This window comes from Pyrgilauda ruficollis, unplaced genomic scaffold (assembly GCF_017590135.1).
Source record: "Pyrgilauda ruficollis isolate IOZ18807 unplaced genomic scaffold, ASM1759013v1 scaffold3, whole genome shotgun sequence".
NCBI lineage: Eukaryota > Metazoa > Chordata > Aves > Passeriformes > Passeridae > Pyrgilauda > Pyrgilauda ruficollis.
The window spans coordinates 23,739,033-23,809,488 of record NW_024524377.1 but is presented as its reverse complement, the minus strand read 5'-3'; the positions used below and the strand labels follow the sequence as shown (position 1 = coordinate 23,809,488).

Genomic DNA, 70,456 nt, shown 5'->3' with positions numbered 1-70,456 from the left:
CCCATACGCCATTTGTCATCAGCCCTGAATGACTACAGGGTTGTTTATATTAAATACTGCTAAATTAAATTAGCTACTGGTTACCTGAAAAAGTCAGTTACAAAAGGGAACAGGACCATGTGAAGAATAGCTCTTATTTAATCCCATTTTCCTTTATAAACACTGTTTGTATCTGTATTAGATCTTCTGGTTGTAAGTAATGGAAGACGTGGCTACATAGGTGTGATAAAACATTGTGGGATATTTGCAGGTTATGGCTCCCAGTTGTGTGCATAGTGCCCAGCTGCCACTGGGATCTTTGTCCTAAGTTGGGATGTCTCTCTTTGGCTGGATGGTGCCAGGAAATTCTCACCAGCCTCATGAAGGGGATAGAGGTAGAAAAATGCAGCTTTTGAAGAAAGAGGCTGAATATTCATTTTGGAAGATCTCTTCTCCAAATCAGAGGAGTAACAAGAGACAGGAAAGGGAAAAGGAGAGCTAGAGACTGTTTCCCTGCAGTGACATCAATTAAACTTTTGGGCTCTCCAGAAGTGAAGTACCCTCCATTCAGATATCCATGCTTTCCAAGAGCAAAGCATGCTCTTATAAGCAGTGGTTACACCAAGTTCGGCCTTTTGAGTTCAGACTAAAAAATTGAGTCATATATCCAAGTGCCATCCTCTCAGTGACTGCTGAGAAGGCCACAGCAGGAAACAAGACAGATTGGGCTGTCTCAGGTTCCAGCTCCAGATTTACAGTCCAGGTTAGGTGGAAGATAAATACATAGGGCAGGGGAGAATGGGCTTTTAAAGGTTCATACAGCATCCCTGTGTTTGGCTGGTCAAGGTAACTTGGAGGCATTTGGAACAAAGGTTGGGTCCTATTGCCAGTACTAGTTGAGTTTATCAGATAGGGCTTGGTCCTGTTCTGATAGCAAGGAAGATTATTAGAGCCAGCCTTCCCCACCGAGGTATTAGAGATTGTACCTGTAAGAGATCATATGCTGAGCTAAGCTCTTTTTCACCTCCTGCACCACAGGGGCTGGGACTCTTATGTGCAGGTCTTCCCCAGCCCTGATGTCTTCAGGCAGCAGGGGTTTCCACAAGTCCAGCTGTGCAGAGAAGAAAGAAATGCACAAATGAAGCTCTGTTTTCAGAATGAGAACTATATTAAAGATAGAGTAGTTGCATATCAACATATGAAAGATTTCCTTCAAAGTGTCCTGGAAACTCCCCAGTCATCTTTTCATAGAGCACACAGCACAGGCTTAATGCTTTTATTGACTCAGACACCACTGATAAGGAGCAGCACTTTCACACAGCCATGCTAAGAAACTAATATTTTCATATAAATTACTTCAGGTAGTAGAAGGGCAATTCCACACTACAATAAGACAAAAAAAAAAAAAGTTAAATAAAGCTTTTTCTAGTTTACTTTAACATTTATGACTATCATAAGCTACATGCATATCTGTTTTACAACCCAAGACTCCACTCTGCTTGTTGGGCACATGTGGTTATTTTTAAGTAAAGTAAAAATAACTTACCATGAAAGTACTGCAAAGAAGTTGAAGATTCTGGGCTTGCTGAAATGTTTCTGGTACAATATGCAGAACCTGATCCCTGGAAATTCAGTAGAAAAACAAGATCAGTTTTAAGGTCTGTTAAAGTATCCATGATTTTAGAAGTCAAAAGGACATATTTTGTTATGTAGAAGGAAGACAGAGCATGTAACAGTGCTGTTCCAACAAAAACACCTCTGAATTATGAATTTGTGGAATGTTTTGGCTGCAAACAGAAGTGATCTGACTTTTCTGTTGCTAGAGCATTAACAACTCTGCTTCCTCGCCAGTGGCAGTGCTTTATTCACCATACCTGCTTTGCAGAAGCCAGCTGCTTGCATGAGCCCTGATGTGTGTTTCTGCCTGTGCAGGACCAGGGCCAGAATGAGGGCATAGTTAATACATGATAAACTGTTTATTTGGTAAGATGTCACTTTCTTCCCCTCACACTTGGGATTTATTCAATTATTACAGATTAACTTTGTGCTTGGCTGGTCTATTTCAGCATGCAGAAACTTTTGATAGTCATGACAAAAGAACATTGCCTAGAACTTGAGATGTCCACAAACTGCTTTTCATGAGAATAGCTAATTTATTCCAAAATACCGAATATTGTGGTCTCCAGAATTGCATATTCTTACTAAATTCACAAGAAATAAATATTTCTAGTGCAGAATCTATAATTTTATATTTCTAGAAAAGACTCACAGAATCCAGTGTCTTAGTACATGTTTTCATGAGACCACATGAAAATTTCATCTACTACATGCTTAATCTGATGAAAATAATTGAAGTTTACAAAGAACAAATGAAAATGGATGGAAATGCAGAAAAAGCAAATCAGTATGTTCTGTTAAAAATGCCCTTGGAAGTTTTTTTGTATTTTTTTTCAGTGTTCATTCAGATCAGCTTTCCAGGATTGACAGTGAGTGTGATGTTTCTGGTGAAAGAGTTTCAGAGTGAGAAGTGGATGTTGATGACTACATTGCATTACTCAAAGATGGGAGACCAATTATCCACTACTGATGAGAACAGAACAGAATGGGGAATACTAGAAACTTTCCTACTTGCCAGCAATGAAAAACTGCTTCACAGCCTCTTTTAGTGACTTCAATGGAGTCTTTACCAGACAAGTATAAAAAATGAACATTTTACATTTTAAAGTTTTTTGTAGCAGAAATTCTTGTTGCAAAAGCAAGCCATGGTCTTTATAGTCATCAACATAATGCGCTCTCATCATCTGAACTGCAACTGCCATCTTTTGTTCTTCCATGCAGGAATGTACAATTATCAGCTTAATATACATGCAAATAGAATTCACTATTCATTCACTTTATCCCCAGAGAAATAGAGGGATTTGTGGTTTTTTTCATCTCTCTTGCGTATATCACCTTTTCTGATTGAGAACTTGATAGTTAAAACAGGCAGTTTACTACTGCTTTATGAGATGCCAATGGCCCCATATCTATGGGGGGAAATGATTACACTTGTATTGCTCACAGGAATGGTACAACAGTCATGTTGTACAGATTGGTACAACAGTCATAATGTCTTTAATAAACCTTGTAGATGCAGGATAAACATCTTTGCTAGCAGAATAAACATCTCAGCTGCAGTTCAGAGTTTATTCTCTCTAAACGTCTAGGCTTGCTATGTTCTTTGTCTATCAGGAAGGGAAACAATATCCTGTAATATCTTTCTATCCTCATTGACATTATGTCTTAATTACACCAAATCAGAGAAATTCCAGACAGTCAGATTGCTGCCAGATGGCCAGCTCTTATTTACTGATAAACCTTTCACAATAGCCAGTGTGGAGACAAACCATTTTTAATAGTAAATTAAGATTAGAAAGCATACATTTGTTTATGATTATGAACTAAGTTTCTCAGTGGAGAACTGCAAAGTCAGCCCATGTGACCCCATGAGAACTACAATTTTTAAAATTCTACAGTTAAGCTTGCTTAACAAATGAAAGGACTGTTCTCAGCACAGGCTCTCTGTCCTTGGATGCTTATAGATTGGATATTTCATTTCATTGTTAAACAGAGCAGAGGACAATGAAAATGGGCTTTACTAATATTTTGGTCTTTGTGCAGGTGCTGCCCACCCAAAGTCACACTTACCATTTTACCTGTTTTTAAATTCCATGCAAGTACTAGACAGGTTCAGTTCTGGACAATAATTAGAAACAAAAATGAAAAATACATTACCAGGGATCTACTGAATTCTATTCACTGAAATCAGGCTCTAACTGCATCTCTGATACAAATCTAAAGACTAAATATTATCCAAGGAAATAATACATTTGAAGTAGTGACTCTGTATGCTCTGCTAGGAGATTTTCCAGGAGAGCTGCTGAATGGGTGCACTATGAGGGAACTTACTTGCTATAGGTATTGCTTGATTTTCTGTCCTTTTCATGACTATATTCTAGGAATATAATTCATTTAGAGGCATTCAGCACCAGACTACTTTCTCTGTTTGCTTTAGAAAATTCCATGTATAAACTTATATGTGACTAGGTGGCATCCACACTATGCTCATGCCCACCTGCAAATCCCAGCTGCCACAATGGCAGCTACCTGGCTTCTTGAAAGTTGAGGGTGAATGAAACAAAAACAGTTTAGATAGACAAACAGAATAATTTTACATCACTCATTTTCTGAAGTGCAACTGAGAATGGAAAATAAAGCATAATTAGAGATTTCATACATTTCAAAACATTAATCAGTAATTTTAAAAAAAGGTGATAATCTCATTCTCTGAACATCTCCCTTAGCTTCTTTTTTTTTTTTTTTTTAATTGTTACAGATTTCCAACAGGTCTTCAATATCTTCTTCATATAACGTAATCTGTCTTTTATTAATAGATATAATTTTGCTCAGTCATACCCCTTGCTTTATAGTCAGAAAAGGCATTTTACTCCTGCAGCATCTGGTTTCAAAATTCATTATGAAAGAGGCTAAGCCAAATGCATTTCAATGGAAACAGGGCATCCTGAGATGCATTTGAGAGCCATTCTGTGGCTCCTACAGCTGTGACTATGTCTTTTTTGGCTTGGGTTAGATTCACTCATTCTTCATTTCCCATCTTCATATTTTCTTTCTCAATCTTACAAAGTTTACAGCTTAGTAACCCTGTGTCCAGTTTTCCAGCTCATAATTATTATTTTTCATACACAGTTTCTGGGACTTTCACTGCATGCACAATTCTTCATGAAACCTGTTCATACTCACCTGTCATATTGCAATTTCAAGCTGAATTTTCCAGGAATTAGTATCCCCAGAGAAAAGATGATCCCAAGAGAAAGCCACATCTTTGTGCAAAGATCCCAGCACTGACAGTGCAGCACTAAAAAGGAGGAAGATAGATCTGGACTGAACACATGATTTATACAGTTATAATATACAACTAGACTTATCCTGGAAGGTAACCTGCCCTTTATGAATCATTAGCTTCACTTGTAAAAAGTTCTAGATGGATCATTAACTTCATTTATAAATAGTTATACTTTTTCTTAATTCTTAAAAGTCTCTTCCACACCCCAAAACACAAACACAATTAGCAACTTTTTTCTTAGTTCACTTTTTCTAAGAACTAAGAACATTTTTCCTCATGTCACCTTTTTATCTTTGAAAGTGTTTTGTGACAGAATTGGTAGAATTTAGAGAAAGTGTTACCTGCAAGATCTACAGCAAATCATGATGGTTAGCTCATAACAATCATAGAGCTAGGGAAGGACAGGTAGTAAAACAAGCTCTATCCTTACTCTCTTTCTTTTTGTGTTTGTGCCTTTATGGAACACTTCTGTGACCTCTTAAGTGCAGTTATACACTTACCTAACTTAAAAGAGGACATGAAAGAGCAACCAATGCTTCATAAAAGGAAATATTGGGACATCAGAGCCTCATCTAAACCACTCTAAGTTGGCCCAGATCAGTCTCTAGCCACAGACGTACAACCCTACACTGTCATAAAAGGTGTTTTTGTTATATATTTTTTAAAAGTGGGCTGGTTACTATCTGAAATATTTAATTTCTTTTTTAGTTCACATGGCAAGTGTTAACATTTGTAGACTGTAGTTAGACATATAGCACAGTTCTTCAGAAAGAAATTGTTTCCCTCATCCTGTCTCTTGGATTAAAACTATCTTGGGGTGATTTGATGAAGAAAACTGCATGGATTTGGGACGCAGAGACTCCAGTTTGTGTTCATATATAATGGACATGATACTATGCTGTAACTATGGGTATTTATAGATTCTTCTCATCAAAGTACAGAGTCCTCTTACATTTTTATGAAGGCTGTTATCAAGGAAACAAGCAGCAGAACTGTCCCAGTATAAAAGAGGAACAGCATAGCTCAAAAGCGTTTTTTCACAAAACCAGGCTGCAGGCAAGAGAAGAATATGCTGTTCTTCATAAATCACACCAGACCCTTTCTGTTTTATTGCAACCTTCTCAACAGCCTGGGCCTGAAAATGCTGAGTATTCTCTCCATGTAGATATCCAGCCCACAATGACTTCCAGAAGAGCTGAAAGAAGTCAAGTTTACAGGATTAGATACAGCTTCATTTGTGAGGAGTCAGCAAAACAAATTCATGTTGGAAGTTCATATTAATACTCAGGACATCTGCTCAGATAACCTTTGCTTTTGTTTCCTTTGTCTCCACCACTGCTATGAGGCAGACTCATGATTTTAAGACTTCTGCAGTGTTGTCTGTGCCCTTTTAACAGACTTGGCTTTGAACTAGGGTTCAGTCCCTTGACAGGGACTCAGAATCTAGGAAAAATATATATAAATGGAGGCATAAAGAGAAATGGAGCAAATTATGATAAGTGCTAAAATTCAACTCCAGCCCAAAGTTTCCACCTTCATGTTGAAAGCAGAAGCTATTTATTCTGTGGTGAAAAGATCACCCCTATGATGCCAAATAGTAATGAAGATAGACAGACAGAGATAGATAGATAGATAGATAGAGTCATTTTGCTTAATTAATATAGAATTCAGAAGAAATGACAGTTGCTTGCTAGGTCTTTGATTCGAATTCTTTTGAAGTCTATTTGATTTTAATGGGCTTTAGATGAAAGTCCTGTACAAATAATTATGGGCATTTCTCTGATTTAAGAAATTGACTTATTTTGGGGATTTAAACAGAAGATTTGTTTGTAAAAGACAATACTTCATTTTCTACTTGTGTTCAGCTGGCAAGCAGCACTTCTGAATTCAGAATAAAAGCCATTAGAGACATTATTCTGCCACCAATGCAAAAAAATATCTTGGGATGAGCAGTAAACTTCAACAAGCCTATTGCCCTCTTGGGTATGAATAATGTGTCTCTCAGTAATAAAGTCTGTTCTTTGGTCAGGTTCTTACTGGCAGCTTCTTATCTTTCTAGCAAATGTGGGAGGCAGCTTAATCCATTTATTCCCTCCTTGAAAATAGTGGGCAAAAAGGCATGGGACTTTCTGGGGAGAGGAAGGGTCATAAATATGTGGCACAAACATGCCACATGAAACCATGTGGTGTCCTTTTTTCCAAACACGTTTAGTTTGCACATCTTCCATACATTCTTCTCAGAGCTTCAGAGCATTTTTTCAGCATCAGTTTAACCTCTCAACTGCCCTGTTAGGCAAGCAAATATTATTTCCACTACTTAAAAGATTAAGAAAAAAGGGGGAAAAAGTGACTCCCCAAGGTGACATAGGAACATTGCTGCAGAGCCAGGAATAGAATTCAGATCTCCTGACTCCCTGTCTGGTGCTTCCTTAAAAATATATGACCATCTGCTCTACTGCTGGAAGTATAGATACTATATGCTGACTCCAACAAGCTGGCTGCTAAGCCTGTTAGTTTATCCTCTTTTTATCCCATACTGATATCATCTCCAGCTAAGCTTTTGGCCTGGAGTCAAAGTGATTTCCAGTGTTTGAATGATTCGACCTGCATGTTATTGTTTTAACCTTGCACCACACATATGCTCAGCTATTTGTGACTTATCTGCATACAGTCTGTGTAGCAACAGCCACAAGCTAGAACTGTTTTGTTTAAAGATTGCATACTGAAGCACACCACATGTTTTAAGCAACTATCATATAGCAGGGAGTTTGATCCTGGTAGCTTCCTGCACCCAAATTTCCTACTGAGCTGCATGTTACTTTCAAGGACAAAGAGCTTGTTAAAAAGACAACAAAATGTACATACATGTATCTCTGCAAATGTCAGTTCATCATGTTAAGCTTTCCCACTTCACAGCTAAATCCCACACCAAAACCAAAAACCTAACTAAAGGAGATGGAATTCAACATGATCAACATTTTTTAAAATCATCATTGGGATTCAGAGAAAATAATGCTCCATTAAATTTTCTTCTGTCTCTCATTGCTGCAGAAAACTCACTGTATGTGTCCAAAACAGAATCATCACTCAGTGGGGTCAAAACAGTAGCAGACTAGTGTGCCTTAAATCCTAGGCTTGTGCTCCACTGAAGAGGGGAGTAGATAATTCAGGTGTTTTACTGAAATATCCTCTGGTTATCACTGTAATTTTACTTAGGGGAAGAACACAATGAGTTGACAGTTCTGTTTCCCATTGTGTTGTCAGAGGACATAGGATGTTCTATAGATATTGTCTTTTTCTGTAGCATTTATATATCCAGCAGTATGTTGTGTGGTCTGCAATGTGAATCACTGTTCCCCTCCGTATTCCAAGCCTTCAGCTTCCACAGCTCTGTTATAGAAAGGTTTTACTGAAAGTCTCTGGACTCCATTGTGATTTGACAATGCTAAGTGCTCTCAAACCTCATTCGTTCCAGCAATAATTTTAGGATAAATGGGAATATACTGGAAACTACGCTGAGTCACTACAATTTTGTTCTAGTCATCTTGCTGATAATTCCTTGTTTTCTCTCTGTCTCTGCTATTACAGTGAAAACACCCCATTAACCTTACATTTGGGACTTTAAAATAATCACATACCAGGAAGAATTCCAGCCAATATACACTAGATTAGAATGACATTACTAGTAAACCTTAAAATTAGTTCCATTAAGCCAACCTTAAATGTCCTGCAGCTCATCGAGCGACACAGGATGCATAAGCTTTATCTTAGTGGAACTAATTTGACTATTGGCACATGATCTAGCAATTTGAAGAAATACACATTTACAGACACTTTCAAGGATGTCTCAAGAGATTGTACAACATTTGTGTACATGCATACTCACGTATTTGAGCACGACCATAAAAACCAGTGTGTTGTGTCAGTGTGGGACATTACACCCGCCTTTTCTCCACAAGTCCTGTGATGCAGGTTTTAGACAGCTCTCCTATCAGAGAGGAGCTTCAAGTACCCATTCAGCAAGCAGCTCCTTATGGAAATGGATGACACCAAGCTGACAAAACTCGTATGGTCTAATTAGCCAGGCAGACCAGCTTCCTCAGACGCCATTTTCTTTAATCAGGAAAGAAGAATGTTAGTACTGAATTGTCTTTCATTAACAACAGGTGGTCTGAATGGTTATTTTTACTTCATTGTTTAGACAGCAAAATATCACTGCTTGAGGATCTTGAGCTGTAACATACAGTCTGAATTCAAGATGATCTTTACCATGTGTTATTCAAAGGTAAAAAACTCTTTTGCTTCTGATCTAGGGGTTAAGGGTGATCATATTTGCAAGGAGTTGTGCACAAAACCCTATAATTCTTATGTAAAGATAATTCCTATGGGAAATTATTCTGCATAAGGACCATACAATTAAATTTTAGCAGTGTTTTTCAGGTGCAATGGTAAATTGCTAAACCCCAAGTCCACACATACAAGGCTGGTTGCAGAATATTGTTCTTGCAGTTTGATCAAAGATTCAATTTGCTCAAAGATTTTAATGTACTTGGATCAACTGTCAGGAAAAGAAGTTTCGTTTTTGTTTAAACTCACCTTCTCCAGTCCTAAAAACTTTGCTTTATAAGAATACCTTTGCTTTATAAGAATACCTTCTGATGACATGATTAGAACTCTTGATTTCAAAGGTATTGCTCTAGGGGGAAAGAATTTGCCGAAGCATTTGATCCTGTGTTGTTGTTCTGAGTGGGCAAAAATTAGGCAAAAATCTTCTATTTTGTGAAGAAACAAAACTTCTTGTAAAGCTTTAGCTGTCAAAGTTTGCACTGTTTGTTTTAGTTAGGCCTTTTTACAGAAGATGTCATGTAACATTAAAAACCTGACTTGTATTTTTAAATAAGACAGTTCTCTTTGTAGGTAAATAAATTAGTATTATATTATTCGTACTAGCAGAACTGTAAAGGACAGCACATAAGTCTCCATTATTGCTTAATGGTTAAACAACAAGCTTACTGCACTGTATCCTAGAATAGCCAGGATTATTTTTAATTAGTTCTGTTACAAGCGCTAAAATACTTCATGATTAGATGTGAATATGCTTGCATATGATTTCTTAAACACAAACAATACACACTGTATAGTAAGTAATTAGCTTTTGCAGCTATAAAACATGTTCATATTAGCCTTTGTCCTTCATTCTACCAACAATGACAGACACATTGAGCTTTCTGTGCAATGCCAACACCACTGAGTGTAAATTATGTTTTGCGTGCATATAGTTATGTATGTGTGGCCATGCAAGGGGAGTAATGCTCCAGACCCTTCAACCACTGTGAGAAACTGTTAAAATGCTTATGATATCCTTGAAGAATCTCAGAGCTCACTAATGAGGTCAATAGTACGTGACAGAAGACCTCAAAGTGGATCTTGCCTGAGTGAAACAGGTCCATTCTGCATAACTTACAGTCACTAGAATTTCCAGCGTAGTTTTGCAAATGAGCCTAAAGAATTTGTAAACCATGCTTGAGCAGTGTAGGTATGGGTGTGACATGTAGTAGAAACAGCTTGTATTTTGGTGAGTAATATTGTTAAGAATAGTTGCGGTTAATAGCACCTGAGTAAGGGACTGGGTAGTGTAGCTTTAAAGTGCTTGTGTGACATGACCGGGTAGGTTTGCAGTAAGGCTGTTGACATGGCTTGCATTGGTCACAAGCTTTGGGGTTCTTCAGCAAAGGCAGCCAAGACTTTCTTCACTCTCATGTCTGGACTGTTCCTACTCTTTGTACGAGGAGTGGATCTGAAACATCAGCTAACTGTGCCTGGGAGAGCTTATAAATCCAAGCAACTCAACATGGGGGCATCCCCATTATACAGACATGGAGCACAGACACCTGATTGTGCTGGAACTGTGCCTCTGCTGCCAAACAAGGCATTCCTTGGAGTCATGCACCAACAAGATGGGTGCAGAACAGCAGGAATCTGGGTGTGCCCCAAGGACCTTCTCAGTGCCTTTCCTATGAGAATACAGATAAGCAGTGGCAAGCAGGGAACTGAAGTCAGATTCCTTAGGTCTCTGACTACTACCTTAGTATCAGATAATTTTATCTCTGTTCAGAGAGTGATTTTGATACTTTCATTTTTCTCTTTTCCCCCCTTCAAATACTGAGTTATTAGGTTCAGCAAATTAATATCAAACCTACAGAATAAATTTTGGAATGTTCATTCTTTATTCTGCATCAGCAGAAACTGAACCCACCTTCATCCTCCTCAGTTCTACCTTTTGGGGGGATTACTGCCTTCTGAGAAGAAAGTCTTCTTGCTGACATCAGGGAGGCATTCACCATTTTGTACTGCTCCTTCAGCACAGAATGATACAGAGCAAACCTCCAAACACACACATTTTTTTTGTCTGCTTTACTTTTTATGTCTCCATCATGTTCCTTACATTTATACAGAAGTGACCCAGACTGAAGATTTGTTTAGAAGTCGGCATGTCCCTGGGACAAATCATTCATTGGCAAAACGAAGCATATTCTAAAGCAAGAAGTACAAATGCATCATCTTTGCCCTCTTTCTGCCCCATACAATGCAGGGTGTAAGGGGTGGAGGTTTCTTTTGTATTTTAGTTCTGTGTGTTGAGGAACTGCTGTTCTGATAAAGCTGATATCTAACTGCTGAGCAATCACAAAGGGACCATACAATATTGGTTTTCAATATATGTATTTTTAAAGATTAAATAGTCTTTTATTATGTGAATGACATTTCAAATGTGGGTTCCTCCACAACAGGCCATTGTATATTTCCTGAATCATATCTCATCTGTGTCAACACAAATCAAGACTTTAGTGACAATTGTTGCTATTTACACCAGCGTCTGTGCAGTCAGAGGCCAATTCACCAGCTGCTCCCTACTGCAGAATGAGAAAACTGTGCTCGCTTAACACTTAAAGTTTTTTGCTTTGAAGTTGTAGAGCCACTCCCTCAGCTGGTGTATAATTGCTGTAGTGCCCTGACTTTAATCAAACCAGCTGAGGAGCCACTCCCCCTTTCCCCACAGTCCCCACATACTTTCCCATCTTTCTAAACTGTGAGTACAGGTGACATCTTACGTGCAGCAGAATCTGTACCATGAAAATCAAACAGAGAAATACAGAAGATTTCAGGAGTGCCCTTTGTGGATTGAACTGATAAGAATAAACTAAGGCGCCCACTCAAGAATCAGGAATGTTCAGTAAAAAATGCCCCTGTGTGTAACCATGGATAGAGTCCCTTACCTGTAGCAGTAAAAAGTGAAAATAAATTCTCCTGTTTATAAAAAAAAATTTCATCTTGCTTCATAAAGCAAGCGTTTATCTAGGTTTTAATAGGTGCCATGGCAACAATGTTACCGAGTACTCATAGGAGCATTTTTTGAGAGAGGAAACAGGATGAAACAAAAACCTCACTGGTTATCTGTGGACACAAGGACCTGCTGCAGACAAATACAAATTCTCCCTCTCTGGCTATTTAAAATTGCCACCACACTGATATATTATCACTTTATACCGTTGTTGCCCAGAAATACCGAAAAAAGGGGGAAACCTGCAACTAGAAGGACAGATTTTAAACATAGTTCAGAATTCCATTGTATTTGCATCAGTTAAAAGAGATGAAGAACTACTAAAGCTGCTGTAGTTACTATAGCAAAAAACCCAATACCACAAGATTTACATGTTCAGTAAAGCCTACACTTAAGTACCATAGTCCCTTTAAAATTATGCATGTCACAACCATCAGATAACTATGGCTCTGGTTTTGTTCTGAAATAACTCATTTCAGCACATTTCACCTAGGAGTGAATGTTCCACCTTTTTTGAGCTCTGTAAAACACCTGCAGTTCTATGTTAATTCCAATATTTGTGTCAGCAAAGGGATATTGAAACTGGAACCTCATTCATGCAAGCTTACATGCGCTGATATTTGTGTGCAAAGGGAATAGCTCAATATTAACAAATAGCAACATACAATAATACTTACTGCAATGACCAGAAAGGGGGGAGGGGGGGAGGAACCAATTAGAGGGAAGTCTTAGTACTTTCTTCACTTTTCCAATTAACCAGAGCCACACCATTAGCTCTTTGCCTACAAAGCATTACTCAACCTCTTGTCCATGCAGAAACTGTTGCAATACCTGAGAAACAGTCTCTAAATTAAGATCCAGTTTATTTAGATTCTGATTTCTTAACAAAAATCACGCTCTTGCAATGAATTTTTAGTTCCTCTTTCCCAGTCACTTATGAATATCTTTATCATTTTGAGACCAAGGTGGAAATTTTAAAGAGAGTTCCTGTATGTTTCTTGTGAAATACATAGCCAGAATATTTAATACCCTGAGAAGGCTGGAGTTAGGGTTCAAAAGTAGTTTTAGACATGAAGAAATCCAAACTGGAGGGAATTACAGATCATCATGGTCTGCAACTCCAGCTGTTTATGGAGGAAATTTGTTTTTCCAAATACTCACTGTTCTCATTTTGCATTACTTGATAAAATTTGTTTCATTTTTGCTCAGATCATACCAGTTTATTTTTTGTTAATGCAAGAACCTTCCTGACCTTTGCAGCCCACATCTTCTGCTTGTTTCTTGCTTTCATTTTAGATCTGTTCACACATCCTGCAATGCTTAACATGGATCCTTGGGCCTATGAAATTTGCTATATAACTTACATTTGTAAATCTTTCTCTCAATGTTTTCTTTTTGATTGTGTGATATATGACAATGATCTAACCTTATCACCCTTTTGCATGTATAGCCTTATGATGATGTGGAAATTTCACAGGATGAACAGTACATGCATTATTCTCAAGGAAAAAAAAAAATACCAGATAATCCAGCTTTATCATGGCATTTTACTGTTTTGTAATATGACAAGATTTATGAATGAAATAATGTCTAACAGCAAGCAGCATGTAAAAACCAGGAATCATAAAAATGCAGTGTCTGTTTCTTTGAGATTGGCAGGAGCAATACTGAAGTCCAATATTTCATAGCTCAGAATGAAGGAAAGACATGCTTCTACTTTTCTGACTTTTTTTGTGGCTCAGGAATAAAATATAGTGCCTTCCTATGAGAGTCTGGTTAAATAGATGGTTGCTTAGTGCAGCTGAGTCCCCTGTCTTTATGGCATAGATATATAATTACTCTAAGCCTTATACTTTCTTTAACAAGCCTTCAATTCATTAAAAATCCTCCCCTGCTTCAGCAATTTAGTTTACTTAATGAATTACTTATTTTCATTTCACATGGATTTGAGAATCTTGGCTTGCTACAGATTCTTGAAATACTTTTAGTCAGTCAAACATCACAGCAAATGTCTGGGTTCCATCCATTCATAAGATACACTCATGGGCTGTATGAAATAAAGCCATATACAGCTTCCTTGTCCCTCACTCCTCACTGAGAAACAATTTCCAGCCACTGCACTTACAAAGTGTTCCAAGTGTGAATAAAGGTTAGAAACATGTTCCTGAATCTTCAGGCAGACTGTAAAAATGGTAGGAAAAGGTACAGCTTACATCTCCAGTTAGCCTCACTGGCAGGTCAGCTAAAATCATCCATTTTGTACCTGTTTGGCTAAAAAAGGGGATTTTGCACCATTCACACCAAGCACTCCATGCAGTGACAAACCCCATAATTACAGACGCAAAATAATTACTGTTGATCTTCATTGGGAGTCTCCCACTAATTTTAATACTGATTCAGGAGAGGAGAATGGTATTCTAAATATAGATTGTAATGAACAGAACAGGGGATTAGATCTTCCTTACTACATGAATTGGACACCTGAAAAGCCTGGATTTATTTTCAGCAGACTAGCTTTTCAACATATATAAAGATCCAAGAAATCCACATCTCTGAATTCTCTGGCAGCAGCTACATACTGCTTGGAACTCTGAATCAGTGTAGATGACATAAATTATTGAGAGAATACAGAGCAAGAAACTTCAGTACACAAGGTGATCCATATGGAAGACTACTACACTTCTACACTGCTTGTATAAGTTTCTGCTTACTCACAGGGTGTTTAAGAAAGAATATATAGTGATTAGCAAATTTAATAACATGCTGTGCCATTTTGTGCCCACTGGTGGTTAGTTCTGTCCAGGCTGCCGGCACCCCTGCCTTTGTTCTGTCCCTGAATTTACACACTTCTGACTGAGGACCTGACTGAAAAGCTCAGAGCAGCTGGAGGAAGCAGCTCCCCAACCCACCCAAGAGCCATGGCTGACACCACAGCATTGCTTTGCAGGTTTCCAGCTTGAACAGCACCGAGTACCATCTCAAACACAGCTCTGTGCGCTACCTGGCCCTCCAGCACGGAATATTTCAGGCATCCTTCAGTGCAGGCTGGGACCATGAATCCAGATCAGAACAACAGAATGGCACTGACCAGCCTGCTTCACAGACAGTGCTTCTTTAAAGCAGAAAATCCAAAAAGGGAGCACAACAAACTTCTCATTCAGTCAAGCAAATGACCTCTGTGCTGGCTGTTAAGTTTTACAATTGCCTCAAATCTGTTTTTCTGCATGTGCTGCATTTCAGCGACTGAAATGCTGAACAGCTCTCTGCTTTTTATGCCAGAGAGAGGTGACCATGTTGCTTTGGTTACACTGCTTCCTTCATAAATATGCACTATATTCTACCTACATGTTCCACAAAAAGTTGGGCAGTGAAGTTTTCTAAGCATATTGTTTCTTTCCACATTATCTCATTACTGTAATAGCTTTTTAATATAATCACTGTAGTACCCTTAACCATGTGTCCATGCTACTTGAGAAAGACAAAGAACACAGTGCTTGTAGCTTAGCAAGTGAAGCAAGGGCACCACGGTTAGGTAGCACACAGTCACTGTAGCAAGTATTGCTGTTTCCCTGCTTCCCTTCATGCCCATGGGCTGTGTGCTACAGCAAAATAGTGAATGAAGATCTGATTACAGGGCAGAAACAAGCAAGCTGTTAGCAACTTGAGCAACTCCAGCAGAACAAAATGTGTTTTATCAGGTACATGTTATCAAGAACAGAAAAGATGTATCAGTTCTACCTGCTCCTTCCTATCAAAGGTCAAAAGCAGCTTTGTAGTTCTGGAACTGCCAACATCATCAATTGCACCAATACATAACAGGTCTGTGGAGATGCATCGAAAGGTGTAATGAAGAAATCTGAGATTGCAACACCTCTATGAGTAGTTGTGGAGCTACTTATATCAGAAACAAAGAGAAGGAGTCAGCTTATAAAGATACAGCAGATCTATGTTCTTGCAGTGAGAAGCATCAAAATCTACTACAGCAGTCGTGAAGCAAAGGGTTCCAAAGAAAAAGCACACAGCAAACAGGACCATTACTGCCTGAATGTTCTGAAAACTGAGATTGATATTTTCAGAAAGTTTCCACATGACTGGATCTTTTACTATAGCACCTAGGCTTAGTTATTTACTGATTTACCATATATAGTTCTGCATAAAGAACTACATAGTTGAGAGGAAATCCTCCTAGTACCTAGTTGTAGGCCAGGTTGCAACAGCACTTGAAACAAGTTACATCTTTTCCCAGGCCCAGCTCTAGAGAAGAGAGAAATTGAACTAGGGGCATGCAGGAGGGGAAGCAAAGTACAGATCAATCTAAGACACTGTAACAGCACTGTAACAGATGCCAGGGTGCTTTCTGGATCAATTATTTCCCTTCCATTAAAGAAAATCAGCTCCCACCCTCACAAAAGAGAGCCCCTATTATCAGCAGGCAGTGTTCATTTCACAAACATTTCTTATTCAGTAACATGGTGGAGCAGGTAGTTGTATACAAAATTATTTATCTCTTCTGTTAAAATCCTTACAGAAATTACACAAGAAAAAGAGAAATCAGGAGACACAAAACTATTAGTTTATTTTAATTATTATCCTGCACAGTTGCTTCAGGAAAAGAGAAAGCATCTTCTGAATAAATTTTTCTTTTCAAAAACTCAACTGCATCTTCATTTTTCATTTCCTGAAACTTCTTGTTCTGGATCTGTAAGAAAGTAAAAGGACAGGGTACATTATTTCTATTGTCCAAATTACCCTGTCCTGCAAACCAAGCGCTCAGCAGTGAGAAGGCTGCAGGAAATTGTTGTAGTCTGAAAACAAGTTCACTTGAATCATATTGTCTATAAAAATCAGGGAAATAAGCCAAAGACACATAGGTGGCTCAGGTTCAAACTAATAATTTACTGATAATGGTAAGTAGTAGCTTGTCATTTAGAGTTCCTCTCTCTATTCTCCCTAGTGACAGCACCACTACCCTCTAACTAGAAATTATACACAATTACCACTCTGGAGAAAGCCCACCATTCCTGGGGAGCCTTCATGCTTTGTAGAACAAGGCCTGATCTACCAAACATACTCATCACTGTGCTGCTAACAGAAACAGAGACAGTAGCAGGGCTCTTCTCACCAGAATCACATGATAGCCCAGTTTAGTTAGATGCCGCTTCTTCATTGCCAGCTTCCCCTGGGGGTGTGTTGTGCCCAGACAGAAAGCAGACACAGGAGCAAACAGAAAAGCCAACCTGCAACCAAGCAAAGTAGGGAAGACTTCACTGTACAAATGCAAAATAATAATTTATAAGACAATGATTCAATGATGTCTGTTAGCACTGCAGAATATACATGTGTCATTCTGGTAGGCAAAAGTATTAGGACTGCACAAACTTCATAATCCTCTTCTTTCTTCAGGTTTAAGTAATTTAGACTCTTTTCTTCCATGAGCTTCATACAAGCACCAGCATCTACCCAAATACCTACAGCAGAATTAGGTACTTAGATCTCCACTTCTCCCACAATGAGAAGAAAATACATCATTCAACATTCTCTATTAATTTGACAGGTTCTGCATTTACTTTGATCCTTTGCTAATGATATTCATAATCAGTTACTTCCTGCCATAATAATCTATTTGGAAGGGTGAGGAAAGCTGAATGCCTTGGAACACTGAGTTTCTGTTACACAATTCATTAGCTCTCCTTTTATCAAAAAGCAAACTGTACAAAATACATTGCTGTGCAGTGATCCAGCACACAAATGTTAAGCATTACCCAATTCTGCTTAAGCATTACTTAAATGATATATGTCCTGCTTCAGTTACTGAGAGGTCAGTCTTCTACACAAGATTAAATTAATCACCTAAAATGTGGATATCATGATCCTTTTTATTCAAATTATATTTCAGTAGCTGAATTAACCGACATAACGTATCACTGAGATGCAAATTTTTGAGACTTGAGAGAATAACTGAATGTTTAATTGGACAAATACTTTTAAAAAACCTGCTACCTTCATTCCTTACAAGAGTATCAGATCACTGTGATGTTTCTTGCCTCTTTCTCTGAAATGTTAAGTGCTAGGCTCTGTTAGAAGAAGGTATCGAGCTGGATGAATTGTTGCTCTGCACTGGTATGGCAACTTTTGGATATTCCAGTGAGCACAAATAACAACTGAGTCACCTACTTTGCTTCTGCAAATCAGTGAACCAAAGAAGTAACTGGATAGGATATATGCAAATAAAACTAGCATGCTAGAAAAAGTATGCAGTAAAAAAACTACCTGTGAACACGTGAGTCAGGATGATCATCTGTTGCGGCTATGGGGAGCACCTTCTTTCTGTCTGAATCCATTCTGATTTCAAAATCTGAAAACAAAACAACAAAACATTTAACTCTGCAAGAGGTTAAAATTAATGTTGTCATTTGAACACATTAATTATTCAAATTGTTCTCAAATGAACAGCTCATTTGAAAAAGTTAATAGACACCATCACTGGTCTGTTTCTAATTGCTGTTCTCTAATAATTGAATTATTACTGATAGCTTTCCCTCCCTGCAATGAATATAAAGCTATAGCTTATCCATCTCAAGAAAAAATAAATTTGTTTCTGGAAACTGCAGATTTAAGCTTACGGAGTGAAATCATCATTTAAAGAAACTACTCTTGATCGCAGTCTGTCATGCCTACTCAGATTTTCCCACAATCCAATTCCTCATTAGAAATATTTAGGAATACAATTATTACTAGTACAGAAAAACTGGTAAGCTGGGTGGCTGGCAAAAAAAAAAAAAAAAAAAGGCAATATCAAGGCATAAAAGAAAGCAAAAGAAGCCATATCCCATTTCATAAAAATAGAGCTTAAATCTTAGCCAGAACTCCAGAGAAGAAACAAGAGAACAAAAGAGAAGAGGAAAAAAGGCAGCTGATGTTTGGCTGTTTCTAACATGACTTGGTACTAACATGCCAATTCTGTCAAAGCTGGCCACATCGGATTTATGTACAATTAATATATGCTTGCTGATGCCTGAAAAAAAGTTCAAAGCAGCTTTGAAAACAAGAGAAATCATAAAAGTTTTAGTAAATTGACTTAAAAACTTTAATAGAAGCATCATTAAAAGTAGATTCACCAATGACATAATTTGTTACATTACTGTATCTTCAAAGTGTTAAACTTTTAATCACTTGCACCCTATTCAAATTTATTTCCATCTTATCATTTATCGTCTTATAAATCCACATTAACAATAATATGACAGTAATATCACTTCATACCAATATGGTATCTGTATGGCAGCCGAACATTTTGCCGAAACATGTTCTCATCTCCCAGAAGTTCTATCAGTGCCTCCTGAGCCTTTCTGAGATTAAGAGATACTAATGAGGACAAATTCTCAGTCAGCACAAAGGCAGGCTTTGTGAAAGAAGGGCTGTCAAGTTCCATACACGTTTTCACACAGCGAAGCATCACTGTGTTTTGTTCCTTAAGATCATCTGAAAAAGGATACAAAAAATATTACATGCAATATATTATCCCACAGAATTTTTCATTTCATTATCATTTATAGTCTGTTCTATCATAGCAAAATCCACTTGACTACTCTACTAGCTGTACAAAATTGTAATATGGAAACTAAATTCTTCTACAAACCATTCCAAGGACCTCATTGTAACTCAGGACATTCCAAATCCCACTTTTACTCCTGACTCCAGGTAATAAAATTAGTTTGCCATGGTTAAGACTGCCTATGTTTAAGTGCACACCTACTGTTAACCTGTTGCCACCATGGGGCCCAAGACAATAAGCCTGATTCCCGAGTATAGACCCAGATCACCATCGCTACATTAGCTTTGTCTTGGGGACTTCAAATTTAATATTAATCATGCTTGTGTTCTTTAATTTCTAATCTGCTAACACAATTACAACAAATTACATACACAGGCAGACAGACATCCTGTTTAAAAGAAGAACATGTCGAAGTGAGGTCTGACCTGGCAGTATAAGTTCATCCTTGCTGTCCTTTTGCAGCAGCTCATCAAGTGCACGATGGGGAAGATATCCTAAGATGCCAAGTGAATACACTGCCTTCAGCAGCTCTCTGTTGGAAATCTGAGGCAGGCAGTTATTCAAGCAGCTATGAAGAGTCTCAAAAAACCTTTTCCAAAAGGAGAAGAAAAGTATCTAAGCACACAATAAGGCTACATGAAGTACAAATTTCTAACAAAAATATAACTTAGAAATCTTTATTATCTTGTATAATTGTATTTTGTGTTATCTAACATTAGTGTTTGATTCTTACTTTGAGAATACAGCTACTTATCAACAGATTTAGTAGCCTGGTCAGTCTGGAGCCTGTTTAGTCTTTCAGTTAGAGAAAAAAAAATAATATTTAAAAAAAATATTAAAAGACACAGCAATTTACCTTACAGAGGAATGAAACAGGATTATGAGCTCTTTCACAAATAAAATTAAACACTAGTTGCCATACATTACTCTGTAATGACTATGTAACATATTATCAGGGACTTTAAATGAAAACCTACAGATGCTTTTGGACTCTGGGAACATGGTTGAGTCGTGAATACACTTGAAGAACGATCAAAAGGTTTTTCAAGTTAAGGAAATCAGGGTCTTCTGTCACCTTCTCAGCAAAAATATCCAGCAATTCAGTAGGCTGAAAGCCAAGTGTCTCACAGGCAGAGAGAAAAAGGATAATCTAAAAGAAAAGATAGTTTTATAAGTCAAAAAAAACCAATGAAGTTGATCCTACCTGTTGATTTCATAGAAGACATTTTTAATGAAAGCAAATTTTTCAAAACTTTTATTTATCAATAAATAGAATAGCATTTAAAAAATGTAACAGCTTCATCAAACTGATATTCATAAACATTTGTTCTCCAAAGATCAAGCACAAACATGAAGGTAAGATGGAAGCATCAAATACTCTATTAGTGCCACTATAAATTATTTGGTCTCAAACAATTTACCTGTCTTTTGTCCCAAAGGTAGGCAGTAGAATTAACATAGTCTGCTAATGCTGAAAACAGTTTCACATTACGGTACTGGAGAGTGTGACAAGCTTCCAGAATGAGAATTAACTGCCGAAATGGAACATCATGGACATTTTCTGTAACAGAAGATCAAAGAAGGACAAATGATAAAAAGCAACAGGAGCTGTGGGTTGGAGACATTGAGACATTGTAGGAACAGGTTGGTTAAGTGATGGGGGAGGGGAAAAATATGATAAGAAACTGTGGAAGACTGTGACTAGCTGGGCAAAGCTCAACTGAGCTAAAATGCATTAAGATACCGAGAGACAGAAGAAACCAAACTGAACCAGAATCAAGCTACAATACATTAATCAGCAAAAGGGGACAAATTAACAAAATAAGTAAGAAGATTGTGTTCCCAGGATGTCTTCTGTTCCGGGATTTTTGATTTTCAGCATGCACCAAAAAAATGCTGAAGAAAGTCACTGCTCCCTCTGTGTATGCCACCTGGCCTGTGTGCTGAGTGTGGTGAAAGTCCTATGGCAGAAGGCAGGATGTGCAATTAAACATTGTGTCCTAACATATATGAAAGACCAGGGCAAATAAAGACTGTACAACCAGCCTCAACGCTTCTGGATCATTTCTATTAAGAATGCTATTTTGCTACCTTCATGCTTTTTGAGACAAATTCTTATGTATTTTAAGCATGAATCAACACATACTGACCACATATACTTAAGCAATGTATTGGCAAGGTATAGAGAGAGGTGAAAGCATTACCTTTCATTTAATATTTTAATGGGCTACAGCATGAGGTTATTAAGCAGTACTCAATAATTAAATCCAGTAATCAAGCAAACACCATTTTCCCTTTAGTTTACCATCTAATCACACTAAGTCACCAATCCATCCTGTAACCTGCCAATTTCCAATTCAGATTTGTTATAAAATTTTATTTGAAATCCCTTTTCCTTGCTAAAATTAAATTCTTTTTCTTAAATCCTGTGTACAGAAAAATTTAAAGAAAAATATGTAATTCAGATAAATGTTAAGAAGAGCAGAGATGACAAGAGCTATTTGCTTTTATTATTGATCAGTAATTTTCTGTCCTGCTGCTTGTCAAATGGCTCCACATAACTATAATATCCTGTAAAACAAAGATGTTTCCTGAGTTTTAAAGGAAATCAGAAAAGGGAGATGAGACAATAATTAGGAAGAATTTGGTATAAGGAAGGGAAATTTAATTAACATATTTTTTTCTTACCCTGGATCTTTTTACTGCAGGGATTCAGGATTGGAAGGGAACAATAATTCATTGCAGCAAGAGTCAAAAACATACGCAGCGCAGTCAGAAAAGTCAAACCATCTATTTCTCTCACAACTGCCATCTAAAGTGAACCAGAGTTTATTAAATCCTTCATTCTTCAGGTATATTATCTTTCTTTCTGGTGAAGACATTATCACCACAACTTTCCCAAAGTCCTTATTTCAGATTTATATGAAAGAAAAAGAAGCAAAAAACCAGTAAAAGCTTATAATAACTACTGTCAATTTCTTAATACACAATTATAGCAGGTCAAGTGCTCTAGAAATGTGTCATTACACAAGTTTCCAGGAATTTGCATTTATATGGTTATTTTAAAAGAAAAAAGCCTCAGTAAAGGTCATTTCCAATATGGTGAATACACATCTTCTTAAGAAAGAAGCAGAAATAAAACAGATACAATTAACTTAAAAGTTCATAGTAGTCCAATTATGGTTTTGCATGTGCATGAAAACTGTAAGCCTCCAAAGTGATTCAACAGTGTGTGAGTGGCCTGTATTTTATACAAACACCCAGCTATGAATGTGGACTGAGGCAGAGTCAGCTCTGATGCCAGAAAGGAAATTTCGTTTATCAAAGCCATCATTACCTTGATATAAATCACAGTAAAAATGAAACTACAAATTATATTGAATGTTAAAATACAATATTTTTACTGTACACATATCAGAGGTTAAATACAAAATGCATCTGTAAGAAATTCCCCTGTAAAAAAATAGCACCCTTAGGGCTCAGAAAATTAAGTGCTCCCTTTAGTTAACAAGTGCAAATACTATTTTCCTCTCAGTTTTATGGTGTTTCATGAATGCTATTAAAACCTCTGATGTCAGAGTCCTACAGTCCTACCAGGGGACAAAACCCAGTACACCCTGCCATAAAACCTGCAGCCTGCTCCCAGCCATTGTATTTCCCAGGGAGCCTATCACATACACAGAAAAGCAAGACCATGAGCTTGGGGAGCTCTGCCATCTCACTCCCACCAGTCCTCCTGCCTGCTACAGTTACTGGTCACAGCCCCATCACAGACCAGTTTTCTGTCACCTCATGGTCAGCCACAGGCTGGGCAAGGGAACAAGGGAACAGCCTATAAGCACTTCTATGAAACACCATGTGGCCAACCCAAAGAGGTGAGGGCATTGCTGTTTTACAGCCTCAATTTGTTTTGTTACCAGCCTCCAAATATAAGTTCTTCCTGCAGATATAGCTGGACTCTGTTGCATACAGCAAATACAGTTACCTTTCTATTACATTTTCTCTTTCAGTGTCTGCAAAGAACCATACACAATTTATAAACAAAGCAAGAGCACAGGCTTTGTGGGAGTAAAAATGAGCCTCCAACTAACTTTACCTCTAATTTCTTTTTCAGAAAAACTGGAGCATCTTTTCCCAGGCATTTCATCAGGTTTTGCAGAATAAAGATGTCTCTGATACTTGAAATGCGCTGCTCCACTAGTAACCTGATGGAGAAACACACACAAGAGCTCTCCTCATTTCAGCAGAAACAGGTAAGTACCCCCATTCTTCTTCACTGATGTAGCCCCCAAGTGAAAGCTGTAATTCCTTGCTCCTCTCCCATCTTCCTTTTTTTGAAATGCTGACATAAGTCTACATGACATAGCTGCAGCACAGATATTTTACACATGGAAACAATTATAAATGCCTTCTTAGTGTTAATCCTGATAGATGAATTGTTGTTGCTGATACATTTAACAGCAGGGCACCTGACCAGCCTGCACAAGTGACAATGCAAATATGAGTGCTGTTAAGCCTCAAGCAATTAACATCCTTCTGCAGAAAAAGAAAATTGCATATTTTTATCTTTAAATCATTGATGTGCAGGCAAGTTCTGAAACAGACAGGAAACTGGATGTCAGGAATGGAAACAGACAACAACTGGATGCAAGTGAGGAATAAAACCAAAGAGTGCTGTGGGCTGAACAGGAGATAACAGGGAGATCGTCCGCACAACATGAAGGTGCACTCCTAGCACCTCCTCTTCTGGCTCAGTTGCTGGCATTGTAATTGTTAGGTCTGAACCACCCTTAAATATATCTGCACAGGTAAACATACCTACAAAAATATTAAGTGTCACTTTTTAAGGCAGTCCACGGTCTGAAACTCATCCCTGCAAATGGGCCAGAGCTCCAGACATCAGGACAGAAAAGTGCTGATGGGACTCCTGCTTTCCACCAACTTTTAAGAGCTGTGTACCTGCCCTTCCAGGAGAACCTGTTTTTTGGGTATCACATCAACTTTCTCAAAGCAGAACGTGATACAGGGTCAAAAGTACTAACCCATGGCAAGTTTTGTGACAGCCTCAGTAAAATCAGTCTCATCAGAGTGAGCAGACTGGTTACACACATAAATTGCACGGGCCCAGAAAAAAAGCCAAAGAAGTAATTCTGATAATTCACTACACAGAGGGCTTGCTGGACACAACTAGTCTTCTTCTGAATTTTCACTCACTGAAACTGCAAGAAAATATTCCCAGGCTGTTAAACAATGCTTTTCATCATGAAAAATCAGACAGGTCCCTAAGATAGTCTCATTACCTCCTGTCTGTATACAGATGAAAAAGGGATAGATATGTGAAGGGACTTGATCAACATCACAAAAAAAAACTACACTGGAGCAGCTGCAGTCAGAACACAATCCCCTGCAGACTAGTCTAGTACCCTTTACCACTGGAAGGCCTCCTCCTTGAAACTGTAAAGCCAAAATTCGCTGTCTAACACAGCTCTTTTCTCATGTGATCATTTAAATCCTAAAACCACAGAATGTATTTCATGTGCAGACATACCCTTGATGATTTCTAACAGACAAGAATTTAAACAACATTTAAATATCAAGGACACGTGAAAGATATTTTTCTCACTGTAATCCAGCTTGAAGAGCGCTCACATTCTTGTCTTTATCCATCCCTGCTAAAGTAGTTGCCAAAACTGAGATACATCGGTTATCAAGTTGATTGAGCTTCTCCTGTTAAAAGTTTTGACAATGTCAGATTACTTCAAATCAGTAAAAGTTTCAGAAAAGAAAAACTGACCACTTTTAATCTGTAACTGCCGTTTTCTTTTTCCCCCTGAAAAGTCAATTTACAAGCTTTATTTCTGCAGAACCCACAAGGTCTCACATCAGTCAAACTTAGTTGACTTGGAAGAGGTAATGATTTTTGAGATTTCTCCTCTCTTTTAAATCTGAAATCAGGCAGTGGTTTCAAAAGTTAAGGAAATTAGAAGAACACACAAATGAATTATAGGAACTGTTTCCATGGAACATCAGACTAAACCAAGGATGCAATCCAACTCTCTCTGATGCTGCACAGCTTCCCAGAATTACCCAGTGGTCATTCAGCCCAAATTTAGGAGAAGGATTTTCACTTACTTGGCACACTCTGAGCAAGGTCTGGACCAGGAGCGTGTTCTGCGGCACGCCGAGGCTCACCAGGGCGTGCAGGCTGAACACCAGGTCCCCGCGCGTCATCCTGCGCGCCTCGCGCAGCAGCTGCTGGCACAGCTTCACGAAAGCCGGGTGCTCAAAGATCAGCTGCTTCTCGTAGCGCTGCTGCTCCTCCGACAGCCTCTTGAAGAGCCTCCAGGCCGTGGTCAAGCAGTTTGTGTAGTGCTTAATGGAAACAGCCGCCTCCGCAGCCAGGTCCAGCGCATCGCAAGGACAGGAGCATTTCCCGAGGCTGCTGAAGAACGGGTCGCTGTGATCCACCACGTGCTTCGCTTTGGAGCTCCCAGAATCATCCAACTTTTCAACTTCCAAGGAGCTCTGGGAAGCCTTCTCACTCACCAAAGCCTCTGCACCTGTGCTATAAACATCTGTCTTTTGAGATGCAAATCGAAGAGACGATCCATGCAAAGAAGGCAAAATATTTAAAAGTAATTTCCTGAAGTTCACATTTCCTAAGGGATCCCTGTATCTGCCAATCCATGAAACGTGTTTTCTTGTTATGGCTGAAGATTTGGGAGCAAGCACAGAACTGTACCTATGCACACATCTGACAGTATTTAACAAATAACTTATTTTATTATTCATTTCTGCTAACGCCTCATGAATAGATTTGAAACGTCAATTCAAAGTAAGGGATCCGATGACATTCTACCAGTGGAAACAGTTCTGGAGAAACTGCCAAGATCGCTCATCTGTAAAAACAATTGAAAATTATGGATTAGTCACCAGACTTTCAATTCCCCCAGATACAACTGCCAAATCTGCACACTTTTACAGGAAGGGAGAAGATCTGGTAAAAGATTCCCGGAAAATGGTTGGCAGAGAGGCTTTTATTTGGTCTCCTACATTTCAGGCAAACATCTCAGCACAAGGACAGCCCTTGCTTCCTCCTTGCTGCTCTGCCGGGAAGCAGAGTCTTTTCCTAAGGGACGTTTCCCCAGGCACACGCGTCTCCCGACAGGACTCTGGAGGGTCCCTTCAGCAGCGGGTAACGGGATCCTACCCGCCAGCCTGTCCCAGCCTGCCTGCCATCCCACGGGATAGCCGCCCTCCCGGCACACCCGCGGGCGCTCGCTCTCCCGGTGCCGGGGAGAAGCCGCTGGGCTTCGGGATCACTTCCCGCTGGCCCTGGGAGCTCTGCCCAGCAGGGCGGGACAGTACACGGGGACAGAGATCTTTCGGCGGCTCCGCAGGGCTCGGAGCACGCGGGAGGAACGGCAGGGATGGCGCCGGCCGGGCCGGGCCGGGCCGGGCCGGGGCTCCCGCGGCCGCTGTTACGTCGCACGCGCCCCGCCGTGACACCGGGCCCGGCGCGCCGCGACCTCCCGGCGGGCCGCGCGAGACGGACGGCGCGGGCCGAGGGACAAACTGCCGCGGCGCGCGGCGCGTTGCTGAGCAACGCCAAAGCGGCCGTTGGAGGGCGGCGCGCGCATGGCCAAGTTCGTGGTGGCGGGTGAGGGGGGACCCGGGAGCCGGGCGGGGCGGCACCGGCACCGGCACCGGCACCTTGTACCGGGGCAGCTCGCCGTGCTTGCAGCAGTGGCCCCTGTCTGCGGGCTCGCCCCCGTGCCCGTCTTTGCGGCTCTCCGGGAGCCGTGTCCGCGCGGCGCGCAGCCTCAGGCGGTCCGGGGTCAGCGTTCCCCCACATCCCGTCAGTAAGGCGTCAGCATCTCTGCTGCTGTCCCTCAGGAGTGGCCTCCTCGGCCCCTTGGGCGCTGGCTCGGGAGTCTTTTTCACCTGCAGAATTACTGTTCCTTAGCTGGCTCACATTAAACAATGTTTGGTCTTTTAAGCCCTTATCAGTGAATGACAAAATCATCCAGTTGTGCTGCTGTTGCTATGTTCACAGGTAAGGCAAACTGCCCTTACTATGCCAAAGCTGAACTCCTGGCTGACTATCTCCAGACTAACTTGCCCAACTTCAGGGTTCACAAGATCACTCAGCACCCTGACAAGTGGGAGGTAAGAGATTGTAAGTCAAGTCGCTGGTAGGTGCTCCAGTGCTCTACAAACGAAGAAATGTGCTTATCTGCAGTATGTTTCTTCTTCTTTTCTATTAGTGGTTTGCTGTGTAGATAGAGCTGCTGCAGAAGCAGCTCTGGCTGTGAGAGCCAGCCGGAGGAAAGGTTACAATGTTTTGAGCAACTGACATCTCTGAGTTTTACCGCAGAAGATGAGCACAAAGTGTGGACCAGCCTCAAGCTGTATTATGTCAATAAAAACTTCAAGTTGTTTTTGCTTCTTTGCTTGGTTTTCTGAGGTATTTTTTAAAGTATAAATGGCTGTTCAGCCTGTAAATATTTTGCTCACTGTGGTTACCTCTAACTTCAGAGTTCTTACTTGTCAAGAGCCTTTGTGGCATTCAAGGGCTTTGAATTACAGTGGAAGTATGAAGTTAAATATCACATATTTGTTTACAGTGTGGATATGCCTTATGCTGTAGACATGCTGCCTATAAGGCTCTGAAAAAAACTGCAGTCTTACTCCATGAGATAGTACTGTAGTATTTATTACCTTGTGTATTTTGCTTTACACCTCCACCAAATAACTTGAACAGTTAAATGAAAAGCAATTAACCTCTTCACCTTACTTACCTTCTGTGGCTGAGTAAGAATCCTCAGATTACTCGCTGCTTCACAACATTGCTGTCTTCTGTACCACTAAGACAACTAAGTGAAATCAAGACCTTGAGGTGAGCTATCCCAGTGTATCACCATACCTTGGTTTTTGTTATTTCCGCATTTTGTACCCGCTGGTAATTGAATTCTGAAGCACTTTGTAATTATGTATTGAGAAGAAATAGTAAGAATGCTTGTAGTTGTAATGTTTAAATGTTATCAAATATAATATATTAAAACATCTGGGGGGGATGTCATCAGCAGTGGCTTCATGACATTTGTGAAACAAATGGATGGCAACACAGCCAGTCTCCTATCATTTGGAGAGAACTGTTGGACCGTGGAGGGAAGGGTCAGCTTCTGGGAGGACTTAATGATTTTCTGGAATATGCTCAGGTAATAAGCTGCCTTTAATACTGTAAGCCCATGTTTTATGACATAGTTGTTCCTTTTTCCTCCTTCAAATGTAAAGCAAAGCAATTGTAAATGTTACCTTGGTGGGTTTGGACTGCCATTTGCTTAGAGATTATCCTTTTTGTTCTTAGCAATATTACGGCATCACTTCAATGATGCTGAGTGAGGAAATGTTGGACATTGCTGAGGAGAACCTGCAGGCACATCTTGAAATTGTAAAAGAGGATGAAGAGATTAAAAGTCTTATCCATCCTATGCAGATCTGGATTACCAGGTGAGAGTGAAGAGAGTATCTGTGAACTTTTACTCTGTTCAGAAGAATGCACTTTTTCCTATCACACATAACAGGTGTAACCGTCTGAAGTTAATCACAAATCTGTGTAATTTCATTATTTGACTTGGTTCTGCACCCTCACTATTAGTATTTAACTTAGTAATTAGCATATAACTTAGAAATAATTTATCGTTTTGTTACATTTTACAGCAGTTCAAATGAAGGGTATGAACAGGCATCATTTAGACCTCAGATCAGTTTAGGGAAAAGCAAGTATTTACAAAATAAGCTAGAAATTTTATAGTGCAACTATCTTGCATTAAATGTTGTTGGAAATATTAGAGTAGGTAAAGAGTAGGTCTTTTCTTATAGAAATTCCTGTGTTTCTAGTAGTCCTAATAGAACACCTTAAAAAATTGCGGTTCTATAAAGACATAAATTTTAAGTGGTGGCATTGACTGAAATGCACAGGATGGAGGAGCCTTCAAATGAAAGGCTTTGGAAATGAAAGGAGGACCCAACTATTTTAATTCTTAAACTGTTAAAATGACAAAAGAGCAGTAAAGGATACAAGCTAATGGTTTCTTTAAATGCAATCAAGTACAAAATAAATACCTTTTAGTTTATGTAATACTTCCAAACAAGCAGTGGTTCATTGTTAAATGTAACTTTTCTACATCCTTTCTTACCAGTGCATCAGTTCCAATCTGTTATCATCTGATCCCACTGTTGGCAAATGGAGAAGTGTTTGGGATGACCACAGAAATCAGTATCCATTTGCTTGACAATGAGAAGTTTAAGGAAATTCTTCGCAGTATTGTAATGGAAGCTGAAGACATGGCATTCCCACTTCTCCGCAGTATTTCAGAGCACACAAAAATAGATGAGGCTTTTACTGATGCTGATATTATCATTGTTCTTGATGATGTCCTCTTAAACCTTGAAGTCAAATCCATTGAGAGCTACATCAGAGAAGTGAGTGAGATCTGCCAGGTGTATGCTCCCTTGATTGAGAAGAATGCCAAGAGTGAGGTCAAAGTCATTTCATCAGGAAAAACCTTTGCAAACCTTAAGGCAACAATGTTAAGGACATATGGCCCATCCATTAGGCCTGAAAATATCATTGCCATTTCAACATCCTGGGAAAGTGCAGCTAAAGCCATGCTGGCCAGGAAGCTGAATATGAACACAGAAGGTGAATGTTTATGTAGCATTTGGGGATTTCAGCACACCTTCGAGAGTGTGTATTTAATTCTAGAACACAGTTGATGTGCATGCAGAAATGCACAGTGGTGCACCCACTAAATTTCTTGGCTGTACAGAATGCCAGAGTCTTTGCTTGCTCTGAGATGCAGCCCTGCCACTCTGGTGTATTTCATACTGGAAATATGCTAAGGAAGACAATTGTTTTGCACATTGGGAACTAGGACTTCAAGATTGCATTTGCACTCTGTAGTGCATTGTTGTTTTGGAGCTGTGAATAAACAAGACAACATACTGCTGTGCAGATAATGAGAGTAAAGTAGAACTGTGTTGTAGTATTATTTTGAGGTTAATTAACATTCACTTTCAGGTCATTTGTTATAGCTTCGTTATATTTGTACAGTTCTGCACTGCATAGCAAAGGGGCGCTCTGTCAATCTGCTCAGCATGGGGATTCTGTAAGTGTTGCATAGCTAGAACTGGTCATTGATGACAAGTCTAGATATTTTGGAGCCTAATAAAATAGAAAAGCGAGTTAATAGAAAGAATAGTCTATCAGCAGGTTATTTGAGAAAATCCTTTTGCACCAAAGCAGATAGGTTTTTTTAATGATTGTTTTTACTGTTTATATATTTGTTTTTAGAGGATTTTAAAAGGAACATAGCTATATGTTTGCAATATGATTTGTTACTGTTTTAAGAGTTGAATATTTACTAGATTTTGTCTATTATTTACGGTAACATGATATAAATTAAGGCTTCCTTTTCAGCTTCTGATGAGGTTTCACATGTTAGGGAGAAATTGATTGCATTTTTCAGGTCAAATAATTTCTGCTAGCAAGGCAGGGTACAGATTTAAATAATTAATTTTGAAAAGGATTTATGAAGCCCATTTTTCTAAAAGTATTTGTCTTTTCACTTTCCTTTGTTACAGGAGTTAAAGATGTGATTGTTTGGGGCAATATTACTGGGTCTAACTGCATTGATTTGTCACATGCAAAACTTTATGGATATGACTGTGCTATTTGGGGCCCTCCTAATTTTCAACGTCCTTTGTTGAATATGATTTATGATAGGTACAGTACAGATTTATTTCTTTCAAGTAAAATTAAATCACTTTATAGAAGTTAATAAAATAGTTTATATAGTTATAGTTTATAAAATTAAAAATCATTTTAATCCATGCTTATCTGGATTGTCTAATAAAACATCAAGAAATGTTTTTGTTTTCAAGATTTGTCTTTACTGATTGGCACTGTACATAAAGGAAAACACAAGTTGAGGTACTACATCTGCAAAAGAAGTTGGGTAGATCCTAGTGCTGTGCTGTTGCACTCTCCTGCCAACTCTGTTTATAACTATATTTTTCCTACATTTTAAATGGGTTTCTCTTATATCATGAGCAGTTTATAAGAAGTGATGGAAGTCCAGGTAGTGATTTAGATGTCTAGTGAAGGAACTTTGAAATATTATTAAACAGATTTCTGAACCGGAATTACAAGGAATAGGCCTGAGCATGCTAATGTTGTCAGTTTCCCAAAGCAGATGATTTGGTAATATATGTGAAAAGGATACCTAGCAGCTAGGTAGCTTCCTGTGGAAAGAATAGTAGCAGAGAAAGGGTGGGTGCAGTGAGAGGGCAGCAGATGTTGCATACACCCAGGCCTGCCTATCTGGAGCTCCCACCCTGGTCTAGACTTAGCATTTACTGGAGAGCAGACATTTCTATGTTCTAGGCTTGTACTGAGCCTCACACAGGCAGACTGGTTCATGGCTGGGTTCTTACTGAAGACAGTAATATATAAATTACATATGAAATTACATATAAAATGTAAATTGCAATAATAATATAGGTTGTGACTTGAGTAAATGATCTAACTTTCATAGGACTTGTTACTTTTTAAGCTACTTTTTTTAGACCTTTTTTTTTCTCTGTCTGTAAAAATGCCTTGCTTTCAACAGTGATGTTTGAGTAAGTTTTGACTATTTTCTTTCCTCAGGTTTAGTTCTCTTTTTCTCTAGGAAACTACTCTTCCTGCAGTCATCTTAGTTTTTAATGCCTTTTTTCTGCATATTTTGTTGGTAGCGAATGGCTCCATTCAGAAGTCCTGTGTGCACGGAGTACGCTGAGTTCCCGGGTGTCCCGTTGCATAGGAATGTTACCTGCTCATGCAATAGCCACGGTACTGCGGTACTGGTACCATGGCTCTCCTTCTGGGGAGATCATTTCTGTGGGAATACTTAGTGAAGGTAAAGTTAGTTTTGCTTCACATGTTCTCTTATAGCTTTGCCCTGCATATAATAGCTTTCCCCATCTATAATGTTATTTTTAATCAATATTTTTCGTTTAATAAAATCTTGTAAAACAAATCATGTGAGGCTGAGTTTGTTTCATCATAAGAACTTCCAAATCTAACAGAGCTTGTGATAATGCTCACTTTTTACAGGCATCTCTTAGGTGAATATTGTCTTTTTTCATCTGATCTCTTAGTCTTTTAGTTTAAATGCTTTTCTGATGTACGTGTTTTGTGCAACAACTCTTTATAGTTCTTAGAGCCCAGGCTATGAAATGTGTTCTTCTTGTGTGATCATGTAAACCAATAGGTGGAATATTTCACAGCAGCCATTTAACCTTTATGAAATCAATAATTTTCCCCTTTTTTTAAGATGTACAGTCAATACACAATTGTGTTATTACAACACAGGAAAGACACCTGCTGGAGATGGTCCAGAGGAGGGCCACACGAAATGATCACAGGGATGAACGCCTCTCTTATGAAAATAGGCAGGAAGAGTTGAGGTTGTTCATCCTGGAGAAGAAAAGGCTCTGGAGAGACCTTGTAGCACCTTCCAGTGCTTAAAAGTTCTTATAAGGAAGATGGGGACAAATGTTTTAGCAGGACCTGTTGCAATAGGACAGGGGGGAGTGGATTCAAAGTGAAAGAAGGTCAATTTAGATCAGATATAATTAAGTTTTTTACAATGTATGTGGTAAGACACTGGAACAGGCTGCCCAGAGGGGTGGGAGACACCTCAGTCCTGGAAACATTCAAGGTCAAGTTGGATGTGGCTCAGATAGATTTGAAGATATTCCCTGCCCATGGCAGGATGGTTGAACTAGAGCTTTAAAGGTCCCTTGCAGCCCAAACCCATCTGATGCTATGATTCATGCACATCTAACTAAAGTACAAAGTTACAGTCAAAGGGACATTCTTTTTGGAACTGTACATTGAAAAAGGCAGTGTCCATTTATAATGAGATCTTACAGTTGTAGACTTTTGCAAGTCTGTAGGACTTAATGTTGACACTGGTGAGGATGTAATCAGAAATAACGTGGTTTTGTCCTTTTTTCCCCCTCTTCTTCAGGTCAGTTTTGCATTCCTGAAGGAATTATCTTCTCTATGCCAGTGAGGCTCCAGAATGGTAACTGGGAAGTCATGACAGAATTAGAAATTAATGAAACGACCCAAAAAGCTCTAGGACGCTTATCCCACGAGCTGGTTCAGGTAAGGGTTACTTGAGTCTCGTGTATGCCCGTTCTGCCACCTATGGGCACGTCGTGATACAACTTTGAGCACAGACCTTTCAGTGTTAGATGTACAAACTGCACACATGCACTCATGCATGGTAAAGACCGGGTACTTCTAAGTGTAAGGTAGTATTTGTGTATTGAAATGAACAGACAACTGTTCTGCCCAAAAGGAGATGATAAAATAAGTTTACCTATACACATGTAGAATTTGCACTCCAAAGTTCTGCAGGCTTTGTGCAAAACAGAAATATTGTCTTTCATTTAATGTTTCTACATTCTATGTTGATTTTGCTTATGCAGTATTCAGAGTATTTCTATGCTAGAAAACATATCTTTTGCATTTTTATGGCTGTGACTTTGCATGAATGAAGGCCAGACCTTACTAGAATTAGGGATTTTTTCAGAAAATAAAAAATAATTGAGCACTATTTTCATAATGAACTTCTTGTCACTAATGAGACAAAAAGGATTTATTTGTACTATTGAAATATTTTAAAAGACTGGTCCCAAACTCTACATTCCAGCTTTAATCAGGTTCTGTGATCTTCAGTCATACTAGTAATGTGTAAGAATTATTTTGTTTAACATATTTAAGTTTGTGCTAAAAATTAGAGTAGATAAAAAGAATGGGTGGTATTAAAATATGCTTTTTCTTCCATTTAGGAAAAGCTCGTTGCACTAAAGGAAATAAACGAAATGCATCCATATGAAGCAGAATAAAATCTCCACATCTTCTCCCAAGTGTTTCTTTGCTGCTTTTCCCATTATTTTTTCAAGTTCTCTGTCCTCATTCACCAAAATAAGAACAGATGAACTCTAAAGCATATGTTAGTTTTGTTTTTTCACTTCTTCTCGATTTTCAAGTAATGAAATTCTTGCACTTTTCCAGTGTTCTCACCATTTCTTTATAGTTTTCATTCCTACAGACCTTTTCCCTAATTTGTTTTCTTTCTCCCTTCCTTCAGATTCTTTCCAGTACTTTTATATCAGCCTGTTCTTTACTATGAGCTGTTCTTTGCCATTAAGGATGGGCTGAAGAATGGGGATATTTTGAGTTAGATACCCAGACCTTCTACTGAGCACAAAGCCTTTTGTTATCCATGCTTGTTTTTTGGGAAAGGACTAAAGACACAGTAAGATATTCTTGATGAATGCAGAATTTAATTATTTGGCTAACCATGACCTTGTTCAACCCAGACAGGGAATTCCCAATTAGATAAGAGTGTCCTTCCCTGTCTGCTCTCTACTTGTATGGCACTGCTGTTCTGTAGAGCTGTCCCGTTCCTCTCGTGTCAGTGTTAAATGCTAAGCGAGGCCTTCCCACTGCTAGCAGCGATGTGCTCAGTTGTGGCCTTCTCTTGTGACATCAGTATTAGGTGTTCAAGTATTCCCAAAGTGCCCTGCTTTATCTCCTTGCATGTGGAAGTATTTTAGGAGGCTAGCAAAAATAGCTCATGTTTTGCTTTTTTTTTATCACAGAAATGGAAACCTTGCCTACTGGATCACTTTAGCTAGAGTTGTCTGGAGGAGAAAATGCTGGAAATTCCCATATTAAATAAGGTTTCCATTGCCCAAAAGAGCTAACTAGAAAGAGCTACTGTAGCTTTTGCAGTATTTTCCTGATTTAAAAAGAACATGAGAAATCTCTAGGTGAAAAAATATTTCAAAACCAGTGAATGCAACATTTTTAACCTGTAGGCTGAAGTAAAATTCCTTCTGATTTTATTGAATTGGCGATTTCATTTGCATCCAACCACTTACTTCTTCAGACGAAGAAACTATTGCAAAAACAGTTTAATGCCTAAAATATTCATATGGAAATATTGAGCAGAACTTTCTGTCACATACAGAGTAGAAGTTTTGTAATTCCAAATATTTTTTTCAGAGGTACTGAAACACAGTACCTCTGAAAAACACAGTAATAAAGTATCTACTTAGGCAAAATTGATTTTTAAAAGAAAAACATGTTTATACATTTCCTTAGTGGCAAGTTCATCTTTGTTTTCATGTTTTTCTTATTTATTTAATGAATTTCAAGAGAATACTCATGTGTTTTAAGTCAAACATAATTAAATTTTTGTTTAAACAGAATGTGGAGGAACCACTTTTACTTGCATCTTTGGTGTCTTCAATGATGGAGATTGTGTTAATGAAATGTTCCTGTACTTGCTAATTTTTTATCAGATATGTTTTATACAAAGTAGAAAGCTTCCTGTTCTTTGAATCAGTTACATATAGTTGCAATAAATTCATTATTTCTGTTCGAATGGAGGTTAAAGCTCTGAATAGGGATAGACTTCCTATATGAGGAAACTAAGAGAAGTTACTGGCTGATTAGGACAGGACTGGGAGGGATGTCTCCCTGGTCTTAGAATGAGGAGCTCAGAAAGGCGGGGCATCACAAGGGATCTGGAAGAATCTGGGGCTCTATGCAAAGTGTATATGGGATAAGCAACATTTAAAGGAACTGAGATATTATTGTAAGTATCTTCATGGAAGAGTTCACATGGAAATTGTGGAGGTAGGTGTTGCAAAAAGTCTTGAAGAGAAGGGTTAGGAACCATTCATTTCATGAGAAGTAGTCTCCAGGGAATTAGTTTCCAGTATGCACAGAAGATTGGCTGAGTTTCTGAGGAGCATCTGGAGGCAGATGTCTCAGGAGAAAATAGCAGGGAGGGATGCTACCAGTAGTCTCTACAAACTACCTGTTTTTCTATAATTCCTTTTCCAAGACAGAAAAGTTAGGTTTTCTAATGTGTATTTACATTTGGGTTTTTTCCATATGAATAGGCTTTAGCAATCTTACTCTTTGAATTCTTTTATTCTGCCAGTGGAGACAGTTCAAACAAGCACCAGTACTGCACAGCTGTTAATGAGAGGACTCTTTGAATTCTTTTATTCTGCCAGTGGAGACAGTTCAAACAAGCTGCAGTTCAAGCACCGGTACTGCACAGCTGTTAATGAGAGAGAAAATAACTCTTCCTGCAAAATATAAGTAGACTTATCTGACTTCTGAGTCACTAGCTGAAAACCTCTCTTGTCAGAGACAGGGAGCAGAAAGAAAAAGCTGCTTGGGATGTCTTGTGTATCCTAAATTATTCTAACTGGATTTGTCTGGTGGTGTGCAGGGAAATTCAGGTCTTTCCTCATGGAAGCATAAGTGAACACAAAAGCTTTTTTCCCTAGCTTTTGTTTAGGAGAAAAAGAAAGGAAAAAAAAAAAAAAAAAGGAAAGCTAAAATATGGTAACATATTCAAAACTGGTTACAGCTGTAAAACAGCAATTGACTTAGTCATCAGTAAGTTTGGGTTTTCTATAAGTAATAACCAATTTCAGGGACACATTTTTTCACAGGTCTCTAAGTCATGTTATGTATGCAGGTATTGATGACTCCTTCCACCTGGGTGTTATGGTAACTGTTGAAAAATTTATGAAAAGGGCTTTAAGTTATATGTGTCTTACAAATGTTATATATAGACTCCTCATAAACCCTAGCATTTGGGTGTACTGAAGAGCTTTGTGGTTGGTCTGAACAATTCTAGTTCTAGGACATTACCACTAGGGCTTACTATTTTTCTTCTTTGTATAGCTGCCCCAACTCTTTGTTACAGCACACTGTGCTTTCTGCATTAGTGTCAGCTTCTACCTCATTTTCAGTCTCTATAGCAACAGTTTCTCAGCAACTGGGAGATACTTAGTAAAGGCCTCTCAATTTAGAAATATTGCACTCCAACCATAAAAAAAAAAAAAAAAAAAAAAAAAAAAAAAAAAAAAAACAAAAAACAAAAAAACCCAACAAGCTTTGAAACAAAGATCAAAGAAGTTTTATCTTTAATAATTCAGGATATTTATTACTAATTAATTAGTGTTCTCTGTTTTGACTGCTTAGACAATTACCTGGTACTTTGATCTGGGCCTTTGCTAGGCATTTGTTGTGAGCAGCTTTAATTTAAAAGCAAAACCTTTAGAACTGTGTCTTGAGTTCAACTTTTAAGTGCTGTAAAACTACTGGACTTCTCTGGAGTTGTCATCTGACTTCTGGACCTTAAGTAAGTAAGGAGAGGAAGGTAAGCGCAGCTGCTGTATTTAAGAGGGGACAATAATTTTGGCCTTTGAATAAAATATAGAATGTCTTCACCCTTCACAGGAAACAAAAGTAATTGTAGGTTCTTTTATGCATATTTAAGATGTTGATCATATGTTGTCTGATTTCAAAAGAAAAGTCTCTGTGATCAAGTCGATTGATCTGCTGGGAAGTTTCTGCCTTATTTCATGTGGCTCATCTTTCTCTGTACTTTAATTATGTAGCATCCTTCAAAATGCATTCTATTTGCTAAAGTACATATTCTGAGAACCTGTATGTCAAATAAACAACCTATAAGTAATCAAGTGTTACTTTGCTTTCTCATTCCACTAATGGTCAAGAAAAAGGCTATCCTTGTTCTGCACATAAAAGTATTCATGTTAATGGGATCAGGACTGTTAACTGCAACAATTTACTTTCTGAACATTTGTACACAATTTTAATTTTTTTGTTTGTTTTCTTAAGTGTTTTTTCACTATTAAAGCACACAAGTAACTGAAATATAACACACAGGCTGAAATAGTGTATCAATGGGCAAAGTTACTTCAGATTTCATGGGCAGCAGATACTGCTTCTGCTTTCACATTGTGTTCATGTGCTAACACTGAAGTAGATTCTCTTTGTTTCACCCAGGCACTCCTACTGCAGTCAAGATCTGGACTGGCCGCAGAGTTTTTGTGAATGTAGATTGTACATACGTTAATAATGTCTTCTGTAACTTTTTGGAAGGAGGGTTCATAGATATAATGTTTTACAATAATGGCCAGTTTGGTAAAACACAGAAATACATGGTTGACTTTGAGACTATGAATACCCTAGTACAAGACTATAGAGTGGTTTTCCATATGGGTAATTTAAATCTTAGACATTGTGTTGTACTGGACAGAGATCTGGTCATCTTACAGTAAGTATCAAGCACTCATAGATTATGCATGCTCTGTAACTCAGGAAGTCAGTGGATCTGTCCTTATTTGAGTGAGCAAATTCTAATGAGTTCTAATGTAAGTGAGTTTAACCTGGATATTTTTACATTCATCCCATCCACTTTCTTTATTTTATGTACCTCTGGTACAGAGAAAATAAAGGAGGCAAGCTGAGTATTTCTAAGTCTACCTTCTAGATTGCTACATGTAGCTTTCACCAAACACTTATGTTTAATTCATTGCTCTGTGTCTTCTGATTTCTGTACTTGAACTTTTCTGTCAAGTTATGCAGAGGCTCCTACTACTGCAACTATTTTAGGAACAGTTGTATCATATTTTCATATATATTGCATATGAATATATATCTGTAGGCAAACTTATGTGCCTGTGTAAATGCTGGGCAGAGCTGTAGTTTTGCAGAACCCTTAGTAAGAAAGAAAATAGAATAGTGGAAAAGAAACATAGTGGTATTTTTTTCAATGAAGGACTACAGTAAAAACTGTGGCATTGTAGTCTTGAATGAAAAAGACTATTAAAGCAAACCTGTATCTCAGTATTTTAAGCAACTAAATTTAGGTTATGACTGAAATTTAGGGACTGAAATACAAAGTTGCAACTTTCACCAATTAAAAAGGTGAGGAGCATATTTATGGTAGACTCAATAATTTTATGTCATTGAATATTTATGCTTCATAAATGGCCAGTATTCTGTCATGTTTATGATCAATGATTCTAACTGAAAAAATGTAAGAAGTGTACATTTGTTTAAGTTCAGATTTAACAGTGAATTTATTAAGTTTTAGATATTTTCCAACTATTTAATTTTTATTTTAGCAAACTTTCCCTTTGTTCTGCACAGTAAGCCATATAGATGGCCTTTGGAATCTTCTTAGATCTATTATACCTAGTGTTTTGCAACTGCAGTGTTAGCTGAAAGATAGTTACTACAGTTAATTCATATTTTTATTTCTGTGATTGGAAATATAATGTTGTTTAAAGCATTAGTGAAATAAATCCTGAGGGAAGACATTCAGTTTCCATTATTACAGTGACATAACTACTTTTGCTTTCACAGTTGTTAATGTAAGTAGGTTCATGGTTAAGCTTCCTTTTCCCCTTTCATATCAGCTCAATAAGAAATAATGTCAGCTCAGCCTAAAACTTTAGTTTTGCTTGAAAATTTTAGAAAATACGTTTGAGTAATTGCAATCAGTGAATCTTAGGAAGAGTCTGGTGCCGATATGCCCTCTGTGACCTGAAATTGTACACTATGGACCATATGGTAATCCTGAATGTAAACACTGGGCTCTTAATAGTGAAAGATCTCATTTCCTGTACTTAAAACTGTTTTGAGGATTGGTTTTGACCTGCTACAATTTTGCAGTTACTTGAATTACTCCTATTTTGTGCTGAGCAGAGAACTTGCAATTTGCTGGCATTTCTCTGCACATGGCACCAAAACTATTTTGTTTATTGTAATTCTGGTTAATTTAATTTAATTTCTGAAATGCATCCAGTGAATTGTTCAGATTAAAAGGTTTAATTTGAATGGTTCAATATGTCTCTGTCTAGAATATGTGGTTTTACACTTTGGTTTGTTTTGTTATAGAATGTCTAATGCCATCTGTTAATTTCAAATGGATCCAGACTTGCAGGGTAAGGATTTTTCTTATATTTCCCCAACTTTTCTCAAAAGGCATTTCTATGTCTTTTTGAACAGAAACTACTGAATTTTAATGAAATCATGCCACCTTGAAAATCTCTGTGCTGTGGCATGTAAATGACAAATTACACAGCTGTGATGTCCTACCTGTATTGCTGGATGTCCAGGCACTTTCCTTGCTGCTATCACACTGGCTTGTGGAATGGTCAGGCACACAGGGCCATGATCCCTAATTTATAATAAATGCTAAGGTTTTTTGCATATTTTGGAATAGGCATGAAGATGACCGTACACTCCCTTTTTGAATGCAAAATCTCAGTGGACACCACGGAGCAAATACCTCAAAATGCGGAATAGCAGGTAACCAGCTGAAGATGTCAGGAATTAGCACATTTCTATGTGTGTAGGAGCTCCTTTGTCAGCTTCTCAACAAAGGGCATTTATATTACTCGAGGTGAAATTTGACCCACAGCAGAATGATTACATGCTGGTTTTCTGTCCAGAGGGGAAGTCCCTTTCCTGTGAAAAATGAAAGATTTTAATGTCCCTAAATAGCCTCTCATCAGTAATAATTCTAAAATTATTTGCTATTTTATGTATGTGTCCTCACAAGCTAATTCTGGAACTGTGCTTGACAGGCACAGAATGCCCTACTTTGAGGCTACATTTTGTTTCTAAGGATGGACTAGAATTAAGTAGCAGATGGCTACTAAAACAAATTCCCTTCAATTTCAAAATCATCTTGTGCATGGAAGGTGTTTGAGTTGAATCGTGTGTATATTTCTAGCATTTGTATTTGAGAATAAGCATTTGGAACTTAATCCATAGCCTAATGAAAACTATGGGAGTTGTTCTGTTCCTTTCAAAAGGGCTTTGGATCAGTTTATTGATGAAGGAGAACTGATGATGCGTGGAAGTCAAAACTCATTTTTCACATTGTATGACATGCTACACTGCATCTCCAAATAATATCACAAAACATAGTATGACAAGAGTAGGACTAAACAGATGGTATAGCAGTTATTAGCATCTTTCTATAGCTTAGGCAGCATCTGGGAACCAGAAGAGCCCATAATTTGCTGACTATTAATATTAATCTGGTGTATTTCTTGGAAACCATTACACACAGATTGACACCTCTCCAGACTGAACAGGTGAAGTAATTTGTGAGCTATTTCTACTCGTTTGTATATATTTATTGCTTGTCTTTAGCCTTAATCAACTGTGTGTAGCTCTCTCTGAAGTACAGGGAGAAAAGAGTCTCTGAGGACAGAAGGATAACTTTCTAGTTTCTGACCTTTAGTGAACAAGCCTTGTTCTTGGTCTTGAAGTTCTAAGTATGTATAAAGTATTGGGTATAGGTCATGGTCAGCCTCTCTTACTTTCCACTCAGAAAAACATCCTTTATTGATGTGAAAGAAATAAGCTGAAATTATATAAGGGTATGGGATTTAGTCAAGCAGATTGAGTGGGTTTGCTAAACAGAGATGTCAAAAGTAATTTGCTCTGGTAAAGGGCTTGTCTTCTTCTGCAAGAGACCCACATGTCGATCTTGACAGAAGATTTGTTTGGTGCTTGAAACAATATGCATCCAAAACAATATCCCTGCTGTGCAAACTGACAAACTGTTCCTTGAAGAAGAGAATATCTGATCAAAAAACCTATTTGTGTGAAGAAATATTATTTCATTATGATCTTGGTTAAAAGTTTGTGCAGTGCATAACCCTCATAGGCCTTGTTCTGATATATGAATAAACTTGATTCCCAAAGAAACAGATGTGCTCTCTGTGTTAAATTCTGATTTTACAAGAGGTTGTGTCACTGTTTACAAGAAGACTGTTCACCCCACAAAGTTATTTTGAAAAAAAGAAAATGTTTTCTTTTTGTTTTCTTTTTTTTTTTTTTCTCCCAAATTTTCCTTCAGAGTGTTGATCAACTCAAAACCCCAAATTTGGTTGTTTTGATTTTTAGTTAGTTTTGAATGAACCACTCTATTGTAATGTGTGTTTGTTTTCTTTCACAGAGGCCTTCAGTGATGTTGAGAGCTCATGTATATCATATGTAGCTCATGTACACATGTAGCGCATGTATATATATAATGTATACAGAACAGCCCTAAAACTATGCTCAGTACAAAGTCTTTGCCAGTGTTAGTAGTCAAAGAGAATCCTATGCTTTTACAGGGACAAAAATCTGTATAAAATTTGCTTTGCTGTCACCATGAGTTATTATGCTACTTTGCTCTCTCATTTTCTACCTTGGAGTTTCAGAATGGATTATGAACACTTAAGATCTAGATAGTGCTTCATATACAAATTGATTTTTTTCCCTTTTAAATGTCAATGGAAATACATTAGTGAAATTTTAAAATTATGAGAATCAAATTATTTTTACAATCTGCAGCAATATTATGTAGACATCACTGACAATTATTTATCTGTGTATTATTATGCTCATGAAAAGTCAAATTCGAATGTGTTTCTTAGGAGCTGATTTATTGGAAATAATAATTTCTTATGGAAAATGCATTGACTGGAATATAAGAATTAATGCGAGCAAAATAGAACATGATAGGCCAGAAAACGCCTGGTTAGTATTCATTCATTCTTGTTTTTGAAGTGAGTGAGAATTCAGTGCAAGCAGAGAGTTGTGCAACAAAGTCCTGGTCACCTAGCTCACTTTGAAATTACTGGATGTAAATTCCATATTGAGCTAAATTTCATGGAAATCTTGATTTTTTTATTTGTGCTGAAAATGCATAATATTGCAAGTGAGGTCTTCAGGGTAACACAGAGAAGGTGACTAGTTTGTTGGCCTTGGACATATTTCTTTCATTTGGGGATGCTTTTCTATGAATACATTTAGTCTGGTCTCAGTCCTGATATAGTTTATCTGCCTGATGCTCTGTGCCAATGTGGAAGTACCACAGGTACTGGTTTTCTTTTTATGTGGTGTACTGTTTTAGGCTTCATTTTACAGACCTGTCTTAGCTAGGCATTTCTATTAAAAAATAGTCATGCTTCCATTCATGAAAAGGCAGGGATCCTCATTCATTTCTTCCTTAATTTTCCCACAGTGGATTTGATTGACATTTCTCTGATTCAGCACATCCTATCAAGTGAACAAAGCCAGAGGGAAGAGCGGATTTCTCTGAACACTCAGCAAATCTCTGGAATGTTTATGAAGCTGTTCCAAAGGGCAAGGTTAGAAAAACCAGGCAAGGTAGATCCAAGAGCTGCTGAATTCACATTAGGCCTACTGATTGCCATGTATGACAGGTGAGAAGAAGAAATGTAGATCCATTGTGTAGTACCATAGAGTCAAAGAATGTGTTTTTGGACAGGACCTTAAAGATCATATAGCTCCCACCCAAAGTATTGCTAGACTAAGTCTGTTTCTACCACTCTCACACCATTTCTGTGTGAAAGTCTCCCATTTTGATTTGTTATGCTTTGTATAAAAACTAGGAGTAGTTCAGCTGTAGGAATATAAGGCACAAAACTCCATCAGAAACACGGTGCTCAAATGTTCCCAAAACTATCTGGAAATCCAGCCTTTTGCTAGTCCATGCTGACTTTTTCTCTGAACAGCTTTACAGAGTAGCTCTTCGGACTTCGAGATATTTTGATACACTCCTAAAAAATGAATCCATGTTTGCCTCTGGAAAACAGTACCATGCACAGGTCAGGAATTTGCCAGTCACTTTTTGTTATTCATTTTCCTTAAGCTTAAAAAGTTCATCTACCAATTATGAAACAAAATTGATGTCTCATAGCTAAGCTGAGCAGCTTAGTGAATGGCAAAGTTTCTGAAAATAATAAGGAAAGGCCTCACAGAGTGTATTTTTCTTATGTATTGTTCGTAAATAATGAGTTAATTCTCTAAAGGCAGGATTGGTTTGTGATTGCATCAGATTTAAAAGACAAAGACTAGGTTCATTGTACAAGTTATTTACCATAGGTGAAATTTTTTCCTTCTACATCATAGCAAAGTTTTTACTGAAAGTAAATGAGATGTAAGTGGTCTGAAGGACTTTTTCTTGAGTCATTATTCATTACTCACACAAAGACTACAGCTTATGGTCCCACTTTATAAAATTTTTTTGTAAAAAAATCAGTTAAGGCTAAGAATAAATGCTGTATTAAGAAACAAAGCTAGAAATATCAAGAGTATTTTGTAATTTTTGTGTGCTGCAGGGAATGATTTAGAAGAATTTTCTTAACAGTACTATTTTAGTCTTTTAGTCTGTTTTCTTAGTACTGTCTTGGGAGTGTAATTTTCTTTTTGCTACTATTTTTTTTAAAAGAATTTCACAAGTTTCTCAACAGGTATATAAGATAGAAAAAGCTTCTTATAATTTTCTAATCATGTTTTATCTATAGAGTGATATTCTCCATTATTAACACTGGAAAGTATTTAATAGGAGGAGCACATAGGAATTTTCCATGTTTTTGTGGTATTTACTTAATAAGCTTACATAAATATCTTAAGGGTGTTTGATTGTGTATTTCAGCTTTAGTCTTGGAGTTTTTTCTTTGAAATTTCTGGAAAAACAACAATTTCCCATGCAGTTCATATTTTAGAGTCTATATTGCAGCTTTACACAGTGTGGGTTTATCTTAAGACTCTTGATGACAATTTCATGTAATGATATTTTGAATCTTTGCAAAAGTAATATCTTAAATATAGATTTCTGTGGCTTCCTGATTTGTGGTTTCTGATTAATGTCTGCATTGTCTTCACCAAAATAATTGGGTTTTTCATTAGGTGCCTATATCACAAAATTTTGTTCTAAATTAATCTACATTATTTATTATCTAACAGTCAAAACTAAATGTCATGCTCCTGCATATATCCTTTTCTTAAATTGAGTTTCAGTGAAATTAAATGTAATCAGCCCAAGAGAAGCTTAGTGCAGATCTGGCACCACAGTGGAGCTGCCTGATGATATATGTGAAAACTTAGATTGTATCCTTTATTCAGTACTGTATTTGGGAAGGCTTTCCACAATAAAAAGGGAAGATTTTTTTTTAGAACATACATTGTAAAGGTAAAATTACATTTTACTTGGAATGTGAAATCTCTGGAGGAGCTGGTTTCTTTTTGTTTTATGATTGCATGGTATCTTGGAACAGTTAACTCTGCAGTTATGTTCAGTGACAAAGGGTTCTAGAAATAAAATTTCACTGGAATGTTACTTTGGTGACATTTATACATATAAAAGGATACTTGTTTTGAAATTTTCTTCCTACATAGGAAGACATTCTTTAGATGTTTTAGTCTTTCTATTCTCAGTGAATGAGAATAGTGTAACTTATTTCATTTTCCTAGATCTGGAAGAGGGTATGTCAAACTAGATCTGCTGCAGCTGCCCTAATTTCCCTTTCAGGAGATGCTTTACTGGCTAAATACAGAGGTGGGAAATGTATGATTTTATACACTATCTGAAATACTGAACATTGAGGAAAATTTCCATTGTATTTTTTTTTTTTAAATAAAAGCTCCGCCATGAAAAAAGTAAATTATGTTGACTGCTTAGTTGTAGAGAAAGGCTGATGCAGAATAATGCTTTCCAATCAATATCTGTAGCCATCTTTGCAATAGAGAGCCTCAAAAGATGTTATAGTGACATTTAAGTAGAGCTTCTATTTGCCTAGCAGAAAAGAACATAAACCCCATGGTTTTAAATTAGCAACTCACAATTTAAATAGACCACTTCTTGTATAAACATATTTAAATATTTTTCCTAGTTTTGTAAGAATGAGTTCATTGCTTTTTTCCTTTGCTTTCCTCCTCTTTTCCTCACTGTAGGGAGAGCTATGGTCACAGCAGTCACTGAGAGCCTGTTAGGTACATAATATAGTGAAACTTTCTGGAGGGGTTTATTTGTTAGACTGCAATTGCCATAGCAGTTTGAATACAGCTTGAAGACAGTTCAGGCTCTGCCAGGATTCCAGGGTTTTTTTCCTTATTTTCAACTTTCTTCCAGTTTTATGCTGTCCCTGATGGGACGGAGACCTTGATTACCCGTAGTGCCCTGAGAAGCCTTCTAACAGACTTAAATCAAGTAATGTCAGTGCAGTGCTGTTACTCAACAGATTTTGTAGGATTGTACTAACTTACCAGAAGAAAACCCCTCATGATTGATACCTTTCTTTTATATTTGATTACCTTATGGGACTGAAGTTAATAGGACACTGTGGACATAGGGAGCTATCATGCAAAGTAGGTAAAAGAATTAAATTCTGCCCTTTTTTTCAAAATAACCAGTTTCATTAGTGAATGCCTCTGTGCATTCATGTTGCCTGAGCTTACAGGTCCTGGAAACAGCTGGATACAACTGTTCCTAAAGCAACTCCAAACTTCAGATGTCTGTACTCACTAGAATAGCTTGCAATTGCAGCAAGTTGTCTTAGCATACAACTATTTCCAGCTGAACTGGTGCTGAAAATGGGATCTGAAAATGACCTCTGGGATTTAAACTCAGTGTCCTTCAGTAGTATGCTGTGGAAATATAGTATGTTTATCCATTACAGTAAGTGAGTTGGAAACAAATCATTCTGATGCACCCTGAACTGTGAAACTGCATACTGATGGCATGAATATGAACGGACTTTCTTCAGAATAGTGTGTAAAATGACATTTCTACAGATACTTCACCATCTGTGTGCTGTCACCATTGCAGCAGAGCATGATGGGAACATCTGTTTTTTACTGAGGTGTTTCTGAGTGTTTCTTCTTGATGTAGATCCCAGCCATTGTGGGAGAAGGCTGCACTCTGTCTTGTGTGGAAATTGCAATTCATGGCTGTTTCCATGGGGTGGGTGAAATTCTGATGTCCTGGGAAATTATTCTGAATGTTGCTGATTGATTAAAACTTCAAGTGTATCACCATATAACATCCCCAAGTATCTACTTTTAAGAAGCAGGCCTGATCATCAGTTTCACAGTATGGGAGGATTTGTATCCATAGAAAAGATGCTCAGTAAGATACTACAGAGGACTCTCGCATTTATTCCAAAACCTTTGGAACCCAGTAACATTTTACATGAATGGAAAATTTATGCCAGCAAAATCCAATATCAGAGCTTTTATTAGAGATTGTATATGAACCACCAGGTTTTTTTTAGGTGTATATGGGCTTGAGACATGTATTTTTTCTAGGTTCTGAATGCAGCTATTGTTGAAGAAAAATTCCTGTGTTGGCTGAGATCAGAGCCTGCTGTTTTCCTGTGGCTCCCTACATGTTACAGATTATCAGCCATGGAAATGGTTTCTCACCAAGCTAGATGCAGAGTCTGCAAAGTTTTCCCCATTACAGGCATCAGGTGTGTCAATGGTCTTTAGCATCCACACAATTAGTTCTTACCATCTGCATACCTTACAGGCTGTATCTGATGTACTAAGTAATAAGCTTTGGATGTAATCTAACTTAACCAGGAAAAGAGGGATAGAGAGAACCACTGCAGTCTAATGCACAAGCCTTCATCCTGCTTCTCTTTAACTCACTAGAACAAACAGGAATACTTGCCAAAGGTAAACTGGCAGTCCAAAGGTAAAATCAACCTGTGTATCTCATTTCTTAGTTATTTTTCCTGTAACCAATTTTATCAACTGGCTTGTTAAGTTTTCCATCTTAGCATCTTAGTCATCTAAGTAATGTTATAAAATGGCAGAGTGGTATAAAAAGAACACTATCCATTATCATCTGACCAGAATGCTCAGAAAAACATTTTACTGTTACTATATTCTCACTAATTGTAAGCTTGCAGATTTAGTTTATTGTATTTTTAGTTTTTTTGTTTATGTATCCTATGTCAATATTACAGTTCCATGGAAGCAGCAAACAGAGATAAGCTGGTGTGTAAGAAGCATATGAATGCAGTTGTAACTGCATTCTGAAAAATGGGAAATGGTGCTAAAACAACAGTTTCTTCCATGGACTGCATTTCAATGCAGCAAATAAATAAAATCAAAACCACTGGTGGGTTCAGAGAAAAGTCCTCAATCATTTGAGCAAAATAACTTGAATTCACAAAATGCTGAGGAAAGTAATTTATTCTAATGAAGATGTTTCTTTGAATTTCAGAGCCCAGGGATCTGGGTTTCCAGTAATCAAGCTTACTTACACCAAGTTCTTACTTGTGGGGAGGTAAAGAAATCCTTTTGTTTTCCCTCACAGGTATTGCTGTTTAAAGTGCCTCAATTTTGACCTTTGCCAAGCCTGCTTTTTCACTGGCCGTCTCTGCAAACCACATAAGAGATCACATCCTGTTGTGGAGCACTGTGTGCAGGTAGAGTCCTATTGTACTGATTCATTTCCCTGTTGAGGTTCTTCATGGAGGCAAGTAGGCAGTAGATTCTTGAACTACAAGCATTTCAAAGTTATGTGTGTATTAGCCATAATGGCCATGACATATTAGCATTATTAGTCTGGGAACAGGGACACAGGGAAGGGACAAAAGCAGGCTTCTAACTTTAGAATGAGTGTTCTGTTCTGAAGTAACTGAATAGAGCTGTGAAATATCCCAGTGCAAGTCTTCATCTTAAGGAGTTTTATGGCAAATTTTCTGTTAGCAGATAATCCTTAAACCAATGAAAAATCCCCTCAATGTCCCAATGCTTCTTCATCCCAATCCCAATGCAAACTCATCCAGAAATTCATTAATCCTAAAGTTATACAAAGTCCTACATGACATGTCTTTCTTTTTCTCTCTTTTCTGAATGTCTTCAGTTTTTCCGCTTGATTGTAAACCTTTCTGACTCATTTGTCTCTGTCAGTTAGGGATACAGCACAAAGAGGCAACATGTGCCCAACTAAGATCACATACCTGGACTCTGTTACAGTGGCAACTTGTGCTATCATCACACTAGTGGCAAAATACAACACTGGGAATTTGTATTTGGAAGACCAGCTTCTCCTTTAAGCAGGAGATTCCAGATCTTGCACACAGCAGCAGATGGGCTTTTTGTGGATCTGTGTAACAGTATCCTTTTGTTTCAGTAAATGTGCCGAAAAGCACTTAGGAAAGTTTCCCTAGAAACCTGTTCTCCTTCCCAATCCTCTGCAGTAAATGTGAAAGATACCTGGGCAGCCAGTGTCTGCACTAAAACTAAAGACTGTTAGACTCCTCTTGTAGTCATCCTTTGTCTGGGGTAGCATTAAACTCTTGCCACTTCATTGCTCTCTTTCGGAAAACAAAATCCTATTGCTAACATTGTGAGAAATTATATCTGGATGCTCAATATCTGCATGAAAAATAACAGTTCAGTCCTCCAAATATTCTTCCTCATACTCCATCTGTGAGAAAGTAGGAAAATCAAGAGTTAACTAAAGTCCTCATTAAGATATTTCTAATCAGAGACCTTAAAATTAGTGTGAATTGAGAGTGAATGGGAATGTGTCTTTGTAGAAGCGCCAGAAGGAAGGACAAGAGATAAACGAAGGCAGGAGATGTTGCAGCCTGGATTGCAGCCACATTGTTGCTGCAGAATTGCAATTGAATCACTGAACTTAGGTTTCCTTTATGAAGCCCTACTCTAACACAAACTCTGTAAATATTACTTTATAGGCCAAATATTACAATACAGGCCAAAATCTTACCAAAATTTAACAGATAAGCTACTCACTATGACAGATACCATTTTTGTATCTGTTTTGTGGGACATAAAATAATCAGCAGTAAGTTCCTATCCCCATACCTTCCACTCTTAGCAGATGCTGTCCTTGTCTGGGTAAGTTTTCACACTGTCTTTATCAGGGATTGAGCTGCTGAGTGGGGGTTTGAAATATCAGCAGTTTTTCCTTACCGTGCTGACATCTTGTGGTAGTGTTACTACCACGTTGAGAAGCACTAGGAGGCATGTGTTGTGTTTTCTTTGTTTTCCTGTTCAGTCTGTCAGGGCTCACCCCATGTTCTGCAGCAGTCACCTAGGGCAGAATTGGTTGGTGTCCTCCAATAACACAGCTACTGAGCTTAGCCTGACATGAGCCTGACACTCCTGTGATAAATGGATGTGTATTTTACTGTATTCTGTGAGAGGAGGATGTGAGCCATGAAACTATATCTACAAATGCTTTATACAAGTATAAAAGTATTTCTTCCTTAGATACTAGTCAGCAGAATTATTGTTGTGACTGTGCGCTTAATCATTGTAACTACCAAAATCCTGTATTTAGGCATTTCCAGGCTGCCTGACTTTGATATACTCAGTATTTTGCCTAAAAGAATTGGAGCTGCTCTTGCCTGTGGTCCTGCAGCATTACCCACCTCAGGTCCCCTTCTAGGGCTCAGATAGCAGCCATGAGCCTCGTCAGATGATGAACAGATGGACCTTTGCTTTGGAAGCATGTCTGTTTATGTCTGTTTCTGGGCAGCACCTGTTTGAAAAGTCACTTTCTTCTTTATTATCCCTCGTTCCAATAGATGTCAGCAAAGGCGAACGCAAAGCACTTTCTCCGCACCATCAGGAGCAACCTGTTTCAAGAGCGCTGCAGAAGAAAAGAGGCTCAGAGAAGGACAGCTCTGGAATCAGTGGAGGAGAGGCACATCTCTGCTCACAAAAAGACTTTGTGAGTTTTGGTGTCAGATGAATTTATAATCTCTGAATGTCAGGCTGTGGGATATTGCTTGATTATGTCCTTTGAGTAAGGGATTTTGTTATGACAGATACCATGTCATGATTTTTCTATTCAAAAGGGAAAGAATAACTGAGAAGCTGCTGCACATTGTTCTGTAGCTTAACTATGGTTACCATGCTGACAACCTAATGATCAGTTGTCTTATATAACAGGCTTGTATTTTGCTTCCCTCCTTCCTTATATTGTATTTTTCACTCTGTTCCATTTCTTATACTCAGTCTAGGGCCAAGCATTGCAAATATTTACTACCTTTACAACTGCATGGGTTCTTAAGCACCTCCTCTGTGACAAATCCATTGGAAATTAACTGTGAATACTTTCCACATGTGACCCACAGTGCATTCACTGGCAGGCATTCTACTCAAGTCCTACTAAATTGCAGATGTGTGGAATCACTCACAATAGCAAGTAGATGATCTCACCATTCCTCTTCTTTCAGACCAGTTGTTTTGTGTGCTTTGGGTAATATTTAAAGTCATTACTGTATTTCCACTTATCACAGTGGTAATAATGAGCATTGGAGGTTATGTTGAGATTTTTCCCAATAGTTTATCCTTCTTTGCTATAAGATTTTTGTTGATACTTAGGTATAGAAACAGAAGGGAATGGTTATAGGAGATTAGCACTAAAAACATACAAAGGGTGAGATTCCTTCCTATTTGTATAAAGATCTAGCAACTGTCTTGCATCTCATGTGTTCTCCCAATGAGACTACAGTGAGGCTGAAATAGGGGAAAAATGGTCAGTCCTCTCTAAAATAATTGCTTTCATCTTTATGTGAAGGAGGAGAAAAATCTGTTTATCAATCTGGATTGTGCTACTCTGGTAAGTTTTCAGTTACAAAACAATTTTTTATATACTATAAGACCAATGGGTGATAGTTACAGTGATCCTCACAGAGAATATTATTTCAGTGTTTGTTTTTGAGAACGTGGTGAAATGCAAAACATCTTTGTTTGCTAGTATTTCCTGTCCTGCATTCAGCAACAAAACAATATTTAATCATTTTGAATGGAATTTATCTTTCTGGAATCAATCAAGATTTATCTTTAATTCTGTAGGGGTTTGCTTACCTACTGCTTGGGTAGCAATGAGACACAAAAGAATTTGGGGTTGCTATTACAGGTGTCACTGAGGGGTTAATAAATATCTAGGCTTTCCCTAGCATATGATGGACTGAACAGCAGCATATTTTGCTATTTTTTTGTAGTTGAATTTCCTAATATATTTAACTCTTGGCTAAAGGGAGCAAAAAAGAGAAGCAGCAAATTGCACTGAGAATAAATGGGTGGAAAGTAGAACCTGTTGCTGAGATTCTGTTGGAAGAGTGGAATTTGTTTTCAGAAATTTCATTCTTTCAACCAAAATATTCCAGCAGGCATAGTTAAACTTTACTTCTTGTTTAGTCAATAGCACACCTCTCTGTCTATTTATACTGCATTAGTTTTCTGCATTTGGATCTTCCTGGGTAGAAAAACCATGTGAGTCCTGATCCTTTCTCTACTCATTACTTCTCTGTTGGTATATAGTCCTCCTGTGGAATTCAGTGCTTCATCACTACCTGGTCCTGAAAATGTGTCTTTCCCAGCGGACAATTGTGTCCCAGAGTCACCCAGGTTCATACCTGGAAACAGGACTGTAATGCAGAAGAGTGAGAATAACAAGACACCAGAGCAAGGCAAGACAATAGCTCAGGTGAGCAAAACATGAAGCAGTAATAGTGCTAAAGCTGTGAAGAAGACCTGGCAAGTTAATTATCTAATTGCCTTCTAATTTCAATGAAAATGTAATGGGCAGCTTCACCTTTCTGTTAATTCCTCACTTACAGTGAAAAATGTGGAATCTGAAAACTTAGTGAGGTTTAAATTTGTTATCTTCCCAAGATAAGTGACTAATTCCTTGACCTTCGTGACCTTCAGAAGCACCTGTAAGAATATTTGCTTTGGGGTTTTTTGAGATGTCATAGAGTAGCATGCTAAAGTCTAGATGAGTCTGGAGTCCTCTTGCTATTCTGACAGTAAAAAAGGCCATCATGTCTTCCTACTGCAAGCAAATGTCAAAGAAGAATGCCTGAATTCTTATCAGACTCAGGCCATTTTTGTTACCATGGAAATAGCAAGAGGACAGAATGGGCCCTCTTAGGATAAACCCAGAGCAATGTCCACTCCAGCTAAAATAGCTAATGCACAAAAGGTCTCTATTAATCCATTCCTGTTCCTCCAAAGAAACAATGTTAAAAGAGTGGGTAGGACAGTGTAGCTTAAAAAAGTACATAGCAGTTTTTTGTCTCTATATTTTTTGAGATGTTGGTAGCTCTGCACTTACTCAGAATACAGGGAACACTGGGTTGTATTCAAACCAGTTTGTGTCATCCACTCATCTTGTTCTGCCCAGGAGCCAAGGGGTGCAGTAACACAGAACTAGCCTCTGTGTATCAGGTCACTCCTTTGGCTGCTAATCCTGTGCTGCCCTTTGGAAGACCTGTCTTTTAGAACTCTGCTGCCCAGCTCAAGGTACAGTGCTAGCCAGCACATATCTGCACGAGATGTCGTGGGCAGACATTGCTTAAACATAGAATTTTGACAATTGGCATTTGTCATTTTAGAAAACAGCAGGACAGGACTTGCATCCCTGTGCTGGGATTCTGTCAGGTGCATTGCTCTTTGTTTATTTTCTTTCGTGGCTGAGAATTTCTTTTGAGCAGTTTTATACTGATTTCTAAGATCTTATAGTGCAGATTATTTCCACTTTGATTGAAAAGATGTGGACAGTAAGTCCAATGATCGCTTTTAATAGAATCTATGAGTATGGAGGTCTTGGGTCATCCAGCTCTTAGTCTCATAATTTCCTGGCAGCTCTGATTCCTGCCCAACTTATATCATGCCTCAAAAGTAACTTAGCTGGAAAGTGTTTGTCTCCCTGACTTCTGGGCTACTGTTCTCTGCATGCTCCAGAGAATGCTACTTCCATTTAAAGACCAAGAGTTTCTCTTCTCTCTTCTACATACAGTCTCTCTCAACATCTCCTTGTCTCAAAGCAGCTGTGGGACTTGAGAGAGATTGTTCCCAAATAAGAATATTCCATTTTGCAGAAATTGGGAATTTGGATTTTGTTCTAATTTCAAACAAATTCTCATACACTTAAATTTGTCATAGAACAAAGAATTTGTTCTAAATAAAATTTCCAGCCATTAGAAATACTGTAATGCATCAGTTGATTGTAATACATTAAACTAAAAAGGTTAACTAGTACATCTGTAGATCCACCAGATCCAAAATTTGCCATGCACTCCTATAATAAAAATTGTGTATAAAAATGAAATGCTATTGCTGATAAAGTTATGAACAGATACTTCTTTTTGTTTTAGGCAATAGCCTCTTTTGAAGCAGATGTGTTAAAAATGCATGAATCCATTAAAAGCATTCACAGTGACAGCAGGTAGGTAAATGCAGTCGTAAACTCACTGAAGACTGGCGGGCATTGCTGCTCCAGCTGGAGGGCTAGAAGACAGATGATTTTTCCATACTTTGGAGATTTTGAGATTGTAAAAAATCCTATCAAATGAGGATGAATAATAAAAACTCCGCAACAAAAATTTTATGTGAAGATCACTAGAAAAACAATGGCAAAGCAAAACATATTTTGTTTTGCTTTCATCGGCATTTCTGCAAATGCTAGTTTTCATTTCTAAAAGGAATTTTTAGACAAAAAGACATTCATCCACATAACAATGTCAGAATTGCATACTTTTTCAAATTTTTCTCTGAAAAAGGCTTAATCAAAAGAAATTTCATAATTTGCATGAAGCTTTTAAATCAAAGTAGAATTTATTTCTAAAAAATATGCTGTACATCAAACAGAGATTAATAGGATGAATACAATAACTATTGGTATAACAGTTAATCACAGAAGTTCCTTCTGATAGTCAAATCTTTGACACTGTAAAATATTAATTCCTAAATTAAAAATCTCTTGGGAGGCTTGTTTGCTTGGGTGACATGGCAGGGGAGAAGTTGGTGTGTGAGCTATGATGCTTACCTTTTACTTGCATTTTTGCCTTCCCCCCCTTCATTTTTGTAGCTGTATATAAATGTGCTCTCTATAACCATGCCTATGACCACTGAAAATGATGGAATTACAGTGAAGTGTAGAATTCAATCCTGAATCTACTCTCTTTATTTTCTTCAGTATGTTCAGTTCTCTCTGTTCCTGTTCTCTTTCATTGCAAGTACAATTGCTGCTCCAAGTTCACAAAATAGCACTCCAAGATCAGAGTTAACATTTCAGTTTCATTGTGAGTCTGTTCTCACTTGGGAAAATAAAGAGATATGGCAAAGATCTTCAGCTTTCTTTTAGATTAGCAAGCGTTGACAGGATATTTGGGATGCCTGCTCCTATAATGCTGCTCTGACCCAGAGCTTATCATGGACCTGGGTGAATGAATCACATTACTCATGGGAAGCTCTTTATTCTTGTTTGTGGACTGACTTCCAGCATTCACCTGTTTGTTCTCAGAACTGGACTCTGAGTTAGTTGAAGGAGGACAGCATTTTACAGTGAGGAGCCCTTAAACGTTGTTGTAAGGGACCACTGTAGTATTAATTTTAATTTTAAATGGTCTGACTTGCTGTCCCATTCAGACAAATCTTGCATAGTTCAAGTGAAACTAATGGGGCTGTTGTCTCTAAGTCAAAGCATTACCACAAGGAAGTGAATCAGGTGAACTTCTGAATGTAACTAAGCATGGCAGATAACTATTTCAGATATGTGATATGAAGCAGTTGGTTTATTACTGTAGTGTTAACAAACTTTACTGTCTGCACCTCAGCTGTGAGGAAAGCAAAACTATTTCTACCCTGACTTCTTAGAGAAATCACTAGAACAGAATTATGGGTGTTATTTCTGTCATACTGTGCTCTGACACACTCTTTAGAAATTACTCTTAGGTAATTTCTAAATCTCTGTTGTACATGGGAGGGTGGCACTTCTGATTGCAAAAATCAGAGTGCTTTTTCAAGGACAAGTGGCCTGTGCAGAAGCTATTGGTATCATTAAAGAAACTGCAGAGAATACCACGAGCAAGAAGAAATTCTATCAAAGAGGCAGAACCTACTTTTACTTCATTGTTGCCCAGACATGTAATGGGAATCTTTTGCAGGTCAGGGAGTTGCTATAAGCAGTTTGCTCCTATACAGAGAGACTGCTATTGTCTCTTTTGTTGCAGTCACCTTTGTGGGAAAGGCAAAACCCCAAGATGCAAGGTACAGTCTTGGCTACAGTTCTACTCAGTTCTACTCTCATATTTCCGCACCTGGAATACTCATGTCCTTGCTAATTCCATGGATACAGTCCAACTTCTGAAATATTGGCCTCTAATCCCAAAGCTGACAAAAATTTCCTAACTAGTAAAGGGGATAAAGTTTGTGCTACAGTGTTTGCTCGTTTCCATGAATGCATATATTTGTGTATGTCTGGTCTATCAAAAATCCCACCCTCCTGTATCTCTGGCAGGTACATGAAAAAGCAGTTCAACAAATGGAAGGACAAAATGCAATTTCTTCATAACTGCCAGGAAGAAAAAAGCTGCAAAATAGAGGCAAAACTGCAAAGACTGAGCGTAAGCCATGAAAACCTGCAAATGATGCTGCAGCACATGAAGGAAGAAGTAAAGGTGTAGTGATATATATATATATATATATATATATATAAAGAATTGTCACAGCTATGAGCCATTACTGAACACTAAGAACTACTTTTCCTGTAGACCAGCACTCTTAATACCATTTCATGCACTTTCTAATTGTATTTTCAGTCATCTTAGGTTCTTCTCTTCAGAGAAAGCAGATAAGGTCTTTGTAGTAGGTATTTTCTTGTTATTCTGTGCATATCCGGCATCTAGCAGAGATATCCATGTTAGCATATTTAAATACTACTGCAATGAAAATAATGATTATTCCAATAAGAGTTTCCAACAGAAGTGTTAGATACTTCAGTGCAGTCTGTTCTTCAGAGAAGAGTCAAAGTGCTGGCATTGAATAAATATAATGTTGTTCCTAATTGCTTTCTTTTACTGGGATGTAATACAGACATCTTATAGAAAATATTTTATTTGTTTTCAATTATAGTGATTCTTATCATTACAATTATTTCTGAGATTCTTAAAAGGCCCTTGTTTCACAGAAAATATTTACATATTTTCCCCCTACAGCTTTTTTGTAGCATTTTCTGCAATATTGGTTTAGTACTACTGGCAAACTCAAATACCAATTATTTTTACAATTTATTTTCTGTATTTTTTCTTTTGTAGACCATGTTGCAGTCATCAGAGCAACCTTTCGCACAGTGTCATAATACAATGGCAAGAAATCCACATGTTCTGCTGGAAAGGAGAATGCAGAGTGAATTAAATCCTGCCCAGATAAGGCCTATTTCTAGAACATGTGCAGAATGGAAATCTTTGAATCCCCCAAACTCTGTAAATAGAATGCAGCTTTTACAGACACCTGAGGTTCCCACTGCAGTGGACTTTATGTTCTCAGATGACCCACTGGAGTCAGTGTCCCTGCAGAGTGACAAAACCTTTATGGGACAGCATAAACAAGCAAAAGAGAAACAAACATATCTGCCTAAACTGACAGAAAACTCTCTTGGTGGCATGGGGAATACAGTTCTTATTCCCACTGCAATGCAGATACCACCTGATGAGAAGGAAGTCAGAGAGGAATTGGAATTGCTAATGATGAAACTGAAGGATACATTGTCTCTCCAAACCCAACCAGGTATAAGTTCTCCAGTCATCTTGTCACTGTCTTCTTACCTTCATCCTGTTTATTCCATAATATTGTTCATAATCATGTAACCCTCAGAGGAAACTCAGAATCTTGCTTTAGCTTTTGTAGTATTATTCCATATAGTAGGATAATATAAGTAGAGCATATTCCAAATATAGCCCCTAATGTTGGACTGATTTGGAACTGAATGACTCAAAGCTCCAAAGAGATAATGAGTCTTGGTAGTCAATTAAGGAGCAAAGTTAAACTGGTGAGGGCATGAGAGGTTTTTGCTCTTGCCACTTCTAGGACTAGAGTTATAGTTACAGTGTCATAGGAGACTTCCAGCAATACAAAATCCCTTTGTAATCAAAGATTTTACACAGCAGAGCTTTGTTCAACATTCAGGATACCTCATTTTTGATAATGAGAATGTAATATGGAATATGACAGAAAAAGATGGTGCTTCTAAAGAGTTATTTTAGAGATTCATTAAGAGTTTTCTAGTGCTCTGGCAGCATCCAAAAGCTTGGAAGGACTTAAAATTTATTCTGCTTTTCAGCCCAACAAACTGCTTTGCACCAGGAGTTCTTCTCTACAGCTGAGCATGTTTGCAGGTCCTTTTCTGACCTCATCAACCAAGTAATTTCACCAGCTTGTAAATGATGGAAACTACCATTCACCTTACAACTTCACTGAACTACTTAAGGTAATTGATGCCATGTCTCTTAAAAGAGACTCTTTAAAGTGTTTCAGATGTTGCCTGTAATAACACAGCATGACAGGTTTCTGCATTTACTGACTTCACCTGGAACATTGTGGAGAGCTATATTCCTTTTCTGTTGGTGATTTCCAGCTCCCATGCTGTGACTTCCTCGGCAGTGCAAACGATTGCCCATTTCTCTCTCTCTCTTTAGCTGCTGATATCCCATGGCCGAGTTACTTCCTTGGAACGGTGCTGTATTTCTTGTTGATGTCAGCAACAAGGAAAACGCTTTTTCCTGTAATGTACAGATGGATTTTAAAGACCTGAGAAATTGAAATTATTCAATACCACTTCAGAGAGAAAAAAAACGTACAGTCAGTAATTTACTGTCATTCTTTGGCAGAAGGTGCGTGAAAATAGTAAATAACTGTGTTCATATATGCTCAAAACCATGGTTCAAGAAAATGTGCATACTATTAAGGATTTTTATTACGTCCCTGAAATGATACCAGCTTTCCAAGAAAGAAAACAATCTGAGTTTTTACAGGATTTTTTCTGTGATTACAATGAAAATAAATTTCATTTGGGTGAAAACAAAATATTTTTGGAAGTTCTGGGAGAAAAGTTAGGTAAATTTTCTGAAGCTTTGTTTTGTATCTAATCAAACAGTGTTTAGGCTGATGTGATTGAAAAGGCTAATGAAAAACATAGGGCTTAAGAAAAGCTGCTTAGCAGAACTCCACACAGATTTTCCACATAGATTTTCCTTGTGTTGTATTTTTCAGAATGAGTTATAATCATCAAGATAAAGGGACTGCCTGACTCATTAAAGAGGCTAAAAATCTTATTTTCTGTTGGTAGCACCTCAACCATCTTCTTGAAAGACTGTACACTGTGGCAGTGAGATTAATGAACTTTCCTCAGACTTTCTGCTAGTTTTGGTCAAAGGAGGCCTGAATTACACGTACTGCAAACACTGGAGAATTCATAGCAAGAAATAATGGTATGCTGCTGGAAGCTAACAAGTGGTTTGTTTGCAGTAAAGGAAGTGTAAAGAGGGTGAAAATTTTTAAAAAAGAAACTGATTGAGGGAAGAGGGAGGGCCCCAGAAAACAAATAGTGATGAGGTAATTAGAAAGTGGATATACCCATATCATAACATAAATAAATATACTGTGAGGTAGAAGCTTAGTAGTAAGCTTTTGCAATACGCCAGTGCCAAGAGACACACACAACAATCCAAGGAACCTAATTGTTGAATCTGGGAAGATACTCATCAGCTTCTGATGAGTATGAGTATGAGATTAAATCTCCTTCTAGTGTGGGCATCTGAATTAAACTTGGTTGGAAAGGGTAGCAACTGACAAATGCTGGTTTGGTCTGAAGCAACATTGAACAGACCTGGAGCACAAATTCTTACAAACAGATATTCCTGAACTACCATGAATTGTTTTTTCATGTCATTATGTAAAGATTAAAGAATTGTTTTCCATGCTAAGAAGGAGTTGTTTAGCTCACAGATCCCTGTAAAATGAAAGGGACAAAATCACAAGGTCTTTATTTTGTTGTTATTCAGTTCAGCTGACAGTGAGGGAATTACGGTCAGACATGTTCATCCCATCCTTCATCTGACACACTCTGACTGAGAAACAGTAAGCCAGGAACAGTATCTGCAGAAACAATCCTAGTTCACTGCCATGAATTTGATAAGGAACAGTGGTAGGAGGCAATATCCTGTCTTAAAACACAGTGACATTTTTAAATGTTCCTGTATAGCGGATCTACTTTAATCTCAAACTGAGAGCCCTTCCTTTTCTTTTTTTTTTTTTTAATATAGACACTCTTTTATCACTTGCATTCTATCATTTGCAGGTTTACCTGTAGTTAGTTGCATCCCCTTTTTTTAATTTCAGAACTATTAATAACACAGATTGCCTCTTTACATTAACAATTTCCAAATGTTCTCCATAGTGTGACCTGTCCTAGAGATTGATCTGTTTTGTCAGTCTTGCCTCTGCATCCTTTCCTGCCCATTGCCTCAAAGGCTGAATTTTGTTACAGCCTATTAATTAAGAAGCTTACTGAAGCAGAGAAGTATTGTGAAGTCATTTAAACTAAATACTGTCTTGGCCCATAGTGGTATTTCTGTCTGAAGGGAGGAAGAAAGCTGCCATGAGCCATTTCCTAAGGGATTCTGTTGATGATAGGTGGGACCTATCTAAAGTGGAAGCACTAACAGCTGCCCAAAGGGCCCTGTGGAAATGCTTCTCAGTTAAACAGGACCTGTTCAGATAATCTGGTTTCACATTTGCTGGAGCTTGGGCGTGTATGGGAACAGGTAACATCTGCTCTACTCCAATACTAATCCTCCTGGGCTGAGGCATCCAGCCCTTCACACTCTTTGACAGGTGCTGGTTTTGGTAGCCCTAGGGACTGTGAGTGAAGACTCTCTTATATTGATACAAAGTTACAAAAATAAGGCTTTTGGATATATTATAATGATATATTGAAGCTGCCCTCATACAGTTTTTTATTTGCTTCCTTAAGTCAGGATTTCCCGCAATAGGACGGTGATTAGGCCTTATTTTGTTTGTGCCAGTAACCATTTCAAGATTTCTTTACACATTTTGTGACTTGAACCAACTTCTGCAAGTTGGTGAACAACCAGGAAGCCCATTTTTCTGTGGGCATGTGGGAAAAAGTAAAAAAAAAAAAGCCACCAAATATTGCTACATGCTCAAGGAAAGAAACTGAATGAACAACTAAATGTAATAGCCCTGGAAAGAAGAAATTCATGGTTTCATCCTCCAGTCTGGCAATGGAAATAATTTATACCATAAAAGCAATCAAATGTTACCTGCCATAAGTTGTTTTGCATTAGTTTAATGTCAAATTGCCTGCTAGGGTTATCAGTAAGACTCAGAAGAAGCTGATTTTTCTACAAAGAAGTTGTAAACTAAAAAAGAAGCAAATACAAGTTATGTATGGGAATTTTTGTGATTAAACATTTTAAGTGTGAAAACAGAGGAGCTGGTAAAATCTGTTAACCCTTTTACTGGAAAACTGAAAACATTCCTGGAAGGTATTTTTCGTGTAGAAATATGTACCATTTTTCTTCAGTAGGATGATGTCTCTGAGCAAGGATTGCTCTGTACAACTGCACAGCTCTGCATACAACCAAATATCACCATCTCTTGTCTAATCCTGTCTTGGAGACAGTGGAGGTTTTTTGACAACTTCCTTCTCTGCTTGTCTATGTTTTATTGAAGGATCAGTTATTTCCTGCTTTGGCACCCAAAAGACAACAGTTTGAACAGATCACACGTATTACAAAAAGCCTGATATACACACAGATTAAAGTAGACAACTGCTTATAAATCATGCAGTTTAGTAAGGACACTAAATTAATGGGTAATTAAGAAAACCCATAAGTCCAAGTTAATCAGAGATGTAGTGCCCGAGGTTACATGCCTTCTTCCACCACATAAATTGACATAAATGGGGATTAAAATATAAAAATAAAGAGAAATAGTTAAAAATTATCTACAAATCAAAATTTTAGACTAAATGTGTAATTTCCTCTTTTTTCCTAGCTCTCCAATGATTCTTCCAAGTAATATAGATCTACTCTTATGTATATGGATACTTATTAAATCTTCAAATGAGTCTTTCTTCTTCAGAACTGGTGGCCTCTGAATATGAGAAAATGTCCCTGAAAAGTGACATAAAAATGCATATAAGTAAATAATTTCCAAACAGCAAAGAGCAGCTGAATACTCAGTTTCCCACATGCATGTTTCCTCTGCCTTTAGCTGCTGCTGCTGCTCATTTTATCAGCATTACCCCACTGATAATAGCCATATCCCTCCATTTGCATGTTGCCTTTCAATGTCAAGTCACTTTCTTCTTTTCCCAGTATGGACCTTTTCCTTTAGTCTTTCTCTAAAACTCTTCTACTTGTAATTGGCAGAATCAAAGTGCTTAAGTCTGCTCAGAATCCTACTATCCCACCGGCCTGTTATCAACCTCTCTGCACAGTGGGTGAGATCTCTCACACTGTCTATTAACACGTTTGTTATTTCCTTGAGGAACTATGGGGTGTTTTCTTTGCAATGATCTCTAAAAGGCAGCTGGTTGGTTTTCTTTCTTTTAGACATATTTGTCTTCTGAAAAAGTGACTGATTAACACAATACCTGCTTATTTATCAGACCTCAATTGTACAATAGCCCTTGCCCCACCCACCACCCGGCAGAGTTGGGACAGGAAATTATGTCTCGCTTGGGCCAGGTGCAAAGGGTGGTCTGAGCCTAATCGCCTGCACCTGTGAGGGAGGTGTGCACAGCTGAGGCCACTGAGTGGTAAGGGGCAGTGGGACTGCTGGGCAAAAAGAGAAAGGAGAAAAAAAGGAAAGAAAGGCAGAGTGTTTGTATCTGGACTCTTCAGCTGTTTCTAGGGAGGATGTGTGATGTGGCTTCTTGAGGAGGATCATCTTGTACAGCTGCTCTTCAGGGAGATTGCTGTGAGTACAAAAGCTATGTTTTCTTGGTGGTTCTAAAGTTTTATTTTTGTTAGAGTTGTTATAACTGTAATGTAACTACTGTGTTGTAATAGATTGGAAATGCATTTATGAAACCTGCTTTTTCATAGTGTTTTTAGCGAAAAGGGATGAGTTACTAAAGATAGCTCATCCAGATGTCTGAAAAACTCTCCCTACTTGTCTCTACTTACAGCTGATTAAGAATTCTCTGCAGAATATCTAGGGAAGTTGAAATGCTGCTGGGTTAAGTATGATTTTAGGTTGATTGAGACAGTTTGTCAGATTACTCATATTCAGCTGTTCTGATTTTGTAGTCTTTTTCATGGGTTGTGTAGAGTTTAAGAGTATCTTCAGACTGGGAATACAGTCAAAAGCCTGCAGGGACTAGACTGGCCCAGAAAATGGTGTTTGAATCTGTAAGTCTGCAACTGGGCTACTTCTCCTACTTGTTGGTGCACACTTGAAGAGAGTTGTTTCCCAGGAGGACCAAGTATGGGTAACTGTGAAAGTGCCTCTAAGATGTGACAAAGTAGTTTTTTTTCTCCTTAGAAAAGTTCCTGATTCTCAGTCTTCACAAGCAGGATTTATCCATTAGTTCTGAAATGTAATGCTAATAATAACACCTTAACATCAGTATTTCTGTGCCAGATTCAGATATCTGTCTTGCTTTTCCAATTTCAGTAATATGTTTAAGGAACAACAGAGAATGCAAGTTACGAATTGCTCCTTATTCCTGATTTATGACCCTGTTTGCAGTTAAAACAACAAAACAAACCACAAACATATTGAAATTTTAACTATTTAAGAGGAATAAGACTAAAAACTTGGGTATGAAGCAATAAAATTATCAACTGTTGCAAAAGTAACAGTATAAAACAAGAAAACTTGCTTTATTTTTGGATTTCTGGAACAAGCCTACTGAAAGCTATTTATACTTGCTCATGTAGATGTGAAGGACAGAAGGTAATCTAGGTGCTGTTAGTGCTGCTCATGGGGCTGAGGAAACAGGCTCATACCTCTGTGCATAAGAAGTGCAAATTCTATTCCTGGTCATTTGCTTTGCCATTTCTATCTGCAATTATTACCAACTGATTTCTACTTTTACTGGTGAAATAAGGCAGTTGGATCACAGGTTACAAAGATTAAAACAGCTGGCTTTGTTAAGAAACTGTGAGACTTGGACGAGAAGTTAGATAGCTCCTCTAAAAAAAAAATTTGGCTGTCACTGCTATAAGCTGCCTGCGACAGACTGATGTTAATCAGCTGTACAGAGAAACCAGATTAACTGATTACAATTCACAAAACAAAGAGGGTGTGAATACTTACTAGTACTTAAAATCTCTTTGTATAAGAGTGAAGAATAGTCAGAATTTATCATAAAACCCTTAATTTGATTCTTCAAAATATACCAGACTGTTACTCTTTAATCTTGACTAGAACAAAAGCTCTTTGTATAGGAAAATCACAGTGTGTATAGATATTAGAGTCACATGTAACAAAATACTAAGTAGGAGTTTAGACAGTGATATTCAAAGCTGCAACCCCAAACAAAAAATAATCTGGTGCCTTAACCTGGTGGGTTATCTCAGTTTTTGACAATACTACTGCCGTGTGTGTCTAAAGCTGGATTCTGTTTGCACCCAAAAGTGCATCAGTCTGATAAGGATTGAGCAACTTGTTGCCTGTGTGATGTCTAAGACCACTTGGAAACCAGAAGTAGGTTCTGTGCTGCATGCCAACACAGTAAAGATCCAGTCAGAGCTGAGATTCTTTGCAGAGCAGGATAGGATCCAGTCCTTGCTTCTAAATTGCAGGTAGTGGTTGTTTGACTCATAGATTAGAAATTGACTCTGTGTGTGTAAGTTTTTCAGTCTGAGAGGACTGATTCAAGCTCAACTCCTATCTCAAAGTTCAGGATACTGCCTGTAGGTAATAGTGTAAGGACCTCTCAGTCCTTCCTATCCCAGATTCTAGCTTTCAATACTCAAAAATGTTTAAGGTTTGTGGGCAAGAGTGGGATGGTCCAGTAGTGTATTGTCCCTGGGGTGCAAGAACCCTGAGCTCAAGTCCACTTTCTAGAGACACATTAATGGGTACTTGCTCAGAGAGGCTCTTCATTGTTCCACAAACATTCTCCCCAAACATCTTAATAACTAAGATACTGCTCTAGGAAGTGGAGATAAGGGTCTCAATCCATTGAAATGTAAAGGCAGTTCTGTCTCTTATGGTGAGCTCATGCACTACACTGCTGGTGATGGAAAGAGCACTTCTACCTCTCCATCAAATTATAGCACCTACCTCTATCTGAAAGTGGATCGTCTCCAGGCAAGGATAAATCTGTTGGTAGCAGGATAAGAACTGAAGCCTTGGAAGGGACCGAGGTTTAGGAAAAGCTGCATTGTGTCTCCCACTTGGGAATGAGGATGGTAATTGATATGCATATGGAAGGGGGCTGGGAACCTGGAGTCTAGGAATTGCAACACTTAGTGTCACAGGTAGTGATGTTCTTCCTGGAGCTGTAGTTGTGCCTGAAAGCCTGCATCCTCTAAGGCCTAGTTCTGTTTCCATTGTGTGTTGGGTAAAGTTACCAGTACAGAAATGAAAAATAGCTAGTGACTGACTGCTAGATGGCAAGTAGACACACCTTTACCCTTCTGCCAAAAGGCTGCCACTCTCACCAACAGCACAATGCAATGCATTCCTCTCAGAATGGGGAATTCAGAGCTAGCCTGTTCATAGCACAACTGTGGTAAAAATGCTGGTGTGGAAGCATATATTGCTATATTCAGTTGCTGAGCTGTCTTCTTTGTTTGAATCCTCCTGTATTACACTTTCTGCTGCTTTTCCTGCCCTATCAAACTTAAAAGCTGTTGTTAGAGTTCAGGTTGTTTGGAAGTAAAATTTTTACTGAGATCACATTGAACATAAATACAGCTCTACACTTCACTGGGAGGAGTAGGGGGTTTTTGCACAACATTGTCCTCTGTTTCTGTATTATTAGCACAATAGGCCTCAATCTCTTTTCTTTCCCACTAGACTCTAATTATTGCCCATGAGATGGATATTAAAGGAGTAGTGACCTTGGTTTCTCCCTGTGAACTGAGAATGTAGACTAGCTGTCTTCAGGCTTCTGACAGCTTCTGACAGCTGCCTTCTCCCCAGCCCATGGGTTCTGGAGAGCACACAGTCCACATAGATATCCCAGAAGAGCTGAGCCAGGTCCCAGAACAAAGCCCCATGTTTCAAGTTCTCTGAGGATTTCAGAAAGATCATGAAGTCCCAAAAGCCACTGACAGAGTCAGAAATGCGAGGCTTCCTCATTTCCAGTAAAACAGCTGAGGAGGATTCCCAGCACTGCGGGTCTGCCCGCCCAAGAGCCAGTGGATCAATTTGACTGTGGCAGAGGACAGGTGTCACACAGAACACTGCTATGAGTAGGAGAGAGCAGGTGAGTCTCATGGTGCAGTGGATTCTTCCTCTGCTTCCAGGATCCATTATGGCACTGAAATATAAGAAAACCAAGAGAAGCTGAAAAAGTCTCACTCTTAGATGCAGGAATAAAATCCTGTTACTTTACATGGTATGCAAGGTACTTAAATACTGTTTCTCTGCTCCTTAAAGATTTGTGTACGCTTTTTGCATGTATATAAATACTAGAGGAGTGACAATGCTCTGTGCAGCAGAAGCACGTGTAAAAATTTTTAATCATCCTCAGATCTGAATTATGAACTGTCTTATTTGGAAGCACTTAAGATTGAAAGTTTTTTGCCACTTTTGCTTTACAGATCCCAAATATTTTTCGGTAAACATCAATTCCTTTTTACATAATTTAAGCTTTTAGGCAGTTTTGCTTTTCTCAAAATTTTATGAGCCCTTTAAAGTAGTCTTCAGAATCACAAGGATCAGTGGACAGCAGGTGGAAAAATGTTGTTGAAAATGTGTTTTAATGGTTCTAGTTATTGCAGGTTTCAGATTCATCCATTGACCATGACTGGTTTAGGTGCTAAAGGGCAGAACAGTTCTGAAAAGAGAGTATAGCAAAACCATCACGTAGCAGCTGTATTGTACAATATGTACCCATGCATATAGAATCATGGAACAGTTCAGGTTACAAGGGACCTTTAAAGGTCTCTAGTCCAACCCTTCTGCCATTGGCAGGGACATCTTCAACCACGTCAGATTGCCCAGAGTCCTGTCCAACATGACTTTGAACTGTTTTCAGGGATAGGGCATTTCCACCTCTCTGAACGGCCTGTTCCAGTGTCTCACCACCCTCATTGTAGAAGATTTTTTTCTTTATATCTAATCTAAATTGGTCCTCCTTCAGTTTGAAGCCATCACTCTTGGTCCTCTTGTAACAGGCTGCTAAAAAGCCTGTCCCCATCTTTCTTATAAGCCCTCTTTAAGTACTGGAAGGCTGCAACAAGGTCTCCCTGAAGCCTGCTCTTCTCCAGCCCCAACTTTCTCAGTCTGTCTTTTCAGGAGATCTGCTTCACTCTCCTCATCATTTTCATGGCTCTTCTCTGGACTTGCTCTAACAGGTCCGTGTCTTTCCTGTGCTGAGATGTATTTGTGTATATTTAAAAGTACAGATGTGTATTGCAGATCACTGAGAATTAACTGTTAAAACTGTGACACTTGCTAAGCAGTATCAATAATGGATAGGTAGAAATTCTGAGAATGACTGATTGTTTTATAGACAGAAAGGCCCAGTTGTCTTCATCAGATTTCATTTCTGGTACATCTCTGTTATATTTTGTAACAAGCTTCTAGCATTTCTGATACTGAACAAGTTTGAGGGGTTGTTGAGTGTTGCTCATGGCATATGGAGAATGGATTTCCCATTTGCGGAAATCAGCTACATCTGAGATCAGCATTTAGGACAAAATTCTGTTTAATGCATGTGCTGATCTGCTGAGTATTCATGCTCCTGTGTTTTCAGTTTGGTTGTTGGGGGTGGGAAGATACCTCTGTTAATGAGCTAGATAAGCAACTGGCTTTTTGTGTAGAAAGTCTCTTCTGTGAATGATCCTGAAGAAGTGCTCCTTTGCTATGTGAAGAAAAATGCCAAAGGCAGGATATTGATGTGCAGAGAGACGGTATATGAAAAGTAGCCCAGCCACAGTGTGTGTGTGAGACTGGGGAAGAGTAGTCTGCTTTGTGGAATATATTTCCTTATAGAGCTAAAGGACTCTCCTAGGATTTCAGTCCTAGAAATGTTATTCTTACCTAGCCCCCTTCTGGCTACCTGGTCAGGTTCTGGGAACATTTTTGAGGTATTCAGACTTTATTCCACAGCTGCTAACAGTCACTTTTTAATCAGAGTTTGGGTGTTGTGAGAAGAGCTGGCTTGACAGCCCTGGACCTGAACATTGCATTTAAGGAACAAAAGAGGGACAGCTTGCTCTTCCCACACTTCACTGCCTAGTGGATGTCACTTATGACAATGGTTGTAGTAATAGGGCTGTCCTCCTGCTGCTTCCAAGATCCCCAAGAAACATCATTCTTCTGTACCCTACTCCACAAGGCAGGCTTTGATTGCTTTCTCAGAAGCAAGCCAAAAACATCCTGTGAGTCACTACTTCATTCTTGTTTGTGCATCAGAGCCCTTGCACTGGGCACAGACACCTGTGTGCCCAGTATGCACATATGTCTGTTTACTGAGACTTTTTCAAGGGACATAGTTAACTTTATGAAGTTTCTGGTTTTCAAAGCAATTTAGCAGTCTCTAATATGACCATGAGGGTGAGGAGACAGACACAGGACAGTGGGTGGGGAGCCCCAAAAACAATAAATTGTTCAAACAAATGAATAATACTAAAAGAAGCTAATAATACTAAAATCCTTTAAATTATGTTTCTGTGATTTTGACAGAACCCGTCTCATTTGTACAGGCTAAAAACTGAACTGGTTGCTTTGCATTTTCTGCTCCCCAGCACCTATTCTAAACTTTATAAGTTACAAAACTGGCTAAGACAAGGGTTCTTGATTTGTCAAAACAAGGGGACAGCCCTGGGCAAGGAGTTGGTAGGGCATTAATATGAGAATCAGTGCCCTTGAAAGTGTGATGTGCATGCCATTAGTAAGGGCCAGTAGCAAAGGCCACTAGTCCTCATGGTCTGGTCAAACTCAAGCAGCATTGTGCTGTTAGTCTCCCACAGGCATCAAAATTGTATTTTTTTAGATAGTTGAGAGCTGGACGGGATGCCTAGGAAATGCCAGATTTCATTAATTTCTTACCTGTGCATGTAGTGAATGCTTCCGTGCAATTCTTCCCCTACACCCTCCAGTCTCTTGGTATTTCTGTGCATCCATTGAAGTTTGTGTGTGTGTGAGTGCTATTCACACTTCCTGGTTCTGACTTTTCCCACCCTCCCCCTATCCCTGTATCTCCTTGCAGTGTAGTCTCCTGCTCCATTCCCTGGCATGGATAATGCCTTACAGTAGTAATTTAAAAGTTAATCAGTTAATCTGTTATTATCATCTAACTTTGAGCTCTCGTTATGCTAGTCCCTCGGCCGTGCAGCCGCCGCAGCCGGTCCCGGGCCGGGTGCGCGCTCGGTGCAGCCTCCCCGGGCAGTCCCGCGCGGCTCCCGAGGCTCCGGGCAGCGCCCGCCGCCGCCGCCGCTCCCGCCCGCTCCCGCCCGCTCCCGTCCGGCGCCGCCCCGCCCCGGCACCGCCCGCGGCTCTCAGCGCTTACCTCGGCGCTCCGGCCAGGGCAGGGCTCTCCGAGCCCGCTGCCGCCGCCGCGCTCCTTAAAAGTCGGCAGCCCCGCTTAGTTTTTACGTCAGGGCTCGAGAGCAGCCCCCACCCCCTGGGCCCGGCCGCTGCTCCCGGGCAGCCGGAGCTCCCGCTTTCTCTGTGCGGAGCTGTCCTTGCTGCAAGTCTGCTCCGCTTCTCCGTCCCGACAGCCTGGTGACCGTGCTGCCTCTGGCCGAAGGGAAGGGTACACAGCAGGGTGGAAGAGTAACAGACCTGGCAAAGCTGCGGCCCTCCCCTTGCTGCACCGTGGGGGAGCAGGAGGGGAAGACTAGAAAGCAAGTCTGTCTGTTCTTGGAGCTCGTATTGTCCAGAGCTGGCTCAAACCTCAGGTGTCTTGCTTTCTGT

General features: G+C 38.5%; 5 protein-coding genes across 12 annotated transcripts in view; 2 read left to right on the top strand and 3 right to left on the bottom strand.

Moving 5' to 3' along the window:
* Window positions 1-4,865, bottom strand: part of CPO (carboxypeptidase O) — a 13,527-nt gene extending 8,662 nt beyond the window's left edge. Inside the window, exons 1-3 of the mRNA XM_041473339.1 lie at window positions 4,780-4,865; window positions 1,526-1,601; window positions 966-1,090 (exon numbers count right to left, since the gene is read on the bottom strand). Of these exons, the coding sequence (XP_041329273.1) occupies window positions 966-1,090; window positions 1,526-1,601; window positions 4,780-4,859 (281 nt within the window). The 5' untranslated portion in view covers window positions 4,860-4,865. The remainder of the gene's footprint in view (window positions 1-965; window positions 1,091-1,525; window positions 1,602-4,779) is intronic.
* An 11,920-nt stretch (window positions 4,866-16,785) lies between these two features.
* FASTKD2 (FAST kinase domains 2) lies at window positions 16,786-27,338 on the bottom strand. Of its 3 annotated transcripts, none has more exons than XM_041473313.1 (12): window positions 27,262-27,338; window positions 25,909-26,675; window positions 25,400-25,503; window positions 23,873-23,981; window positions 22,465-22,588; window positions 21,198-21,337; window positions 20,754-20,926; window positions 20,202-20,365; window positions 19,485-19,703; window positions 18,492-18,576; window positions 17,344-17,458; window positions 16,786-16,920 (listed from the first exon to the last, which is right to left on the bottom strand). In XM_041473313.1, the coding sequence occupies exons 2-12, from the start codon at window positions 26,566-26,568 to the stop codon at window positions 16,801-16,803; spliced, it is 2,013 nt and encodes a 670-aa protein (XP_041329247.1). In that variant the 5' UTR covers window positions 26,569-26,675; window positions 27,262-27,338; the 3' UTR covers window positions 16,786-16,800. The 3 variants fall into 3 exon arrangements, with proteins under 3 accessions (XP_041329247.1, XP_041329248.1, XP_041329249.1); XM_041473314.1 differs by lacking the exon at window positions 27,262-27,338 and adding an exon at window positions 26,987-27,255; XM_041473315.1 differs by lacking the exon at window positions 22,465-22,588 and having other exon boundaries at window positions 25,426-25,503.
* Window positions 27,339-27,414: 76 nt separating this feature from the next.
* MDH1B (malate dehydrogenase 1B) lies at window positions 27,415-34,832 on the top strand. 2 transcript variants are annotated; one of them, XM_041473317.1, is made up of 9 exons: window positions 27,415-27,436; window positions 27,833-27,945; window positions 28,863-28,997; window positions 29,147-29,289; window positions 29,982-30,484; window positions 31,426-31,567; window positions 32,578-32,741; window positions 33,858-33,997; window positions 34,687-34,832. In XM_041473317.1, exons 1-9 carry the CDS (start codon window positions 27,415-27,417, stop codon window positions 34,741-34,743), a joined length of 1,419 nt encoding a protein of 472 aa, XP_041329251.1. In that variant the 3' UTR covers window positions 34,744-34,832. The 2 variants fall into 2 exon arrangements, with proteins under 2 accessions (XP_041329251.1, XP_041329250.1); XM_041473316.1 differs by lacking the exon at window positions 27,415-27,436 and having other exon boundaries at window positions 27,790-27,945.
* Window positions 34,833-40,667: 5,835 nt separating this feature from the next.
* Window positions 40,668-58,771, top strand: DYTN (dystrotelin). Its single transcript, XM_041473094.1, is given in 15 exon segments — window positions 40,668-40,686; window positions 42,717-42,842; window positions 43,770-43,971; window positions 46,025-46,044; window positions 46,047-46,109; window positions 46,672-46,760; window positions 47,442-47,513; window positions 47,858-48,021; window positions 48,876-48,987; window positions 51,121-51,266; window positions 52,865-53,030; window positions 54,703-54,773; window positions 56,847-57,006; window positions 57,643-58,114; window positions 58,668-58,771. Coding segments are annotated over 15 exon segments (1,986 nt in total).
* A 46-nt stretch (window positions 58,772-58,817) lies between these two features.
* Window positions 58,818-70,239, bottom strand: FAM237A (family with sequence similarity 237 member A). Of its 5 annotated transcripts, none has more exons than XM_041473096.1 (4): window positions 70,050-70,239; window positions 66,430-66,851; window positions 61,919-62,523; window positions 58,818-59,106 (listed from the first exon to the last, which is right to left on the bottom strand). In XM_041473096.1, the coding sequence occupies exons 2-3, from the start codon at window positions 66,842-66,844 to the stop codon at window positions 62,375-62,377; spliced, it is 564 nt and encodes a 187-aa protein (XP_041329030.1). In that variant the 5' UTR covers window positions 66,845-66,851; window positions 70,050-70,239; the 3' UTR covers window positions 58,818-59,106; window positions 61,919-62,374. The 5 variants fall into 5 exon arrangements, with proteins under 5 accessions (XP_041329030.1, XP_041329029.1, XP_041329031.1 ...); XM_041473095.1 differs by lacking the exon at window positions 70,050-70,239 and adding an exon at window positions 69,590-69,986 and having other exon boundaries at window positions 58,820-59,106; XM_041473097.1 differs by lacking the exons at window positions 61,919-62,523; window positions 70,050-70,239 and adding an exon at window positions 69,590-69,986 and having other exon boundaries at window positions 58,822-59,106.
* Window positions 70,240-70,456: the final 217 nt, after the last annotated feature.

What these genes read in the sequence shown, in the direction of transcription:
- FASTKD2 (XM_041473313.1), bottom strand. Translation starts at nt 26,568, where the DNA reads ATGAATAATAAAATAAGTTATTTGTTAAATACTGTCAGATGTGTGCAT. An exon ending in CCTTGCTCAGAGTGTGCCAA is followed by an intron (nt 25,504 to 25,908) that starts GTAAGTGAAAAT and finishes AACTTTTAACAG; the next exon opens with GAGAAGCTCAATCAACTTGA. An exon ending in GCTCTTCAAGCTGGATTACA is followed by an intron (nt 23,982 to 25,399) that starts GTGAGAAAAATA and finishes TTTCTCCATCAG; the next exon opens with GTTACTAGTGGAGCAGCGCA.
- MDH1B (XM_041473316.1), top strand. Translation starts at nt 27,790, where the DNA reads ATGACAAAATCATCCAGTTGTGCTGCTGTTGCTATGTTCACAGGTAAG. An exon ending in ATTTTCTGGAATATGCTCAG is followed by an intron (nt 28,998 to 29,146) that starts GTAATAAGCTGC and finishes TTTTGTTCTTAG; the next exon opens with CAATATTACGGCATCACTTC. An exon ending in TTGAATATGATTTATGATAG is followed by an intron (nt 31,568 to 32,577) that starts GTACAGTACAGA and finishes TTTTGTTGGTAG; the next exon opens with CGAATGGCTCCATTCAGAAG.
- FAM237A (XM_041473095.1), bottom strand. Translation starts at nt 69,660, where the DNA reads ATGCACAGAAATACCAAGAGACTGGAGGGTGTAGGGGAAGAATTGCAC. An exon ending in AGCATTCACTACATGCACAG is followed by an intron (nt 66,852 to 69,589) that starts GTAAGAAATTAA and finishes CTTATATTTCAG; the next exon opens with TGCCATAATGGATCCTGGAA. An exon ending in GTTCACAGGGAGAAACCAAG is followed by an intron (nt 62,524 to 66,429) that starts GTCACTACTCCT and finishes GTCACTTTTCAG; the next exon opens with GGACATTTTCTCATATTCAG.